General features: G+C 40.3%; 7 protein-coding genes across 7 annotated transcripts; all 7 read left to right on the top strand.

Annotated features, from left to right (window-relative positions):
• The first annotated feature begins 6,949 nt into the window (after positions 1-6,949).
• LOC120022779 (homeobox protein Hox-A13a) lies at positions 6,950-8,355 on the top strand. The gene is made up of 2 exons (XM_038966774.1): positions 6,950-7,644; positions 8,078-8,355. The coding sequence occupies exons 1-2, from the start codon at positions 6,975-6,977 to the stop codon at positions 8,323-8,325; spliced, it is 918 nt and encodes a 305-aa protein (XP_038822702.1). The 5' UTR covers positions 6,950-6,974; the 3' UTR covers positions 8,326-8,355.
• A 12,316-nt stretch (positions 8,356-20,671) lies between these two features.
• Positions 20,672-22,883, top strand: LOC120022835 (homeobox protein Hox-A11a-like). Its single transcript, XM_038966856.1, has 2 exons — positions 20,672-21,471; positions 22,316-22,883. Exons 1-2 carry the CDS (start codon positions 20,829-20,831, stop codon positions 22,546-22,548), a joined length of 876 nt encoding a protein of 291 aa, XP_038822784.1. The 5' UTR covers positions 20,672-20,828; the 3' UTR covers positions 22,549-22,883.
• Positions 22,884-28,368: 5,485 nt separating this feature from the next.
• Positions 28,369-30,382, top strand: LOC120022844 (homeobox protein Hox-A10-like). The gene is made up of 2 exons (XM_038966881.1): positions 28,369-29,257; positions 30,039-30,382. The coding sequence occupies exons 1-2, from the start codon at positions 28,369-28,371 to the stop codon at positions 30,311-30,313; spliced, it is 1,164 nt and encodes a 387-aa protein (XP_038822809.1). The 3' UTR covers positions 30,314-30,382.
• A 5,248-nt stretch (positions 30,383-35,630) lies between these two features.
• LOC120022817 (homeobox protein Hox-A9-like) lies at positions 35,631-36,816 on the top strand. Its single transcript, XM_038966819.1, has 2 exons — positions 35,631-36,180; positions 36,572-36,816. Exons 1-2 carry the CDS (start codon positions 35,631-35,633, stop codon positions 36,814-36,816), a joined length of 795 nt encoding a protein of 264 aa, XP_038822747.1.
• A 4,802-nt stretch (positions 36,817-41,618) lies between these two features.
• LOC120022642 (homeobox protein Hox-A7-like) lies at positions 41,619-44,346 on the top strand. Its single transcript, XM_038966617.1, has 2 exons — positions 41,619-42,063; positions 43,732-44,346. The coding sequence occupies exons 1-2, from the start codon at positions 41,703-41,705 to the stop codon at positions 44,112-44,114; spliced, it is 744 nt and encodes a 247-aa protein (XP_038822545.1). The 5' UTR covers positions 41,619-41,702; the 3' UTR covers positions 44,115-44,346.
• Positions 44,347-50,544: 6,198 nt separating this feature from the next.
• Positions 50,545-53,508, top strand: LOC120022521 (homeobox protein Hox-A5-like). The gene is made up of 2 exons (XM_038966470.1): positions 50,545-51,717; positions 52,398-53,508. The coding sequence occupies exons 1-2, from the start codon at positions 51,126-51,128 to the stop codon at positions 52,652-52,654; spliced, it is 849 nt and encodes a 282-aa protein (XP_038822398.1). The 5' UTR covers positions 50,545-51,125; the 3' UTR covers positions 52,655-53,508.
• Positions 53,509-62,142: 8,634 nt separating this feature from the next.
• LOC120022828 (homeobox protein Hox-A4-like) lies at positions 62,143-64,605 on the top strand. Its single transcript, XM_038966842.1, has 2 exons — positions 62,143-62,679; positions 63,217-64,605. The coding sequence occupies exons 1-2, from the start codon at positions 62,265-62,267 to the stop codon at positions 63,555-63,557; spliced, it is 756 nt and encodes a 251-aa protein (XP_038822770.1). The 5' UTR covers positions 62,143-62,264; the 3' UTR covers positions 63,558-64,605.
• The last annotated feature ends 7,484 nt before the right edge of the window (positions 64,606-72,089 follow it).

Here is a 72,089-nt window from a genome sequence, read left to right as displayed (position 1 = left end):
AGATCTCTTCTCTTGTAATTTTAAGCCCCCCTTTATAGCTCATCGCGCCTCTATTTGTTACCGCTAACTGGTCTTCTCACGCACTGCATTTCCGTATAACGAAGAGATTAACGAGCCACTGAAACCTACATCCCCCCATTAAAACGAAAACACAATTCAGTAGCCGACGGTATGGTTTACCACAATGTCATCGGTAGCGTGGAAAACCGTGACGCTCAAACCTCACTTGGCGCGAACCTGAAACGCTCCATAGGCCTACCTGTTTTCATCTTTATAACTATAACTCGGCTGACCTTGTATTTCCATATATGAGGCTTGAAAGAGACTCGTAATAATATATAGGCTAGTATATCTTTCACCTTCATTCTACCGCTATTCCAGTGTATGGAATCAATGTAGAATCCGTATCGATCCGAGTTATCCTTTTGAGTTGGTAAAGCCTATGGAATACACAAAGCTTGCCTAACTGAAAAGCCAACACACCTGATCGGTTGTCTTATGGTCGAGGAGATCCCCATGTTGGCTTTGGGAATCGAAAATGGAGAGCGCCATGCCTTTTCTTTACCTTTCCAGGATATGAAGCCATTGAAATTATAGAATTTTAGAAATATGGCCTTCAACGAATGTCCTGACTTTATGTAGCCTATTGCATCATGGTCACGCGTTTATTTGTGTTTATCCTTTACAAGTTTGACCAGGTTCACCGAAGCCTAGTTTCACTGAAGACCAAATGTTGACCACATCATTTGTAGCCTATGTGCAAATGTTATATTGATAAAGAAGGTGAGACGAGGTGGGTTTGTGCGTTGGTTATATAACAATGCAATTGGAATGTAGCCTAATTTGATATTAATTGTATTGTGTCCAATACGATTTTCATGTTGTTATCGGTGTGTTATTGTGTCTACCTGTGATGTATTGGGAGTTCTGTTGTGTCGACGACCCATTGACGTGATGAAATGTCTATCGAACTTTTTGAATGACCAACTGAATGTGACATTGTGCAATACTTGTGTTTCTTTAATAATGTATATTTGGTTTATGTGAAATTGAAGCTCGTTGTAATGTGACTAACATGGCATGTCTTTGAATAGATTCTATTTGGCATATTTCAGAAAGTGAAATAAAGGTTCTATTTTATTCGATCTATTCATTATCATTCCCTTACAAAATCGTGTATAGCGGATAACCATTGCACCATTGATTGTTTGTTTTACTATTGCAAAACATGTAGGAATTTCCTTTACAAAAATGAATTTTCCTTTGGAATGATGAGACATGCGACTAAATCACCACAGATTAGAGGTATTTCTTAACCGAGGACAAAGTAAAACATAAAATACAATTTCGTTCACTGGAATCTGTCTGTGAAGTTTGCACATTTTAAATCAAAACCAACGGATGTCAATAAAGATGTATTTAAAGTTTGGCTTTTGCACAAATTATGTTTTTTTTCTTGAGAACTAGGAACGGTAAAGCCCATGTAGGCTAGCCTATATATTTAGGCGAATGGGCATTATTGTTGAACACTTGCAGGCTATAGGTTATAGGTTTTTTGGTGTAATTTGTTAACACTTTTTTGATGTTCGTTTCCGTAAACTATTGTGTAATATAGCCTGCTGCTTTTTAATAACTTTATTTTATGTTAAAGCTAGTGGGAAATTCCGCTTTTGCTGTTTATTGTTAATGACGAATCGTTTGGCCATACAAAAACGCAAATGGTTATATAGTGAAGCGTTTGTGCCATAGTAATAACGTCATCAGGAAAGAAATTGGTAAACGAAAATGTTAGCCTAATTCCATGGTGACTCGAGCTGAGTGAACTTGTTGATAGGTAGTGAGTGAGTGACTGGATGTTCTGCAGCATATATAAAGACGTCTTGATTAGAATTTGCGTTAAACATAATGCATTTCCCTTTGTATGTTAACTGGAAAGAGTTCCACGGCCTCGTCCTTGGGACAATAATATGTAGGAAGGGCTCATGTCATCAGAAAGAGCTACAGTATTTTACAGGGGCTGGTGTAAATTAGCCTAATCCGTCCACTGATGGGGGACTGGTAGCGTTCGAAAATACAACAGATGTGCAACTGGCTAGCGGCTGAAGTTTCATTGAAATGAACTGTAGGCCTATATATTTACTGCGATTCCATTGTGCCAATAAATGTAACATGTAGCTTACAGTTTTAGCAGCCCGTTAACAAAATGTTGAAGACTTCTACTTTGTGACACTTTGAGTCAGAGCGAATGTATAACGGATCTGTCAGTCAAAGGCGCGATTCAAGAGCCACCCTGTTGACTCTTATTTGCCAATTTCCTTTTTATTTTATCCTTTAGTGCCACATCACGTTAAGGTCCGGAGAACATAGAAGAGTTACCAGGCCGCCCTGTGGTTCACTGGCTCTACCGCAGAAACAGATTTCTATTTATTTGGCTTTACTTTCTATACCACAATTTAGTTTCACGTCACACCACAACAACTGGATAAGGCACATTTTTCTCACTTTATGGATTGGAAAGAATAGACGGGTTGGGAATAGGCCCGCATCTTTGCAACGTATTCTGCATTTCACCAATTGTTATTAGAATAGTAATATGATGATAACGTTAATTCATAGCTTTCCAAATGGTTTAGATTTTCCTTTAATGGTTTTACAATTATTTTGTAGTCCTATTGTTTACGTCACATAGGATGAAAACATTGTTATTTGCTGCGAAATGACAATGCCAGGCGAAACTAAGAATGTCTATGCTCTTGGTAAGGACTTTACAGACGGGTCTCCCTAGCCAGTAGAATGTCTATGCTCTTGGTAAGGACTTTACAGACGGGTCTCCCTAGCCAGTAGAATGTCTATGCTCTTGGTAATGAGACGGGTCTCCCTAGCCAGTAGAATGGCTATGCTCTTGGTAATGACTTTACAGACGGGTCTCCCTAGCCAGCAGAATGTCTATGCTCTTGGTAATGACTTTACAGACGGGTCTCCCTAGCCAGTAGAATGTCTATGCTCTTGGTAATGAGACGGGTCTCCCTAGCCAGTAGAATGTCTATGCTCTTGGTAAGGACTTTACAGACGGGTCTCCCTAGCCAGTAGAATGTCTGGGCATTGTTGTGGCGCATGGCGGTGGTCTGTTCCTCGATAGGGATGTCTGTTCTGGTCAGACCACCAAAACAGACTGCATCTGCGCGCGCCATGGTCTCCGTGACAGCTCCCTATTTTTTGATTGCAGGCCCCGCGCCAGAAAACCTGGGTTTAAGACAGAACCTTGCTTACATTGCCATTTATTTTTTTTAAGTTCATGTAAATATTTAATGTAATGTATTACCATTTCAAACGTTTGATTTTGGAACATCTTTGTTGGTTCAACCCATGTTAATGTGAGCAAAAAGAGAAAGTCCAGATGTAGCCTGATGATTTAAACGTGATTCACAAAGCCGTTCTACTTCATTGTTATAGGTTAGTTAGGCCTTTACACATCATGGTTAGCTACATAAGAAAATAAAAATAAAATAGCTAGATATTTGATAACGCTAAATCGTGTCATTTCACGATATATATATTGAGGCTATAAAGATAAAGATAAGCACTGGATGTGGATTATGTCTAATTGGCCTATCTGAAAAGCTGACATATTCATTTATGGATCACAGATTCTCCTTCCCGGAACATGAAATTGATTAAACATAGGCTATAGATTGGACATATAAGCCACATATAAACCACATATATAATTGTTGGTTAAAAAACACACACTTATTTCAATATTGCAAGAATAGATTGACCGTTCACAAAAAAAGAGGTACAACGTCAACAATCTATGTCCGAAGAATTAGGACTGGGTTAGTTCAATCAAGTTTATCTAGGAAGATATCAGTCGTCTACTTCTTTAGGATATACATCATGTAGAATCTAGGCTATCCTAACAGCCTAACATATGTATTGATGTGTTTTAATGACATGTATTTTGAGTCCCGTTACGGCATGTTAACATCTGAGTGCATGCGCAATGTGTGTCATAATATTATCTTTTTTTAAATGTAACTAGGCAAGTCAGTTAAGAACAAATTATTATTTACACCAAAGGCCTGCGAACAGTGGGTTAACTGCCTTGTTTAGGGGCAGAACGACAGATTACTCCCTTGTCGGCTCGGGGACTCGATCCAGCAACCTTTCGGTTACTGGCCCAACGCTCTAACCACTTGGCTACCTGCCGCCGGTGACCGCGATAGTTTATTAAATCCCTCATCCATCCAGAATATATACAAATAACTACAAAAAAATAACTGGTTTGGACCCTGCACGCGACCTTGCCTAAATAGCCGACAGGTTAAACAAAATTGAGTACATTTGTATTGGAAATCATGTAGAATACTAATGTTAATCAATAAGGTTATGTTTTTCAACGTTTTTTGGCTTCAGATAGACATTGTTTGAGGCTTTATGTTCTGTCTCATATCTGACGTCTGATACATTGTATGTATTAGGATCCCCAATTAGGGGATCTACTCTTCCTGCGGTCCAAGATGACTAGGACAGTTTATTAAGTCCCTCACCCATCAAGAATATTCAAATAACAGGCCTACAAAGAAATAACTGGTTTGACGTGCTAATAATGCCTACGTTTGTTATTACTGTGTAATGGATCATTTGGACCCTGTACGCGATCTGGCTTTAATATCGAATTCGTAATGGTAGTATTTATACTGTGCCTGAGGCACAGTGCTTTTGACGTTTTTATTAACATTATTATGACGTAATAATAGGTGAGAATGCCTATGGAAAAATGCTTCCTGAATTATGTGATCGCATCACAATAATAGTATTATGGCGCGAAAATAGGCAAGAATGCCTATGAAAAATGCTTGAATTCTATATGAATGACTCTTTGAGCACTTTTGTTGGGTTCCATTTATAGCCTGAAACAAACTTTGCCAGTTGACGGCTTGCATTATTTCATTTAGGCCTATTATTGTTTTTACAGCGCTGAAGTTCACTAACTACAACCAAATGATCATATTTTTCATGTCATTATACTGTACCCGAGAAAATAGGCTATAGGTAAGTCTAGGCTGGTTTTGTCTATAATATTCTTGCTTTTTTCTCCTGAAACAATATATTTGGAAGGAGAGCCCTAAGGAGAGCCGTAAACAGGACAAAGCAGACAAAACACAACGACATGCCTGTACTACTTCACATCATTTTCACCCGTCTTCACCAAAAGTAAACAGGACAAAGCAGACAAAACACAACGACATGCCTATACTACTTCACATCATTTTCACCCGTCTTCACCAAAAGTAAACAGGATAAAGCAGACAAAACACAACGACATGCCTATACTACTTCACATCATTTTCACCCGTCTTCACCAAAAGTAAACAGGATAAAGCAGACAAAACACAACGACATGCCTGTACTACTTCACATCATTTTCACCCGTCTTCACCAAAAGTAAACAGGATAAAGCAGACAAAACACAACGACATGCCTATACTACTTCACATCATTTTCACCCGTCTTCACCAAAAGTCTCCAAAACACGAGACTAGTTTGCAAATGCAACTTTCCGATTAGCCTACTTTTCCAATGTGAGAGACAGAAGTGTGCAAAACACATGATGCATAAAATGTTTCCTTAGACACAACGAGAATAAAACGTTCGAGAAAACAAAATGATAGTAAAAGTTAATGCCCTCCAAAGCTTTCATTAGGCCAGGAATTCTCACCCCTCTTCCGCCCTTTTCAAGAACTCAGACGGGTCCTTCCTTCAAAGACTGAATAACCCAACAGACTCGTCGGCTAGACAGCAACTTTCAACTTGACCTTGGCCTCTAACCGCGTCTACCGCGTAGGCTATGTAAAAAACAACCGAGTTGCCAACCTTGATAACTCTTTTCTGTCTTTGCATATTGTAAACATGTCGGAAGCGAGGGATCTGGTATTTGTTGGGCACACTGTCTATCCGAATTCTCACTCATTTCTTGAATGCTCGAACCTGTCGCTCTAATTTGAGTGATATGAAAACGGGGCATTTTGATTGAGAGAATCTCCCATGGATTTGAGCTTAAATATCTTTAGTTGAAAAATGAGATGGACGTATTCCAAGTCTGTATATGTTTTTTTGTTGTTCTAAAGCCTTGTTTATTTTCCTTCTTTATTTCACTCCCTATCCGATACGTGTCTCTTGGATGAGTCATCCGTGTTCCCCACAGTGGTTCGGTCTGTTCAAACACTGTTAACATTAGCTAGTAGCCCATCTCTATCTTCGTTTATGGGATATTGGGAAGCGTGTCCTTGGCGACCATTCCTTACACTATGTACTAATTATGTGAGCTGTATTGGGGTGTGTGGCTTTGAATGGATTATACTTTGTGGAATTAATATAGGCCCACCATGTACAAAATAATCAGCAATGACATTGTGTCATAGACATGTTTACACGGACTGCCTTTATGTAAGTAAAAGCAACGTGTATGGATGTATTTAAGTTGGTGAGTCACCGCAGTCTTTTGAAACCGTCTGGACTACTAAATCCTTTTTATTTTGCTTTCCAATTATAAAATAAAAATCATTTTCAAACCAATTTAGGTTTGAAGTGTAACCGTATATAGGAGTGATATATATATATATATATATATATATAAGTATAGATATATAAATATATATTTATTTATTTATTTATTATTTACTCACGAAACCCTCTCGTTTTGAGCGGCAAAAAGACAAGCCAAATCCCTTGATAGGTACGGTCATCTTACAAAGCCGCATTTTTTCTACATTTAATTATCTGCACTGGGAGATATTTATCGTCCTCTTTGCATAGCCTATCACGTGGCCCCTTCTTAGCCAATAGAAGCGCGACCTTGGTGCACCCGGGCGCGTCAGAGTCGCTTACTCTCTCGGAATCAGTATCTCCTTTTTTCAGCCTCTATGCTTTTTTAAAAAAGAGCCAGAAGCCTCAATGCTGGATGTCGTGCTATGACAACGTCACTGCTCTTCCGTCCTCGCTGGGTCGACCCGTCGGTGATGTTCCTCTACGACAACGGCGGCGGTTCCGATGAAGTGAGCAAGAACATGGACGCTGGCGGTGGTGGTTTTGCGGGAGGCAACTTTGCGGCGAACCAGTGCAGGAACCTGATGGCGCACCCCGCGTCCCTCGCTCCGAGCACGGCATACTCGTCAAGCGACGTCCCAACCTCGGGAATGGGCGAGCCATCCAAGCAGTGCAGCCCTTGCTCGGCTGTGCAAAGCTCATCCAGCGCGTCCCTGCCCTATGGATACTTCGGTAGCGGCTACTATCCGTGCAGAATGTCGCACCACAGTAGCATAAAGTCGTGCGGCACGCAGCCCCCCTCTGCGTACGGGGAGAAGTACATGGACACATCGGCTTCGGGCGATGACTTCACCTCCAGGGCCAAGGAGTTCGCCTTCTATCCGAGCTATGCGTCGGTCCCATACCAGCCCGTACCCAGTTACCTGGACGTGCCAGTTGTACCAACTATGAGCGGGCCAGCAGAACACAGGCACGAGCCCCTGCTGCCCATGGAGAGCTACCAGCCGTGGGCTCTAACTAACGGCTGGAACGGGCAGGTCTACTGCACCAAGGAGCAGCCTCAGCTCGGACACATGTGGAAATCCTCCATACCAGGTACAACATAGGTAGAGAGCCCTCAGGTTTTACGCAATAAACCAGAACGACTTTTCATTGTGTTTGTTTTTGCTTAATCCACAACAAAATGTTAGAAACAATGCCTTTTCTGTAAAAAAAATTATAACGGGTGTTTGTTTGTAAATTCGTTTATGAGAATACAGTCTTAGAAAAAAGTGTTCCAAAAGGGTAATTCGGCTGTCCCCATAGGAGAACCCTTTTTGGTTCCTGGTAGAACCCCTTTGGGTTCCATGTATAACCTTCTGTGGAAAGGGTTCTACATGGAACCAGAAAGCGGTTCTATCTGGAACCAAAAACGGTTCTTCGAAGGCTTCTCCTATAGGGACAGCGACAGTTTTAAATGTAACCTTTTTTGTGTATGGCTTGTGAACGGCTTACTATATCCATTTCGCTTTCCGTTTTGCTCCACCAGACGCGGTGTCTCCTGTAGGAGGGGACCTGAGCTCCTTCCGACGTGGAAGAAAGAAGCGCGTGCCATACACCAAGGTGCAACTGAAGGAACTTGAGCGCGAGTACGCGGCCAATAAATTCATAACAAAGGACAAACGAAGGAGGATATCGGCCCAGACGAACCTGTCGGAGCGACAGGTCACTATCTGGTTTCAGAACAGACGCGTAAAGGAGAAGAAGGTGGTCGTCAAAGTGAAGAGCATCAGCTAGTTCTGACTGACATACAACAATGGGATGGGAATTGAACACACACACACACACACACAATATGCTATTCACGCTTTTTGATTGGAACAATTTAATCCTTATTTCCCACCGAACATGGTTCACAAATGTACTCTGCCAAATGCGTGCCGGGACCTTTATGGAAGGAAAATGTATAAAAACTCTGGACCTTCCATTTTCCTCCATGGTGTATTGTTCTCGGTGAATGGAGCCCAAAGCAAGGAGAAAGTTAGGGCCGTATAATTTTTGCAACTGGCATGCAGTAACCTCAGGACAACAGACACTCTAACTTCACCGTGTGCAGAAAAAAACCCATTTGGAAATCCCCAGGAAGTGACGGCATTTAGGATTATAGCTTCCAAGGTTAAATATTAATCCGTTCCATTTCCCCTTCAACACTCCACTAAACACGTGCATCTTAATTTAAAGTTTAGCTTCTTCAAACGGTTCTCCTGCTCTCACTCATAACGAATCCAAGGTGCAATCCCGCTTGTAATGCATACATAATTGTCTGGGAAATGTGTGCCCATGTGAACCATATGTCTTTTATATTGTGTGTGTATTCATGTGGTTGTATATAAAGGTAAACTATACAGACAAAACTATAATATGTCAAGGCTATCTGTGTCTGTTAAATATGTCGGTGTAAAACTATTGACACAAAAATCTGTCCCAATAAAATCCGGACATTGTTGAATCATATCCACGACCTCTGATTTGAACATCCGCCCAGTATATTACAGAGATGGTTGCGTTTTTGGTGTGACGTTTCGAATGTCAATCGTGATATTTTGTCATAGCTATTCAAATGTGAAAGAATTTGTCATGAATTGGTTGAAGATATTCTTAGATTCAGAAGCAGTGTGAGAGGCTCAATTATCAGTGTGTTGGCCTGTTTACCGTGTGTGAGGAACATGTCTGACCAGCGTATGATTTCATGCTTGAATGCGGAAGATCCGTGTTTGGCCAGACTGTGTAGAACTACTCTGGGCTCTATCCATTTCGACGTTAATTCCAGGTGTCGCCTGGGTGCGATGGTATTACGAAGTGTCTGAATCTACCTGTTGAGTGCATCGAAAATGTCTCACTCAAGCAAATAATGGAAGTGTTGTTGTGTGTATGTGGATTATTATAAGGCCTATATCGCCATCTAGTGATGAGATTGTCTCAAGCACTACAGGTGACTGTTAGTGGAGACACATTTGCATCTGAATAGGCCTAGTCTACTACGCTACTTCAAGTAGGCTTACTACCACAATCTGATAATAATAATAACAACAATAATAATAGGCCTATAGGCTACATTTACATGATAACATTGTGGAAATATTTAGGAACAATATTTACACAAACATTAGCCTATTTGAAACGATACGCCTACTTGCTCCAACAACTCTTTGTTTGGCCTATAGTGTTTCCTGTAGACATCAGTTGTGTGTACGTTCAGTTATTTTCGATTATTTATATTCACTTACATGGTCTTATTATTTAAAACACTTCCATAAGCATTCTTACTTATCATCACGTCATAATAAGATGAAAATAATCTTCAGTCGGATGCACGTTGCCTCAGCCACAGCTAAAATACCACCACTGAGTAGGTCACAGATTTCAACAATTTAAAAATTGCTTCCATATAAACGCTTCAGCGTCACAGAGGTATCAAATTTGTGTTTTTGAAAATGAGTAGGCCAATGTGCTGCAGATAATACCCATGCGGCGTTTATTGTTGTTTTCGATTTCCTTGAGGTCTTGCAATTAGCTTTGGTTTTGAAATGTATTTTCAATCATTTCTTCAATCATTTCGTCATCCCAAGGACAAAGCATGTATAAACATGTTTACTATTTTGGCATTTCTTAATCCCCAATTATATGACTGATCATATTTTGTTATAACTGGTGACCGTCTCGCTATCATGTCTGCTGATAATAACAGGACTACAGTATCAGTGAGGTAACTTGATGCACAAGGCCATGAATGCAATACCATTTTAGCTCTCACTTTTACATTTTCATGGAAAACAAACTAACATATAGATTTTGGTTCTTAATTAAGCTAACTGTTACAGTGTAGGCTGATTACATGCACATCTGTAGTATGTCATGTAGGCCTATAGCCCTTGAATGTGACATCCAGAGAAAGAAATGGGCCTCAGCATTTTGATTCGCTGATGCTGCAGTATTCCACCCCACCAGCCGTAGCAGTACAACTATTAGCCTATACGATTGTGACTAATAAGGGGTTTAAATGGATAATTTCTTAAATACTATTTTGACTTGCACCATGCTCTGGTGACTGATGAAGATCATCATTTCTAGCGTGTTGTCTACCACTTATGGTTATATTACTGTATTAGTGACATCATATCCGTTTAGTCTCTGTGCACTAGGTTTAGGCCTGTATCATAAATATATACTATTGCACAGCTCACTGGGCAAAAACTGGTTAGATCAACGTTGTTTCCACGTCATTTCAACAAAAAAACTAGATGTGATGATGTTGAATCAACATGGAAAAATCATAGAATTTGAAAAAAGTCATCAACATAAGGGAATTTCGTATTTTTGTCACCCGACTTTTAACCTGAATCCAATAACATCGTGAAATGTTTTGGTGATTTCACGTTGAATTCACGTTAGTTGATAACTTATTCCAAATGTAAATCATAACTAGACGTCGAAATGACGTCTGTGCCCAGTGGGAGACCATTCTGCAAATATAAAAAAACAACGCAGACATGAAACTTGCAAAGCAAACAAACACATGGGGATTATAGAAGGGAAGGGGGTTGCACTCACAGATGCCAATAGCTCCTTGTTGTTATCGTCGTGAATGCAGGCTATGCACATTTACTACAAGCATTTCATGATCAAATAGAAAAAAATGAATCCTGCGGTCACTGAATTTAGCCAAAAAATATAAACAGCTAGAAAAAAAGTGAATGAAAAATGTTTTTACAAGCTGTACTAAAATTTCTCCCACGATTCACACTGTAGGCCTTCGCCAGGTGTGGCTACATATTTCAATTTCATTGAGGTAAGTTATGTTTGTTTTATGAATAAATATGCTGAGTGTAGGCTATGTCGCATTGCACATACAATTTGTTTAACGCATGAACCAGCAAAGTAAACCACGAAGTCTATACATGGAAACATACCAACATATTCGATATTTTCGCCCTGTAAGAGTTTGTACTATCCATATTTTGTAAAGATATTGATTCCGTTGCTGCGGGAGAGTAGGCTTTAACAGAAAATGTATATGCTTAAAGAAAATTTAAGAATTTAAGAAAAGCCTTCGTGTCATAGGGCGTAGTAGGGTATAGTGCATAGGGAAATAAAGACAGCGTAACCTACTCTACACCTTATTCTTGTAAGCTACCTGTAGCCTTGTCTTTTGCTGTTCTGAACCAGTGGACTCACACTTGTGGTGCATGGTATTTGCCTAGCCACCTCTCATTCGGAATCACACATACATTTGGATTAGAACCGTCTCGTCCTTATATTTTTGCTCGTTCGAAAAGTTGTTTCTATGATGACAACGATTAAACATCGTTGTAAATGTTATTTTCATAGTCTATAGGCCTAGTCAAGGCAATACTAATGGATTATCACATCAAAATGGTATAACTTGTGAACATATCTAACCCAAATGAGGCTATAAGCTTAAGGCCGCAAGTGCTCGAAATAAATAGTTTATACTTGTATTTAATTGTGTATTAGGCTAATAGTAATACATTCATAAAATGTGGTTTATGGTTGATAATCAATTTGGATGTTTAGTTTATTAAAACATTTTTTAAATTGGTAACAAGCTATGTAATAATAACTGTTTAAACAATGATGAGCAAAACTCCAAAATTCATAAAGAATTATAATGTAAAAATATGCTAAATATATAAAGACATTTAACGTCTTAGTTTGTCAATTATTATTTATTAGACATTACACTATTCCTCTTTCTGACAAATCGAAGTCAGGATTAAGAATGCCTCAGCTGAGAGCACAGTCTGCGTGCGCTTTACACGGTTCAGACGCAAACACACGTGAACGTGCACACAACCCAGGGAGAGAAATATTCAAACTGTGGCAGCGGAAAGTGCAGAGCAGAGTTGGACTGGATTCCATATTTGACACACTCCCAGTGCTCACTGCATTGTTGGAGTTTTGCTGCCACCCAAAGGCAAAACCAGGAATGACAGCTTCTGCAAATAATCCATGGAGCAATTCAATTTGGCATTCCCTGTTGCGTAAAATGAATTAAATAGGTTGAGAGAGCTTCACATTACTCACTGTCTTGCTTGATTCACGCTTAGCGGCAAATGGGCAACGTGAAGTAAGAAGTACATGGTCGCCTGTAAATCTTTTTTGCTGCGTTATCAAATCAACCTGACGTGTTTAAAGGCTATGTCATTTCCCTATACATTTTCCATTTCATATCTGCACTAAAAGTTGTTGCCTTCTTCCATGGAGTACGACTTTATAAAATCCGTTTTAACAGCTGTTGGTGTCGATTCACACAAAACAAAAACACAAACATACATTTTTGTAAGCTTTCAAACATGAATAATGAAGTAGAAATCCACATGAATAGCCTATATGTAGGCCTATTGTACTAACCGAATAGTTGTCTGGTGGAGGAGCAGTTTATACTCTCACACTGAGCCTCGCTCTCCCCAGTTTGTCAGGCGGGGAGATGAGTAAAGGCCGGGGCTAATGGTGTGCTCTTTACTTTGACCTTCACTGTCTACCTGGGTAATGGAGACTATAGCGAGGGCTGTAATCTTCAGCTGGCTATAGCCGGGATATACCGATGGCGTTTTCCATATGCCTCGCCTGCTTGCCAGAATAGCGCATACAGTTGTGCCTTAAACCGGTAGACAACGTGGGATACTCCGTTTTAAAAGCAGTCAACTTTAGGCTGGTAGACACCGTGGGATACCGGTGTTTTAACAACAGTTAAGCAGAGGATCTTGCCCGAGACTATGTTCAACACGCCTCTGTAGGCTGCACTCCTGCCCTGGGCTATTCATTTACTAATTTGTGTAAGCGGTGGTATTTTATCCTCTGCCCATATAAATCCGTAGGTTTATTCTCAATTTCCACGAGGAAGGTCTATGGACACCAATACATGATTTTGTAGTCCTCTCCAAAATTAACCTTGTGTGCGCGCAAAGGAGTCAGGCTGTGTAGTCTATTCTTTAATTTTTTAAATTAGGTCTTACTTACACACTTTGTTAGTCATTTGTGTCTTAATTACATGAGGCTAGACATAGCCTATACATCCGTTTTCTTGGGCATTTTGCTTTGTTGTCGATGGAATTCTTTGTTATTTTGAACGGCAACACAGCTCATATAAACTAAAGAATAATCTGAGCATAGGTATCATTATAGACCCATATGGTTCGTTTTCGTTTCATACCAGTCCGGATATCATTTCTCCCCGTATTTATTTATTCTCTGAACTCTAAAACATTATATTATTTTATGCTATCCTACTATGATTTAGGCCTGTTTGTAGGCCTATGTTCGGCGTGATATTTATTTAAACTAGAATAATAACGGAGAATGTAGCCTAGCTAAAATACAGCTCAATGTGTTCAACTAGGCTACTAAACATGAAATAAAAAAAGGCTCCAGTGGAGAGCTAAATGTCGAATTGACCCAAGGAACAGTGCACGCGTATACATTTGTCACACCTCTATATGGTCAATTCATTTTACTATCACATGTTTTTTATTTCACTAGTGAATAATGTAATAGAATAATCACAAGTGACGTCCATATGGGAAAATCAAGTTCAAACGCACGAGATGCGTCGACAAAAAGCAGGCCTGTTTTGGTTGTTTCTGTCGTCGTCAGAGAAAACAGAATGGGCAAATTATTTGGATATGCATAGGTTGCTGCTATTGGTGGGTCTACTTTACCCTATTTTAGACTACATGCCCAAAACTGCTGTGAAGCCTATAGAAGGCTATAAAATGGAGAAAAAAATACGCAGTTTTGTTTCACAATTTATTAAGCTATAGCCATTGCAACATTATTTACATAGGCTAAGCCAAAGGTCCATGGCGACAATTTTTAAAATGTAGATTTTGCCTTGTGAAGTTATTTGCTCGCCAATTTTGAGCTAAATCCACATGATTATAACCCATATTCCAACACAAGGTTAGTTCGGTTCTTGCGGTTGTCCACTCTCCATCGCTGATGTCATTTTACTCGTTTTGTGGCACTCTGTCCTTGGGAGTTCAACGAGAGACTGATATCAGTCGTTTCCCTTGAATTGATCCAAGAGATAGTACGGCTAAAGCCTCCCATTGACCATGGAGTTGAATCGTGTCCCCACTAGTCGGGGTTTGTCCTTGTGTGGTCCCTCCTCTGTCCCTCTGTCGTCGCCATCGCCCTCTCCCAACATTTCTGTGACCTGTGGATAAATCAACAGTTCTTTACTGATTTAAATAAAGTTCACGCCTCCTGGTATCTTCGTGTTTGTTAATTCGTATTGAAGTACATGCCAGGGCTTTTTGCTCAAGTTTCATATGAATATATCTGTGTAGTAGTAATCGCCCTCCTTGACGCCCTCTTCGCTTATAGTCATACACTTGATAACGGCCCACAACTCAACAGCCAATATGGGATATAAGTTAAAAAACACCTATATATTTTTTTCTAATCTGGGCATGAGATAATCGTAAACTACATTTTAGTTCTACTTTTTACGAATCAACCTATGGAAAGGAAGCACATGTTTGTATGGAAATCCAGAGCAGTCACGTTAATGGTAAAGGCGTTGTGTTTTGTGTTAAGGCTGTGCGTAATTGAGTAGCGCCTATATACAAAAAGGTCGAATACTGTTCATTAACTGTTAAGTTTTAATGTCACGTGCACAAGTACAGTGAAATGCCTTTCTTGCCAACTCTAAACCTTTTATCGATATCAATATAGCACTAAAATAACATAACGTAGAACAAAAACACACGATCAATACAAATAAGAAATAAGAAGAACACGATAAAGTAAGAAGCTTTATACAGGGTCCGTTCCAATACCATATTTAGAATGTGCAGGGATACTGGAGTGACAGAGATAGATATGTATAGAGGTAAGGTGACTAGGCAGCAGGATATACCATAAACAGAGTAGCAGCAGCGGATATGATGATTTTATTTTTGCACTTTCTCTATGCACACTCACGGGACTCTACTCACTCACGCACACTGACACTCCACACACACACATAATATGCTCACACATTTATACTGACTACACAGAGATATTCTGGTTTGGGGTTAGAATGAATGTTATTGTAACGTGAGAATGGGTTGATGAGATAGATACATTATGCATATAGCCCCATTGGATTAGCCTATTCGAGGTTTACTTTGAACATGTAAATAATCATTCAACTGCAATTGCTGAAGATGTATAAGACATCACCAACGTTTTTTCTTTGAAAACAGTAGACTTCACGCCTAATGCAAGGTCAATTTAAGTAGCCTGCGACATTTTGTTTCCCATTCATCGACTCTAAGCTGAACAAATAAACGGTACACAAAACATGGTACACACCACAAAACATGGTACACACCACAGAACATGGTACACACCACAAATAAATGGTATACCACACTTTCCGAATGGTAAAATCGCACTTTGATCAACAACAAAAGTTAATGATTGTCAACCTCTAACTTGCTATTATTGTGTAGGCTATCAACAACCCTTGGGCTTTAGTAGTACGTTTAAATGTAATTGAACAACAGAGACAGAAACAGTGTAAAATGTAGGGACATTTTAAAGACATATCCCCGGACTGCAAAGATTGAATTGTTTCGTCATGTAAAAAGATTTGTGCCATGTGTGCCATATTTGTCAAAGGAAACGACAACCAATACTGCAAAAGTACCTAATACTGACTTAGATATGTCTAAAGTTAGTGTTTGGTCGTTCTCTTTAATAATTCTTACTCTGGCAGTCCTTTCACCTTTATTACCATCAGTGGGACTATATAAATCCCTATTCATATCCCTTTGTTGAGAACAGATCTAGTGAAGTGAATATTTTACTTTGCGTAAAGTGCATTGTTTAATGAAACAAATGGAGAAGACTACAATCAATGTGTTCTTGATCATTACAATTCTCTGAAGTAATATCAAGTTTGCTACTAATCTCAGTGTAAACTGACTGGTGTCTAGGGCTCTACTGAAAACTACACCAAAACATCTGCTATTCCAAAGTCTAGGACGCAGTCCACGAAAGTTAAATTCATTTTTAGACCTCACTTCACACATGCAGACGTCGATCGGTCTAGAGCCACCTTCTCCTTTCCTTAACTCACAGAGTTGCTGCCAGGAGCTGAAAATGCATTTGTAATCAGTGAAACTTCATCCGGGGCATACCGTGCCCTTAAATGGCGTCTGCAGTCCTTACTTTAAGGGCCTACCCCGTGGGCGGTGACCCTCTCCCTCCCCCGAACTTGAAGTCGACCGCACAGACAAAGCTATGGCGTGGGGGGTTTTACGCAGAAATGCCGTCTCGTTTTTTGGCCACCGAAGAAAAGCCACAATAACTACAGAGGGATGTCGTAAGGTCGACATGAATCAAGTGTGTTATGAAGCGTCTTCCTCGAACATAAAAACTGTTTACATGAAATGTTGAAACTTAAATGTCCATCTATTGCTTGTTTCTAACTTTAGCTAACTATTTAAAAAATCGGGGTCAGTATTGTTTACATTGACAAAAAAGTGTTTGCAGCTCATTTCAATTTTGATAAGAGTAAGTTAGAATCTTACCTGTTCAGGTTTAGAATGTCTAGTTTTTTTATATGTCGCTGGACGGCTTTGGCTCCTGAGTCCGTGTAGGTGGCAACTTCCTATCACGCCTGGTCGGTTTGATGGTGTCTGGCGGAGAAGGAAAAATAGGAGATACGGCACTATAAAAACTCAGGTCTGTGCAGAGCAGCCACTGGTTTTTCTGGGCACCCTGTGCTCAATTACGGCTTAGCACAAGTCGTAGAATGTGTCTGGTTTGACGAAGAGGCGGAGCGTGTGGTCGCGAAGGCATTGTGTTTGTTTGTGTCCCCATAATTATTTAACGTGACGATGCATGGACGGATAACCAGGGATATTCTAATGCTTCTCTTTTTTATATTTTGGAAGATGGGTTTAGCTCATACTTACCGTTTCTTTGTACATGTTATGCTTTCGAAGTCGTATTACATTGGGCCTACATGTGTCATGATGGCGCGTCCTGAAGCTCCGTGTGTGTGGAGGGAAAGGCAGAGTAGATTTGGGTAAAGCGCTGCGGGACAAGGAGAGAGTCCCCGCGGTCCTAATCCGTCCTCTGGTCGCTCGTTCACAGAACATTGGAGTCAGATTCCACAGTCTCACAAGGCACACAACACACCGCTGTGGTCCTTTACACTGTTGTTGTGCTTTAGAAATAAACGCATAACACGCAAGGAGCCTGATATCTTAGCTATCCTGTAGTCAAGACAAGAGAATAATGCTATACTCTTAGGATTGTAATGAAAATGTATCATCAAATAACACACTCCAAAAGGATACATCTACATAGATGTTTTTTATTTCAATGCAACAACTTAGTTGTATAATATACTTTATTGGGTTGTTAATGATCCCTATGCCTATGTGTTTTCATTCTATTTAATGGTTGCAAAATGGGTAGGCCTACAACACTCGTGAGGAACGTGCAGTTTATTGTATTTTGTGTAATTATGAGATAGAGCGGTGGCCTTTTTTAATGTTTAAGCGTAAACCTTTTTTGACTAGTGTTCCACCTTTGGTTAGATTGTCTATACATCACGTGTTAATGATGAAATAAGTGTTTACCCAACATGGTCTTTAGAACGAATAATATTTTCGAAAATAAATATTGCCCATAGGCCTACGGATTCCATGAAAATTGTTTAAACGTTTCTCGGGAAATTGGGTTTAAACGAGGATAATATCTGGAGAAATCATTAAAAACAAAAAGTTGATTCAACATCAATGTATTCCACAATAGTGACAGTTGTAGTGTGTTGACGTTCTAACCAAGAATTCGAATATTGTCTGGACTATTGTCTGGAAGGGGGCTCAGTCGGTAAAACTGAATTGTATTGTATTTCACAATGTCTTGTAGATCATAGAGACATGTTTATTTACTCAATGCATAGACATATCTGTGCGTGAAACGGGAAATTACGCATTGTGCGATCTGTGCGTATTAATTTTCTTAGCCTTACTTATAGGCGGTGAGAGCAATATTCGTATAGGCCTATCATTCACAAGTTATGGAGTTCAACCTGAAAACAATATAATTGTGTAGTAGAAGCCTAATTGTGTAACCTAACTAGTAATGAACTATAATTTGTATAATATGTATGATTCAACAAACGTCCATTTCCAATTAGGCCTTTTGTTGGTCTAGCTCTGGGTTTTTCCAAATATCCAGACACCCACAATCGCACATTTCTCTCTATCTATTTACATACTTCCTGTGTTCCAATATGAAGTAAGCCTACTGATCCAGTGGCTCCTTGGTTATTGCTGTCGTAAACAATATTGTGCAATATTGGCAACTTTTTAAATACCGTTTACAAAACGTCCGTCTTTTTTAGGTGGCAAAATTGAGATGATCTACGGGTTTGGATTATTCTAAAAACCAAGCGTCGATATGAGCTATGTCTGTTGGTGTTGTATACGTGCTGCATGGCCTAAAATGTCTGTTTGGTAGCCGCGTCGTCGACACCTGACTGGAGACATGGCCAAACATCAAGGGTTACTTCAACATGACCCTGATTGACAAATGTTGCCGTGAAGCCAAACGGTCATGATATAATGTTGTAAAGTATGAGCACACACCTGTGACAAACATCAAACATAACATGAAAATAATATTTTAGTTGTTGTTTTTGCAACTGGGGCGGCAGGTAGCCTAGTGGTTAGAGCGTTGGGCCAGTAACCGAAAGGTTGATGGATCAAATCCCCGAGCTGACAAGGTAAAAGTCTATTGTTCTACCCCTGAACAAGGCAGTTAACCCCCTGTTCTCCGGTAGGCCGTCATTGTAAATAAGAATGTGTTCTTAACTGACTTGCCTAGTAAAAACAATCATATTCAGTAGTATTGGATAGATAATTACTTTATTATCCCCATGGGGACATGTAGGTTGCGGGTCTGTGCATACATAAAAACACATAAAGATAGACAAGGAAATATACAGACAATAAATACAGTTAGAGAAAGTGTAATTCATGAGCGATCAGTGATTATCTGTACACTACAATACTCACTGGGCACAGATGTCAGTTCAAAGGGCGATTTACATTTGGTTGAGTTGTCAACGTGAATTCAACGCGTAATGAACAAAAATAATTCACCATGTCATTGGATTTAGGTTAAAAGTTGGGTGAAAAAAAATCGAAATGGCCTTACCTTGATGACTTTTGGCAAATCCAATTAGTTTTCCACGTCATCACATATATTTTTGGGGGTTGAAATTATGTGGAAAAAACGTTGATTCAACCAGTTTTGCTCAGTGGGTATACATAACAAAACACTATGTCAACTACAATGTTAGCTGTAGGCCAGCCCGCAGGTCCCACTGGTCGTTTGAAACATTCAGGAGCCTTACTGTCGCTGGGACAAAGGATTGTTTGGCACTATTACTTTATGCCCTTGTGCCCTGTATCGTCTCCCTGAGGGGACTAGCTCAAACTCCTGGTAAAGAGGATGTCTGTGGTCCATCAGTACATTTCGGGCTTTTGTGAGGGCGCTTATATCATAAATGACCTCCAGACCTATTGATTGAAATGCTAGTCCTTTGGTCAAGTCCAGAGGATACAGATATTACACGTGTTGGCACGCCTCAAATGCATAAGGTTTTACCAAAGACGACATCAAACCCTCAGGAATACCATAAAGCTTACAAGACGCATGGATTCAACGAGCACCCCCAGATTAAATGTCGAAATGCACATAGCATCTTTAAAATTGATATTGAATCAGGTTAATCCTTCGATAGCAATATGTCACTTCTCTACATTTTAACAACCAATGCAATTATATTTTTTTCTCTGACTTGCAGCATATAAGGGAATTAATTTTAGACCGACATAGCGATAAACCACCAATGTCAAGCTTGAGGACAACTTGCAGTCTGTCCCTCACTCACACTCACACTCATTCACTGAATAACTCCTCGTGCTCGCGTACGCGCGTTCCTGACTCGCACATACACTCACACACCCTCTCTCATTGCGCGCACACACACGCTCTCATACACGCGAAAGTTGTCAATTTCTGCCGCTGGTCACGTGACCCACGCCTCCCTGGAATGGATGGAGATTGCTCTCCACGTCAGCCTACGTCTAAAAATTTCTGCCTCGCGAACCTGCTTCAAAGAGGCAAGAGCCAGGGCGCTCCAGAGCCATGTAAAGGGCGGCTATAGAGGCATGACCCACATAGAGTAGTAGAGTGAAGGAGTGATGGATTTTGACGAGCGGGTCCCCGTCGGTTCGAACATGTATTTGCCCAGTTGCACCTACTACGTCTCGGCGGGGGCAGACTTCTCCGGTCTACCCTCGTTTTTGTCCCAGACCCCGTCTACTCGGCCCATGACATATTCGTACTCCTCTAACCTGCCTCAGGTCCAGCCGGTGAGAGAGGTGACGTTCAGGGACTATGCCGCCATTGACGCGTCCGGTAAATGGTCACACCGGGGGAACCTGCCCCAGTTCTACCCCACCACGGAGGACATGGTACATCGGGACTGTCTGTCCTCGCAGCCCACCATGGGGGAAATGTTTGCCAAGAACAACCCTACCGCCGCTGCTGCGTATCACCACCACTCCGGCGCGGGCTGTGCAGTGTCCAATTTCTACGGGAACGTTGGCAGAAATGGGGTGCTGCCCCAAGCCTTCGATCAGTTTTTCGACACAGCGTACGCCAACGCCTCAGAAACACCGTCGTCTAACGACTACTCAGGGGACAAAACGGCAACCAAGCAGACAAGCTCCGCCGCAGAACACGCGCCCTCGTGCCGGGAAACGGAGGGGAAGGAGCCGCGCGAAGATACCAGCAGCCCGGAGTCCTCTTCCGGCAACAATGAGGAGAAATCGAGCAGCAGCAGTACGTATTAAGTCAGCACCCTGGTTATGAGAGAAAGTTTGCAATCTAGCGCGCTGCAGTTAAATGTTTTATATGCTGTTTTATAAGCGTATAAGGTTTATATAGGGCCTGTAGATTTCCCCCAACAAAACTTTGTTATAAACTCCAGGATCACGTGCTTTGAATTGAAATTGGCTGTGAAAGACATCAGGGCTAGTGATTTTTCTAAACATTCCCTAAAGTATAAAAAAAAGCACGTAGTTATGACTGTGAATTGTAAGGTAGCCCTAACACTCCTGGTCGAACATTCATCTTTTGAATCATAAATGTAGCCGAATTTCACGGGTTTCTTGGGGTTAGAATAGCACTCGCGTGTAATGAGGGTGGTGCCTCTGGTTTAGGGGTTAGCACATTGGACCTCGTGCCCTAAAGCAGTCAGGCAGACTGTGTTTTACACTAGTATGATGTTATTTCCTAATGTGAGAAATCATGACGCTGATCAAATATCATCTATTGATGTGTTATTACTGTTTATATTATTTAAAAATGAATTTAATTTTGTCTATACATACTATAGTCTTACATACATGCTGCAAACTGTCAATGATCATGTATTAGTGTACATTCCTATCCAGAACACTGCGTATGCTATTTCATGGTTTCATATTGTAATTTAAATCACTGCATAATTAAGCTGTAGAAATGAAAGTCAATGGAAATATTTTCTTTGGATTGATTTGGCCAATGCGTAATTATAGTCTACCTAAAAGCCTATATAACCTTGCCTATAAATCCTATAACATAGTCATGGATGATTTGAGATATTTCGATTTTTTTATCTGACCGACATTTTCTTCTCTTCTAGATGGACAGAGGACTCGTAAAAAAAGATGTCCTTATACAAAATATCAGATCCGAGAACTGGAGAGGGAGTTCTTTTTCAGTGTGTATATCAACAAAGAGAAGAGACTGCAGCTCTCTCGGATGCTGAACCTCACCGACCGCCAAGTGAAAATCTGGTTTCAGAACCGAAGAATGAAGGAAAAGAAATTAAACAGAGACAGATTACAGTATTACACCACGAACCCGCTGCTTTAGGAGTGACTTGTCATATGCGTTTACAGACTTATTGACTCGCTGTGGTCTCTTTCCCCTGACATATGTGTCAGCAACAACAACACAACAACAGCAATGGCTGTAGCTGCAACACGATGCTCAACTGTTAATTTCAAGTTCGTGGACAGGCAGCAGAATCTCTCCTGATTTCAAACCGTTTGAGAATGAGCATGATTTAACTGACACACTGACGGCATTTTGGCCATCAGACTTTGTTAAAGAAAATTATTTCTGCGGATGTTGTCCTCACCAAGACTATGTTCTCTTTCTTGTGTATCCTAATATTATTGACACAGAGTCGCCTTCATTTTCTTCTCACAAGGCGGAGAGCCATCTACCAATGACTGACCGGGGTGAATAAAACAAATACATCAAAAAAGCCTCTTGTAAATTAGGTTTTCGGTTTTTAAGATCGTACAAGTGGTGACGTGGTAGGACTATAGGTTTCCTGTGACAGTGAATATGTAATGTTGTGCATTTAATAATGGAGGCTAGGACTTTGGTGTGACCAAATAATGAGACTTGGGAGGGTGAGATTGTAAAGTGTCTTTTTTTGTAAGGTTATTTATTTTGTAGACACTAATTTCCTAAAGAATAACAACTGCAAAGCTCTATCAGTAAAATTATAGGGATTCGGTGTTAAATTGTGTTGACCCCAAGCCGTGACTAAGTCATTCTACCATTGTAATAGTTTCAATACAACACATGTAATCTGGCTGTTTATATTTTGTGTACTTGATTACCACACCCAATTTGGCTTTGAATTTTATGTTAATGCACGGAAAACCCACAATGAGAAGAATGTTAACCCCATACAGACAGAACCAGATATAAGCTTGTTTAACCTCATTGCTGTAGCAGCCTATAGTCGAATTGTTGCCTTGCGACATGCGTGTAGATAATACAGGTAACGGACGCAACAACGCCGCAGTCTTTTGATACCCAGATTGAGAAAATATGCATCCAGGTTTTGTTCAAATAGGACGAAATATTTTTCCCATTATTCACAGGTCTTCATGTTTTTCATTGAAGTAACATGAATGTTAAATGCGTTTTGAATATACTGTCAGGGACATAATCTTGTATCAACTGCTTGTTATGTCCGACACATTCTGTATTATCCTATATTTCCAAATAAAAAATGAAAATATTATTGAAGGAATGTACAAATGTGACGGGTTATTGTACTCAGACTCGAAACCGTTTTGAAAGCTGTTATTTTCGCACACTTTACCTTCGCATAGGCCTTTTACGCACAACTCAACAAAAACATTTTACACGCAAAAATATGACAAGAAAATATAATTTTGAATTGTTCAACCTGTTTTGTTAATTCATAATTGATAGATTAAACATCCAACATTTGGTAAATATGTTTAAGAGTAATTTACTCGAATTTGAAACCTTATTCATGTGAACTATATTTATGTGAGAGATTTATTGATTAATACCATTATTTCATCAGCTACCAAGATTACTTATTTATCGTAAACGTTGATATGCACATACATGTTAGGCTACTAATTAATTAGACTTATATTTCTTACTTGTGTGAGGTTGTATTTTCTAATGGCTTTTTCTCATTGCAATTTTATAGGGTGACATGCATGCTTCCCACTATAGTCAAAAACTGGTTGAATCAACAGTGTTTCCACGTAATTTCAACCAATAAAATCAATGTGATTACGTTGAATCAACGTGGGAAACGGATTGGATTTGCAAAAAGTCATACATTTAATGGATTTTTTTTCCCACCCAACTTTTAAAGTAAATCCAATGACTGGGAAATTGTTGGTTGACTTTACGTTGAATTCACGTTTGTTGACAACTCAACCAAATTTAAATCAAAACTAGACGAACTGATGTATGTGCCCAGTGGGTTTCATGGAGTTCATTCATTGGCTTTGAACTTTGAATATTTTTGTCTCAATTACCCACAACGCTGTGGTAAACACGCATAATACAGTCTCCATATGCATCTAATTTTCATTCACCTACTTCTGACTTGTCTCTCACAGATAAGATTAAAACCACCCCTTCTTCCACAGCATCCTCCTAAGTGAGAACCGCCATATTTGCTGTTATTATGACTCTGTTTATGAGTGCCAGCCGCAGCGCAATGGCGTTCATATATGACAGTCAAATGGGCCATTAACGCAGGGAGAGAGAGGCTGAAGTTTATGGTTGCCTCTCCGCCATAGTCCGGCCTAGCCTTGCCAGGCTCATCCTTTATGGCGCGCTGGAATTCTGTCCCTAATTACTAGACATCCTCCCCGTTGCCGCAGCAACGCGACCATAAAACCTGTCTGAGAGTCTGGAGCATTTGTACAATTGGAGTGCAGTGCAATAAACCGTCTGAGACCCAAGGTTATTCACTCTCTTACCAAGGAGACAAGAGCGACGATTGATAAGAAAAGCCTCTGCTCACTGGCTGCTTCGACTTCATTTGAGAGTGCATTTCCCCCATTGCAGGTTGTCCTCCTTGGATCAGAGTAGTGGCCATGGCCTGGTGCTCATTCGCAGACCCTTCCTTCTGCCACCGGGCGGCGCTGTTGAGATCAAAGTCATTGCCGAGGATCTTTTCATCTGCAAGAAGAACCCAGCGTAATAAACCTTCAAGATTCTCGAGGGAAACTTGAAATGCAGGTAAATTCTCGAACAAAGCCCTTGCATAGCCTCATATTCTGTGAGATAACTGGCTTTTCCTGTAAATCGATTCTTTGAACAGTTTTATTATGCCCTGCTGTATTTAAATATTTATTTAATTGAGCTGTTTTGACCATTAGGTTGCACATGTCAATATGGTGGTCAGTATTAGAGAATGATTGGTAGTAGAATTGTTGAGGGCCTAGCTAATATGAAATGTAGTAACCTAATAATGCAACACATCTGTGCGATGCTGTGTTCTCTGCTAATTTTGTTGGACTTGTGTATTTTATATGTAGGCTATGAGCAAGGCCCAAAATATCTTGTAAAATCTCTGCCCAAAATATCCAGCACACAGGCCTACTTTAAGATATCGAGGTTATTTACAGGCTGAAAGCATTCTTTCTCAATCAGGGACAGATGGAATTAATGTCTTATCTGAAGTTTTTCATCATTAAATCTTCGGTCAGTGGGTGTTAAATATATATATATATATATATATATATATATATATATATATATATATATATATATATATATATATATAGATATATATATATATATATATATATATATATATATATATATATATATATATATAGATATATAATTCATGATTTTTCTGATGACCTGGAACTAATGTACGCCCTCTTAAATCACAAAAATCACCTATGAAGTCACTACTCTCACTCAAAGCTTGGCTTTTTGGAATCAATCTGCCTTTGGTGTCCTTCCAGAATGCATTACACTCTGGGCGGTGCCAAAGTATAAATTATGTGATTGGGAAAGTATTTGATTGTGAAACGCCAGGAACGTGTGTCCCTTTCCTTCCTGTTATAGAAAGCTAAACAGAGGGGGAGAGATTCGGTATCAGTCCAAGAGGCGAGGGGGGTTCTCCATGGCTGTTGCATGCGCGTGGACTCCCGTCTCCTACTCCTTTGTTTCTCGTGAAAAATAAATACTTCCGCCGGATGTAATAAAACTCCGCATTATTGTTCATAACTGCACACGCGACGAACATGATCCGTCCGAAACGGTCTCCCCGGCCACCATTATATGAGGTTGATCAAAGACATTGGCCAGAGTAAACTGTTTTGGTGGAAATGATAGCTGGACAGCTGTGAAATGAAGATTTAGTAGCCACAATTAGGCTAATAACTGTAACACGGAGATATAACTGATAGGCTACAAGTCAATACAGGAACGTGGGGTGTGTACTGACGTTTCCGAGCTGCATGTGCACAGCATTAATTAATGTCAACATTGAGTGTTGCATTTCCAATGGCTGATACTTCATAAGATCATAGGATATTTTTTTGCTGATGGTGTTTTTGCTGATGTGTCTGGTAGTTAAGTTCACACAAAATGTTATGCAAAGTTTACTCACTGTTCATTTTATAGAACAGGCAAATAAATGGTTGGCGCACGGCATTTGTCCCCGGTATATAGTCAACCCCAGTTATACATCATATAAACATTTTAATTCCTTATACTTTAGAATTGAATAAACTAATACCAGTTTCACATCTATGTTTAATTGTGAGACATATTATATTAGATGTAATTTTTCAAGACAGTGGAATTTGAAATAATTTCTAACCATCGACTAGCCTATTTCACACTAGACCTACAACTATGAACCTATATGATGATGTAGAAATGGGCATCTAATGGGCATGCTGTTTTAACATGTTAATGTATAATTCTATTTCCATTTGGCCTTCAGATGGACACCACAGGGTGAAAACCGAGCCGGAAGGCCACAAGCCACCTGGTCCTGGTAATGGTCAAAGCTGTCCGATATTAACTTCAACCTGGGGATGGAGAGAAGGCGCAGCACACCATGGACGCAACAAAATGGAGGGATACCAATTGTGTCCCTATAATAACCCTAAAAGGGAAAAAGGGAATAACCTGAGCAAGTACGTAAACATGGTCATTGAAACCCCCAAAACATAAATGTGTCCTTAAGTGTATACCTATAACCCACAGTGATGTTATGCACGTGTGGTGAGTTGTGTGAATAATGCATGTACAGATAGGACACGGCACACCTTTTTATATTTTGATAAAATCCTAGTAATGAACATCTGCAATAGTTTTTATTTACAATGCCTTTAACACGCTTTTACACATGGTAATCACACACAATTTACATCAGCAGGCTTTATGTTATCATGCTTCGATGCTAAATGTACAATTATTTACAATTAATCAGACACCCCAAAATAATCTAATGCTGCTATTTGAGTCAGATATACACTTTTGATATCACCATATTTATATCTTATATATATATATGAAATAGATGGAAAGCAACAACTCCTTTGAACACCAATGCAGTTGCCGTGCGTGAAGCTTATTATGTTCCTGGTAATTACTGCCTTCATCAGTGTTTTATTTCTCTAAAATCCATTGACTTGTCAATTAATTAGACCCACGCAGTGATCTCTTTTATTAAAGCACTGTAAAGGAAAGTGTCGTTTTCTTTTCTTGTTTACGCCCTGTTTACTATACCTGTTTGAACCTGGGAACCTTAATGTTGCCATACAGTTCTCACCTACAATTGGTGAGGATTGTTGAAAATGTATGCGCATGAAAAGGTATAGGCCTTTATTGGGCCTGTTGTTGCGTCTGTGTCTTATTTGAAACTAAAATGGTTTCCATTTTGTCTTATTCTGTGAGATTTATGCATATGGGATGTATTAAATATAGAGGCATAGGGAGCAATAGGGAGCCACATAGGGCCTATAGCAAACGAATAATCTGATAATAATTATTTAATGTTAAGCACAGTTCAAACGGATAGGGGTTCAGACAAACTTCTCTTAATGCTGCAAACCAAACGGATAGTCGATAGGTATGCTGCACGGGCGTGCATATACCTCTTTTTTTATTTTCGAATGTTTGCATTCTGCACATAGGGCCTCGCCCCTCCGGCGTTATGGTGGTGCATTACAGCGAGGTGAGAGATACCCACTGATTGCTGTGCTGTCTCCTTTATCTGCCTCAGACCCATGATGGATATGGCCCCGGTTGCTACGTGGCTCTGGAAGGGGAGGGGCCCTGCGTATCCGAGCGTTCCTATTGGCTCCAGAGTCTGCACGGTGGAGAGGGGGGTACCTCTAATCATATCCAGCATGTTTTGCACAAGAAATGTCAACCAGAAAGGGCTATCTTCTCCCCTCGCCAAAATACACCACAATAATGGCATGCTCGGACAGCCCCGCAGGAAACGCGTTTTTTGTGGATTCTCTGATCAGCGGCCGGACCGAGGGTGGAGGGGGACACTACTACCCGGGCAGCAGCGTGTGTCTGCCCCATAACGCCGCATCAGAGGTGTCTTACGGGCTACAGAACTGTGGATACTTCCCAGGTATAGGCAAGCGGAGCGACGTAGGTCCCCAAAACATGATGTCTGCCGCGTCAGGCGCGTATATGTCAGGCATGGAGATGTGGATGGATGCGCAGAGGTCGTGCCGAATGGACCAGCAACAAACTGTGGGTCCCCAGGTCGCGCCCTGCTCGTTCCCGCCGAGCATTAAGGAGGAGAGCGCATACTGTCTCTACGAGCCGCAGAAGTGCCCCAAAGCCTCAACCGCCGAAGACCTGACATACTCCAGGCTAACCACGACAGGCTCAGGTTCAGGCTCGTGCACAGTCACCGACGGTGGCGGTGGTGGGGGTACTGTACCAGTGCCTGGCTACTTCCGCTTGTCTCAGATGCACGCACACTCTCATAAAGTTTACCACGGGGCCCAATCGAACCCCTCTCATTCTCACTTTGGCCTACACCCCCCTGCACAGACTCGCTTCCACACCCCGACCCCCCCACCGTCCTCAGCCTTAGCCTGCTCAGCCACGGCGGCTTACAAGAGAAGAGACACCGAGGAGGCTCTGTCTTCCGGTACCGCGTCCCAGCCCCAGCAGACGCACGCCCCACTGGGGGGCGAGGAAGCACGAGCGTCCTCCGACGCGGAACCTTCATCTCCCGAGGAAGCTGAAGAGGAGCTCGAGAAGGAGAAGCCAACGAAAACACCTAAAGGTGAGCTGAGGTCATTAAAAGGTGTGGTCACTCACTCTGCCATGGTTGGTTTTATTGCGTGCTGTATAGTAAAGCAGGTATGGGGATGCGTAAAAAGGTTATATGGTAACACCTGCCGAGAGACTGATTTCGTCTTTTGCATTCTGAGGTCATTCAAGTGTTTGTTTTTATTTAGTGATTATATATGGTCTTGCCGTAACCCAAAGGCTAAATGTTTTGTCATTAGCAGAGGAGACACCATGCTTTAGTTGAGAGACATTCGCTGCCTAAAAGTCAAGCGGGTGTTAAAGTTTGGAAAGAAGAATAGAGTAAACCAGTCAAAATGCTGTGGTAAAAAAACAACACTTGTATTATTAAAAATAAATGCAATTACTTGCTTAGGCTTAGGCTACTGCAGGTTTATTTGACATTTTAGGAGTTTGTTTCTTTGGACAAAAAATGACTTGACTGGCGCCCAATATAGGCCTAACAATCGTATATCTTCCCATAAACAAATAGGCTACTAAAACCGTTTTTATTTTGGGGCGGTGATATTTGTTCTTATTATAGTAGATCTAGAATGATAGAAAATGTTATACATTTCTGATTTTTTGTTTGTTATTATTAGCAAATGTTTCAAGTTCAAGCACAGTACACAAGGCCGTTGAACCGTTCTTATGAAAAGGCCTATATCAAACCACTGACTTGCACAAAACACACACACACACATACACACATACACACACAACCTATCTTACATACATAGTTGATAGCCTAAAAGCATGTATACCATTTTCTTTAGGAGACACAGAAAGCGAATGCACGGCCAACTGGCTAACAGCAAAAAGCGGACGGAAGAAACGTTGCCCATACACCAAGCACCAAACTCTGGAGCTCGAGAAGGAGTTCCTCTACAACATGTACCTGACTCGCGAGCGTCGCCTAGAGATCAGTAGGAGCGTGCACCTGACGGACAGGCAGGTCAAAATATGGTTCCAGAATCGCAGAATGAAACTGAAGAAAATGACCCGGGAAAACAGGATTCGGGAGCTCACGTCAAATTTTGGTTTCTCGTGATAACTTTGAATGTTTTCAATAAGCTTTGTATTGAACTAGCTTTAGTTATAATGCAAGATGTAAAGGGCACATCTTTAATAGGCCTACATACAAACCTAGTCTTTGCATCGTCTTATATAAGCTACTGGTAAAACGTGAATGTTATTGGGTTGTCTCTTTTCTTCATTACTTTGTTAATTGTTCGTTGATTCGGTTCTGTTGCTGTCACTTGTTGGGATAGGTGTCTTGAGTAAAACAATGGAAGGAATTTGCTTTGGGTCGTATAGGATTGTAGCCTACCAATACTTTAAAAAATATATATGTTTGTTGTAGATACAAATATAAATCACAATTGAGATGTACGTTTATATTGCATATATGTGGGGAGTTTCCTTTACATTTATACTGCATGAAACAACATGATTCAAATCCATATTTTCCTGCATTTTGCAATGTGGATCACACTAAAATGTAAGGCCTATGTATCCACAGTAAGGGAATACGATGAGTCGCCCTGTAAATGTATTCTTCCGATGTAATGTATGTAGATATTATGATGAGCTGATTGTAAGTGTACATAGAACAACATATATTTGATCCACTTTAGGATAATATTGTTGTGTAGACTCGAACTAAGGGAAATGTAGGCTACATGAGCAGTCTACATTGTGAAATTGTTTTTATTGTGTATATCATTATGTACATATGAGGTTGTGTTTTCGTGTATTACGTAATAAATTATCAGTTCATATAAACTGGATTAGTATGCTTTTAGATGTCCTTGTTCAGAACTCTGTATTTCTCGCTAATTCTTTGTCTGCAAAGAGAATAGGCATTTTGTACAGGCCAGTTGAGGTTGTAAGTGCACTTTGGGTTGCTCGTACATTGCTTGGCTTTTGTCTTCAGAAATGTTTTAAGGATCCATGGAGTAGCTCTCGGAAACGATTTAGATATGACACCAGCCATTATGTCTAGGCGGTATGGGCATATAACACTGCAAGCCCAACCGGCTTTTGTAGAGTTTTATGACTTGCTCGTATATGACGATTTTCACTCTCCCCAAAGACTGGCTTCAGTCGAGAGAGCCATTAAGCCGGAGAGGAGGCTAGAGACAGTCGTAGAAAGTTACACTGCATTTAGACAGAATTTGACGAAGTCATCTTCTTTTCTCTTGTGATTGGAATAGCGCAATAACTTCGATGAATGGGTGAGTCAATTTGTTGTTTTGGATTTGGGTTTTCGGGACACCACATGTTTAAAAAAGCAGGTTTCCAGCGGAAAGATTTGATACTGAACATGTAAAAACATTGTAGGCTATTTTTAATACAGGCCTCTTATGAACAGCATGGGTGTTTGAGATCGATATGAAAACCAAAGAAGACGTGGCGTTATGCATTGGCTGCTGTGCGTCTTGAGGCGTCGAGCGGACTGTGGAGTGGTTTAGGTAGTTTCATGTTGTTGGGATCTATTTTCTACCTCTACAACACGAAACTGTCTTAATTGGCCCAGTTTAATACATCGAAACGTCAGTCAACTTAATTCGGGACACGTGCAATCTAACTGGATTTGATAATATTGAATAGTACTGGGAGTGTTATTTGTGGTGACATAAATAAATGAATAAAAATAGGACCTTTCTTATTGCCTTTACCTGTTGGGAAAGACTTGCTGTCGAGTATATCTCTTAACATATCGTCAGTAATATTTATAAAACTCTATTTGTTATTTTTCATCGTTAAATTAAGCCCCTGAATGCCTGCGTCCTATATTTATCTTGTTAAAAGCTCAGCTATAGGAGGGTTGGACTTGGAATTAGCGTAAAGCTATAATCATGTTTTCTGTCAGTCGTGACGCGGCGACGTCAGACAAGGCCTCGGTTACGACCACTGCATTGGAGAGGAAGGGGAAGTTGAGTGGGCAACAGCGACTTCAGTGGCGCGCCGGTGGGCAATAGAGCCGGATGCTTCCGCTGCGCAATATAGCCCGAACACAAAAGAGGCGAAGGGCTTTATGGCGATATTTAGATCCGCCAGACAAGCTGTTATCTGTGGGCAAAATAAGTAAATAGCCCCTGCGGTAAACTGGGTCCGTGTTAAAAACACCCTGATTTAGTTTACAGCCTTAAAGTGCCACTGCCTTCCCTTGTGTCTTTTCTTTTGAAGATGCCTGTGTATTCTGTGTTTTAGTGCGCATAGCCTTTCCCTATCCACTATCCTCTTTGTTTGTTTCTAATGTCTCTAACACATTTTCATCCATGCCTTCTCTGATTCTGCACAGTGGTATACGTTCGAGGATTAAATATTATCTGTTCAGTTATAGGTGTGTGGCATAGCCTACAGTTTTTTCATTCAGTAGGAAAATATGCTGGAGTGGATTCTTTAGCAGCAGTGAACCGCCTGTGGCCATGTAGGGTGTTGGCCTAGCTTTCAGTTTTATTGGATGGTAATAAATAGAACACGTATTCTGTGTGCAGCTATCTCCATTCTCTAAGGCTATGGTGTGTGTGTGTGTGTGTGGGGGGGGGGGGGGCAAGGTTCGACACAATGTCTGTAAAGTGTTACGCAGGCGTTTCCTCTCTTCCTACTAGTCCATATAGTATCATATGTTGTGTCCAGACTTGGGTTGCACGTTCAGTAGCTTCTCACCTGCTCTTGAATTACCCCACATGCATTAGTTACCCCACAAGTATTAGTTTGTGTTGTATTGCTTATCCATTGAAAAGATACACCTGAAAATCAACTGCATATATAGTGTAGGCTTGACTATAATTTCCAGCGTTCCTGTCTTGGTTTATATTTCGTGTTTCAAGTTTTAATGTCACATGCACAATTACAGTGAAATGCCATTCTTGCAAGCTATAACCTCAACAATGTAGCAATCAATAACAATGTAATACTAAAAATAACATGAGGTAGAACAAAAACACACAAGAAATAAAAATAATAAATGAGAAGTATACGATAAAGTAAGTACGCGTACTATATACAGGGTCAGTCAGTTCCAATGCCATATTTACAATGTGCAGGGATACTGCAGTGGAAGAGGTAGATATGTAGGCAGGCCTATAGGGGTAAGGTGACTAGGCATCAGGATGTATGATGAACAAAGTAGCAGCAGCGTATATTATAGTATGTCAACGGGTGTGTGTAGAGTCAGTATAAATGTATGTGCATATTATGTGTGTGTGAACAAATGATGGAGTGAGTGTTTGTGTGTGTGTTGGATTGTCAGTGTGCGTGAGTGTGTAGTACCCTGTGAGTGTGCATAGAGACTTTGCAAAAATAAATACAAGGGTCAACTCAGATAGTCCGTGTAGCCATTTTTCTAGCTATTTAGTTAGCTATTTAGCACTCTTATGGCTTGGGGATAGAAGCTGTTCAGGAGCCTGTTAGTGTCAGAATTGATGCACCCGTGCGGAAGCCAAGAGAACAGTCTATGGCTTGGGTGGCTGGAGAATGAAAATGTGTTAGCTTTCTGCTTTCAAATTTGATTACAACGTGATCTATGTGTCTGAATAATGACATAAACAACCCCATTTGTAAACTTTCTAGTGCCTATCTATTATCTATTAGTTGCATGTAAATGTCACGACGTAGGCCGATCTCCAATTTTTTGTAGGGAAACTCCTAAACTTCTAAGTGCTTTAGTAGTTTACATACTGCTATCTTTGTTATAATTTTCTACTTAATAGTGCATTGTTGTTTTCGTTAGCCACGGCGGATTTCATAATTGTCTCGATAGCGCTGGTATTTGTAATAGTGCTAGTGGTTCTTATGATAGTGGTCTCTCATAATAGGCTAATAACATTACTAGTAATAATAGGATAATGTATTTAATAGGATAATGTATTTAAAAAAGAAGCCAGGTATCGATTTACATGCTACTATGTGCACACTATTTTCTACGACGAGTTTTCATATTGTCGTTTATTAGTTTTAGCTTAATTATTTAAATATGCCACAACTAGGCCATGCTTTTATGCTTCAACATTAGGCTATTGAGATACATTTTCTGCAGGCTTAATATAATAGTTGTTTAATTCCTCAGTTTTGTTTAATAACCAGAATAAGTTTTTCTCTTGTCCATGGATATACGAATATAATATTAGCCTAGAACAATAACATTATTTTTTCCCAATGTATTTTTTTAAGACATCAGTAAATAAACGAACATATTAGGGTTCTATAGCTGTGAGTAAATAGGCCTACTATGCAAACACAAATACAATTCTATGCTAATTTCCATTTTCATGCTCAAAATAATCTTCCATTTACTGAAATAATGTTTTTTTTTTTCAGTAGATGATATATAAACAATATCATAGGATGTTGAGGAAATAACAAATGAAACTAGTCAGATATTATTATCAGCGGGCTTTTAGTCCGATTAGTCTTTCATCTGATACTATATTATTGTTGTATAATACCAAACTAATATGTTAATAGGCTATACAAAATAGCACGATATAGCACAACATTATGTGCTTATCTTTAATAGTGGGTGTGCGTAAAATGTTTTTTCTTTGGGAATGTTTGGTCATAACTTTCTCTGGTTCGAAGACAATGAAAATATGAAAGGTTGAAACATTTTGACGGGAGATGAAAGAGGTTACATACTAGGATGGAAAGCGTCCCAGAGCATTAGTTTTAAGGAAGAATATCTAAATAATTTACGTTCTTTGGCGCCATAGAAAGAATGCAATTTAAGACATTTGGTTTAGTTATTAAGCCCCAATATGGAGAAGTTATTCTGGTTAATTTCAGCCCCTGTGTGTTTTGTTGTGAGTATCATTGGTAATACTTATTACCCTGTAACATATGTGTAGATATCCCTCGTTAAATGTGTGTTTTACCTCATTTGGGAGGATTATTTGGGGGATTTACTGACCTATGCTAACAGGGACAGATACTTTCAATGGTATTTTTCAATGGTATTTTTCTCAATGGAGTTCAGCCTCTCCCTTGACATAGCCCAACATTTATATCAGCAATTGCGTACTAATTATATAAAATAATAATAATTTGCTTTTAAAACTAGACGTTGTCACGTTTTAAGACAAGAGACCCGCTATCATTTAATAGTCAAAGGGATTGATTTATTATTTATTGTTCAGCCTTTGTGATCACGTGCGCGCATCACCCAATCGAATGGCAGCCCTGCGTCCGAACTATTAGTAGACTGTAGTTCTTTGTGGTGCCAAGTTGCTACTTGATTTCTTCAGATTGTTATTTTGTGAGAGTGGGGTTTAGTGCGTGTGTATGTGTGTGTGGTGTGTGTGTCGCGCTTGTTTTTGTAAGTATCAGTGTATGTGTGCGTACATGTGAAAGTCTCTTTTGCCATGTCGACATCTGGAACGTTGACTAGCTACTACGTCGACTCCCTCATCTTGCCTGAGAGTGAGGCGCTCTCCGCGCCCAGATACTCCTCCGGTCCGAGGGGGCTCCAGCACGCGAGGCAGCCCACATCGATCACCGATCACACTGAGCTTGGGCCCTGCACCTTCCCGACGAAAGCCCCGGTCTTCAGCCCGTCCTGGGGCCATGTACCGACCCAGTTTCCAGGCGCCGTGTCGTCGGTGTACCACCACCCGTACGGGAATCACCGAAGCCCGGCTCCAGGCGACGTGGAGGGTCGCTACATGCAGTCCTGGCTGCTGGAGCCCATGTCAGGGTCCTTGCCTTTGACTGGATTACCAACGAGTCACCACTACGGGATCAAATCCGAGAGCCTGGATGCGGGAGCGGACAGCGTGCTGCCTGGATCCCACACGGCGCTGCTCCTGTCCGATTTCGCCGACGGAACGGTGGCGACGGCATCCCCGGTGGACAAGGACACACTACCAGGCCAGACCGGGGACCTGAACGAGGAGAAACCGGCCCTTGATCCAAGTAAGTGCTGCTTCATCCTTTGACATTTGGCCATGCTATGTTCTGTAAAGCTGCAGGGATGCAGATAGAAATGTGTGAGTAGTAGAGGGGGCGCGTGTTTGAAAATATGCCATTCTAGGCGTGCCATTCATTTATAGCGACTTGATAATAGGCTAGCGTTCTCTCACTCATTTCCGTGTTCTAATAATATGGGTTTCAGATTTTAAACAGGAGCAAGAGCCAAGTATGGGAGTGCAATGCTACTTTGGAACGTATTTATATTTTTACATTCAGAATTGATATCCAGAGCTTTTGTTATCAGCCCCGTCCCTTGTGGGTCATATGTTTTTATTACATCTGGGCCAGCAGCACCGGGCTCACACCAGTCTCGTCTCACACCCCCTCTCTCCAGATAACCCGGTATCCAACTGGCTCCACGCTAGTGCCACGAGAAAAAAGCGCTGTCCATACACCAAGCACCAGATCCTCGAGCTGGAGAAAGAGTTCCTCTTTAACGCGTACCTCACGCGGGACCGTAGGTACGAGGTCGCAAGGCAGCTCAACCTTACGGAGAGACAAGTCAAAATCTGGTTTCAGAACCGCAGAATGAAGATGAAGAAATGTAATAAAGATGGTGGACCAAAAGATGATTTATAGGTATGATTGATTGAATGAGAAGAAAATATCCGAAATAAGGGGGATATCTGTGAAAAGGCTATTTCTCTGCTGGACTGCATTTTTATAGTCGTTGTCTCACTGTTTTATCCCTAACAGAAGCTGTTATGTGTCTTGTAAAAAGCATGTCCGGCTCTACTCGTCGGTTTGATGCAACTAACTACCTTTATATTGCACAATTTAGCAGTGCGCATTATTTTTTGTTATTGTTATTAGGATGTTAATGAATGAATTAAAGCCTCGGCTGTGAGGGCATCTGTGTAAGGCATGTACCCTATTAATAGGCCTGTTCTCTGTGCTCGTTTGTGTGTGGATGTGAGTAGCTATGTGTGTGTTCTCTGGTTTGTAGATATAGGCCTATGTGTATTTCAGGTTCAACAGAATTTAGTTTCAAATCTTTTGTTGTTGTCGTTATTTCAACTATTGGTCAATTTGAGTTGGAGGGATAGGCTAACGTAATGGTGGCATTTTGAAGCGGGTGCATGAGCATCAAAAGCCTCTTTAAAATGCATATTGGCCTGTTGATAATGTTACTAGAAGCTACATAACAATGATATTGTCTCTCAACTACCAATAATTGCAAGAACCTCATTTCATTTTAACATGACTTTTCGTTGTGAAGAGACAGAATGCTTGTATAGATAGTAAAACTATGTCTGAAGTTCAGGGAGTAACATTTGAGAGGACATATTTGTTAGAAAGGAGAGAGACTAAATAAAAAGAAACACTGTATGCTACCTAATGAATACCTCATGGTCAGGGGACTTTCAGATTTTTGGTTCTCAAATGTAATTTGTACTATTTATTGAATAAAACAAATTATATCTGCGAATGCAGCCACGTTGAATTATTATAATTTCTTGTGCATTTGCATGTCACTGTTCAGTCTAAGATTTAATTCAAATGAATGTGATGCTCTAACAGAAAATGATCAAATTCTTAAAGCTATTGACAGTCAGATGTATTGTAGTTGACCAAATGTAATGTGTATAGGACTATTCTAACATTAGTTTGCACATATATTTTCTCTCAAACAAAATATTGGAATAATACTAGCAAAAACACTATTCATGGGGTGTTAGAAAATGATAACAATGACCCATTTATTTCATTTTACGTGAGGGAATTCGATATTTTGAACGCGCACTTCGTTATCCTTTCTTCAAGCTCGCACGCAACACACACACACACATACACACACACACACATACTATAAAACGGTGTGTGTGGGGGGGTGGGGTTCGAACAGTCTGTAGTCCGGGCAAACAGGCAGGCCCGGCGGATCGCTGCACGCTTGCTGCTCTGCTCCGCGCGCCTTGGCAGTAGAGGTTGTTAGCTGTATACAGCCATAAAAGACAATTACCACTATAACCGTTTATGGGGTGCAAAGCGCTGCAGGGCGAGAGGACACAACACAAGAAAGATGTCGAAAGCTTTGACAGCTGATGCCTAAAATAATGTAGTGTATGTATTCTTCAGCTATGATATGACACCACCGCTCAGTTTAGTCCTGGTGCTTCTGGACACATAATGGTCGCTATGTTTTGAAACCGTCGACATGAGCAGGGCGGTCGAGGTATTCAGCGTTCAAAGATTTACTATTTAAAATGTAGCTTTGGCGGCATTCAGATTACAATATATCTGAGCTTCTATTCAACATTTGTATCAAGAATGAGTTAGGTCTATTGATGTGGGCCTGCTTCCACCAAAAACCGTTGGATTATAAATATAGAGAAGTTTCCTCAAATTTGCGCTGTAGCCTACCAAACAATTTATATCGACAAAGAGTAGCCAATAAAAATTGAAATTATAGATAGGCCTACTTGTGAAATAGGCTACAACTGGACCTTGGAACTGTAAAGCCACATCCTCACAGAACCACCCTTGTTTTATCAGACAACATCATTCACATCAAACATGCACATATATTTTAATGCACGAATATATTAGCTTTAGTAAATAAAAACAAGGAAATTGCAGTTGTATGGAGCCATGTAGTGGTGTTGTGACGCGCTAGGCCTCGAGGACGCAGATGGACCCCAAACTTCAAAGGCTCAGCCAGAGACATAGCAATAAAACGCCTGGTCTGCTATACTGTCTGGCATTCCACTTTTAATGGGTTTATGGCCGTCCAGACACAATTAGACCGTTTCCAGAACTCGGCACCCATTTGTTTTTTCTCTTTTCTGTGGGACTGCAGCATGGACAAAAGGCCTAGCGGAAATGATCAGCTTTATTGGCCTCTCCCCCGACTGTTGCTCAACGGACTCATGGTCATCTCGAGCGACCCTTTGTTTGTACCTGGCCTGGGAAAGTTCTCTCTCAGTTTCTCTGGTGGTAGCTAGTGTTCTGTTCACGCGCTGAAAAAACAGAAAGGGCAATAAAACAACAGCATTATATGAGTCAAGACCTAATCTCAGTATAGATGAGACCAACATGAACATTTTAGATATACTATTCTCGATTGTCATCATCGGACCTCCAAAATCTGTATTCCATGTGGAAATAGAACTGCAGGCAATGAGAGCCACATACATTAATCGCATTCCTATTATGTGATTTATTTATGTTTTTGGACCCTAATGGGGAATGGGTGTGATTGCAGTTCTCTGGGCACTGCACCTTTTCCACCCTGCAACTACGTGTAGTGGCCAGAGGATGGCGCTGATGTTCTATAACAAGGCTCAAAATGGCCTCGTTTGAACACTTACCCTTTCTGATTATTTTCGGATGAACATATTTTGACATGTTTTGGCCTATTGGATTTTCGTTTTATAACATTGTAATTCGAATTGTTGCTTGCTATTATAGTCTTTATAATGATGTTAGCTCTTGTAGACGTTGACACATCCGCGGCAGTATTTAATATTTAATAATAATATACATACATAAAAAAAAAAAAATAGTACGCCTTAGTCTTGTCACAAAAAACATTTGCACGTGTAGGCCTATCTTTTACTTGACGCTACAGAAAAACCTGAAACGTAGTTGTTCCGCGTGTCAAATGAAAGAAATCAGGCTTTTAGAAGGCCTAACTGTTATAGTTAAAATGTGTTTATTTCCATATTTAGTTTAGGCCTATAGGAATACTAAACATAAGTAGTGCTTTCTCAACAAATGTTTTGTACATATGATTCGTAAAGTAATTGGAAAATTATTTTGCCCTTTTCAAATAGGCTTATCGTTCATACTCTACTTTTGCAATAGCCCTACTCTACATTTGCAATAGCCCTTCAATTTGCTTTAGGCTAATCAATTTTGGAATATTATGATATGGCGTACTAAAATATCATATGTTTGGTGGTGTTTAGATTAGCCTAAATGGGTTAGCTATATGCTCAGTAACTCCACATATAGATTTTTATTTTTTTGTCTCTTCTGTGTTTTTTTCCAGATAACATTGTGGAATGCGAAATAATTTACATAAACGTTACCAAATTAGGCCACGGCCTATTGCATATAAATATGTATAGCTATCCCTCGTTAAATGTGTGTTTTACCTCATTTGGGAGGATTATTTGGGGGATTTACTGACCTATGCTAACAGGGACAGATACTTTCAATGGTCTTTTTCAATGGTATTTTTCTCAATATATATATATATAAATCTGATTATTTCAACATAGAGCTACCCCCAAGAAAGCAAAAATAATACAGAAGTAGTAGACGTTTAAATGTAGCTCTGCAAATAACGTTGTTAGTTTTAAATATTCAAATTGACTTATTTAATTTGCTTACCTAACTTTGATGTTTTGAGTTAATACTTTGCTTAATCTAGCATTAGGTTACCACTCAAAATAATTCTCAAATATTTCACTTAGGCCTATACTTACATGCAACAATTACTTTTATATTATCTTATTTGAAACGCAACAATGGTAACTGCAAATCTTTACAATTGTAAATGGTATTATTTCAATCACCACAATATCAAAGAAACTGTTGTAAAATGTTTCAACTTTGAATTGATCAGTCCTTTGTAGCCTATGATATAATTATCATGTTTTGATGTTTGTTGTGTCATATAGTTCAGTTTTACCCATGGAGAAATGTATTTATATGAATTGAACAAAACCTTTTGAATGAGTACACAATGCAGTTTTATACTCTTAGTTGTGTATAAATTACAGATGTTATGAGGTGGTGAAAACGATTGTATTATGGTGTTATTATGGTGTTATTATGGTGTATTATGGTGTATTATGGTGTAGTATGGTGTAGTATGGTGTAGTATGGTGTGTTATGAAAGGCTAAATGCAACAGTATACGTTTATTTTATTTTGATGACATTGTATTTTGTGTCATTTCATATGTATAGGCTTCCCACAGTGTTTATGAGGTGTGTGTGTGTGTGTGTGTGTGTGTGTGTGTGTGTGTGTGTGTGTGTGTGTGTGTGTGTGTGTGTGTGTGTGTGTGTGTGTGTGTGTGTGTGTGTGTGTGTTAATCCTGGGAAATTCCATGGTAACAGAGTGATGCTGAGACTCAGATTGTTCACTTTAAAATGTCTAACAAAAAACAATGATTGCAAAGTTAAATAAATCATACAACTCTATGCACAATGAGTACTTTTATAAATTTCCACAGTTTTTTGTTTGACATACATTTTAAAGTGAACATTCGGAGTCTCACCATCACTCTGTTACAATGGAATGGCCCTCCTACTCTGCAGTCTGTGCATTATAATGAAATCTCTGGCCCCGCCGGTGATTGGCTACATCGGTCACAGGGCTGGATCACGTGGGTGAGTTCTTTGGTCCTGGGGAAAATGGGGTTTGGTGTAAATCCAGGGTGTATTGCTGTCATATATCACATTACCTCGTAAAAACGACACTGAAGATTCTGGCCCAACAAATCACAGAGAAAAAAATATGAGTTCTTATTATGTGGATGGTCTTTTTAACAAATATACGGCGAGCGGTTCTTTCTTCCCAAACGCAGACCTAGGTTCATGCACTCTTGGACCCGATGGAGAAGGACCCGCATCTGCTCACAACGCCGCAGCCCCTGCCTTCCCACCGTCCCTGTCCGGACTTTACAACGTCAACAATGCAATCTACCAGAGCCACCCGATGTTTAGCCCTGGTTATGGCCAGGGGCCGGACATTCGCAGTCTGCACTGCAGCTCCTTCGACCAGAGCCGTCTGTTCGGGGACAGCTGTGCCCAGCCGGGGCCCCTCACCTCGCCAGAGGACAAACACTACCGAATGTACCCCTGGATGAAAACATCAGGTACAGTCTAAGATGAGTCCTTCCTTCCCAACCTGCTTCTGCAGAGCTCTGCTATAATGTCAATGAATCTACAAAACCGTGGGATACTTACCGTGGTCTTAATGGCGCAATTAATTACTTGAAGCCATTGGTATTTCGTGGAAAGAATTGTTCAACTTTTATTACGCAAGTAATGAGTTCTGTGGCCATAAATGTATTATCCCTTCGCTTCTGCAATGCTTTTTGCCTCTGCTTTCTTACTGCTTCTACTCCCCTTTGTGACAATAAAATACCAGACTATGTAACGCCAAAATAAAGGAAACACCAACATAAAGTGTCTTAATAGGGCTTTGGGCCACCACGAGCCAGAACAGCTTTAATGCTCCTTGGCATAGATTCTACAAGTGTCTGGAACTCTGTTGGAGGAATGCAACACCATTCTAACACCAGAAATTCCATCATTTGGTGTTTTATTGATGGTTGTGAAGAATGCTGTCTCAGCCACGCTCCAGAATCTCCCATAAGTGTTTAATTGGGTTGAGATCTGATGAATGAGAGGGCCATCGCATATGGTTTACATCGTTTCCATGCTCATCAAACCATTCAGTGAACACACTTGCCCTGTGGATGGGGCATTGTCATCCTATGAGGGCATAGCCATGGTAGCCAAAATAATGGCCTACCCAGCATTTTTATATATGACCCTAAGCATGATGGGATGTTAATTGCTTAGTTAACTCAGGAACCACACCTATGTGGAAGCACCTGCTTTCAGTATACTTTATATCCCTAATTTACTCAAGTGTTTCCATTATTTTGGCAGTTACCTGTATGCTATAGTGTAAATCAGTGATCGTGCGCTCTGCAGTTCAACCTTTTGAATGGGATAGAGGTAGCAGATGTGATTATCCTCATCAGTTTCAGAAACCTTTTTGTAGACATGGATATAATCTATATTAATGGTGGTTGTAAATAATATCAGTGGTTGGAGCAGTGGTTGCCTATTAATAGTATAGTTTCTGGCTAGTAGGGAATTGGTAGGCAAGCCAGTGTTTAATAAAGATATACCCTACCAATGAAACTAGCAGTAGTAATTGCTTAAGGGCCATGTGGGTATGACCTAGTGGTGGTGGACAAACACATGCTTCTAATTGGAGAGGCATGCAGTGCATTAGCTATAGGCTACAGGCTAGAATCCCAGCTGGAATATTTTTAATGGAACGAAGTCTTTAAAAAAATTAAGTTTATTGAAGTGTATATAGGCTACATGAGGCAAAACATCATTGACTGTCCTAAAACATTTTGAGAAAGACATCTTAGTAAAAATGGCACAGACACAAACTGTGTCACAGACACAAAATGTTTTTATTTATTAATTGATTAAATTCTATAGAAATAATACATGAATGCAAGATCACAGAATTGTCACATATGTCATTATCAATATCATGATATTATCAGAGTTATTACATATTTGCTTCTACACCTGCATTGCTTGCTGTTTGGGGTTTTAGGCTGGGTTTCTGTACAGCACCTTGAGATATCAGCTGATGTAAGAAGGGCTATATAAATACATTTGATTTGATTTGATATGCCATGCTTGTGTAGGACATGGTCTTATGCATGGCAGAGCAATTTGTAGTATTTTTATTCTTGGACCTAGCAGATTGAAATCGTTTTCTCTTGTAGATCCAAACAGAAAGCGTGGACGTCAGACCTACTCCCGGTACCAGACACTGGAGCTGGAGAAAGAATTCCACTTCAACCGGTACCTGACCCGCCGGAGGCGCGTGGAGATAGCACAAGTGCTCTGCCTGACCGAGCGCCAAATCAAAATCTGGTTCCAGAACCGGAGGATGAAATGGAAGAAAGATCACAAGGACGAGTCCTCGAGCTCGACCCCCGGTGCCACCAGTGAGGACGTAAACGAGGATGATGACAGTGATCCGGTAACCGACGGACAGTCCAAGGCCGAGGACGCCGAGTACGGAGATTCCCAGTCCACCGGTGTGGCGTCAGAAACCCCTGCAAGAGGAGATGGAGACAAGGAGGCGATTAGAAACACTCCATAAATGTTCATATTGGTCAATAAGGAAATGTTCTAGATGTAGACTATCACAGAATCGATACACTCTGTTCGATCATGCTATTCAGAGCTTAGAAGCCTGATTGAGGAAACGATTTGCAGGGCTGAAATTGAGACGCACTAATTTAATATATACAAGCTAGTGAAAACACTGGCTATAGCTATAAAATGCATATGGCTATAGGAAGATGAAAGGGAACGGATACTACCTATTTACTCTACGCTATTACAATGACAACTCAATTTGATCTTTGAATGTAGAACAAGTCTACTGTAAATGTTATACAATATTTAATGTTAATCGTTGGGAACTATTAGATATTTTACTACTGAAATAACATTCCTGAACAGAGAACTACCTAAGGCGACAGTTGCATTCACGCAACTTCAGAATTTACCTCCAGTTTCAATTGACTTCGAGGAACCTTTTTCGCACTCTTTTTGTCTCTATTTCAAAGCGAAATAAATGCAAATGTTGAATCCACTGGTGAATATGGCTTTAATGTTTAACTGTCGCTTATTATCGTTATATTGCGCTGCTGTCTGTTATCATGTCTAATGTTGTGAGAGCTTGTCTTTTGGGGTCGAGATTTGTAGAGATTTGAATAGATATTTGCATGATTTCCAAACAGCAATCAAAAAAATGAATTGTCCAATTTGTATACCCTACCTCAGCTTTTACGTCAGAGACTAAACCTATAGCCTACTGCTGTCTCACTGAATGTCAACACTGCATAAGTACTTATAAACACTGTATTGTAACGTCGTGTTGTTATTGTACTTTCATCTCCTTTTTTGCTTTCAATTATTCTAACTAGCTATAGCCTAGGGTCAATATAATTTTTATGGACGTGAGTGTGTCTGCTTGCACGTGTAAGTCTGTAAGTTGGGAATTTGTGTGTTTGTTTTATCTGAATCTAGGCTATAGAAGAGAACCGGTCAAATGTTCAGAAATAAGCATTTGTTTTGCAATTTGACTGGTGTAAATAGACTTTGCATTCGACACTCACCGCTTTTCCTCTGCGCTATTCTTATTGTGACATTATGTAAGATGCAATAGTAATCGAATAAAAACAAAACCATTCAGTTTGAAAAATAGCTTCGTAACGAATTTCCTGTAAGCCAACCATACATTGATGAAATCTTTAGCCGAAATGTTATGAAATACAACCTACATGCCAAAATCGATGGTACTACCTACCCTACATTAGGCATGAGTGAACATATTGTATCTTACCTTTTCACGTTCATTTAGTTATTCTAACATTTTAACATTTAAGCCATTTGTTTTTATATGACAAGAAATACTGAGCCTAAAAATACGCTATTACATAATAACACGGTGGCCTCTTTCTAACGTAGTCTATTTAGCATGAAAAGTGAAAAAATAGATTAAACCAATGCAACATTTGCTTAATAAAGAGACTAAAGTATGTTAACTATGAGGACACAGACTGTACAGGCTGTGTGTGTGTGTAGCCTATTGTGAAGGGGAAATTACTGCATTCCCCCTCCTTTCGGTAAAATGGCGCCTAGTTCTGACCTGCCCCCTCCTCCCCCTCTCTGTTTTTTCCCCTCTCTCCCCCTGTCGCTCTCTCACTAGGTCATAAATCCGTTGTTGTTTATGAAAATTTACAACATTGCAATACAACTTTACGAGGCTCCTCGGCTTCCCATTGGTCGCCGCTGATCACATGGCATGGAGCCGTGAACATGAACTTTTTATACATAATTTCCTTTTCCAGAATAGAACCGCACTCATTTAAAAGCCTGTGTCTGCCATCCAACCCTTTCTGTAATGTAAAAGCTTTTTCTCTTCCATCTCTTTTCGTCGTGGGTAACGCTGTTTTGCTTTTTAGTTTATTTTATTTTATACGCAGTGCAAGGAAGCAGTGCCCTTCTCATGGAACCGGACGGTTTGGATTCATTACCGGGGTCCTCGTGACGGTTTGGCACATTGGACGGGTTGAGTGCGTCGTTGCCTGATCCCGGGAGCGCTTGGATTCGTCCAGGACCCAGCTGTCAGAACAGGGGATCCGGTCGCTTTGCGCCAGCAGCACTTGTCCGTCCTCTCCCTGTGACATCACCACACACCATGAGACCCGAACACCTCACATACGGTAAGAATACTACTTGCTTATCGTGATTGGATATGATTTTGTAATCATGCATTAAATAGAGTGAGCATTCAAGTAAAAATAACTTTCTATGCTTGTTTAGTTTTAAATAGCGATGGCTTTCAGAAGAGTGGTTGGAATGTTGTGTTGTAGGGTTACACTGGTTATGTCCGAACATTTGATTTGATAATAACAATATAATAATTATTTGCATGATTAAGATGAATGCTATGGTTCGTTGATTGTGGTCTCTGGGCTTGACCTATCTACATATGTTATTCAGTACTAATGTAGGTAAATGCTTTGTCATTATCAGGATCTTAATAATTTATTGGCGATGCATGTTATGTGTGTTTATTTGTTGCTATTCAAATGGGATGGTCTTTCACCAGCCCCGAATTGGAACTGTGGCCAATAGGCCTACTCATTGTCGCCCTCCTTTGGGAGAAGTGTGGTGGTGTTTTGGTCACAGCCTTCTGTCCGTTTACTCTCATTTACAGTCAATGTGTTAATTGTGCCAACACAGAACTTCCCTTTGTCTTTTTATTCGTGCTATTCGTAAAACCATAAAACAGGGGTGTACATTGCTGTTTGTATCATGATAGCATGGTTTCGGCAGATGTAGCAGTTGTTTTGATTTGAGGAAATTGTAGATTAGCTTAATCTAGAGTATTTTTGCTCCAGTTTTCCTCTCCGCCATGATGTAACATCAGCACCACGTCATCGAAAGGACCTTCTTATCAATGATCCATTCATCTTGATGATGTTCACGCTTATAATATTTACAAACGATATGGTTACAAAAAATATGCTATTAATGCTATTTTGCTGGTAATATGCAATTCATTTTCATAAGAGTTTTAAATCCTCTACATTGGCACTGCATAAGGCCCAATATAGCTGGAATGTATTGTTCTGAATAGCAGTAGTGCTCAACGTTTTTTTATTAAGCTATATGATAGGTGAGCTAATACTACATATATTTTGTCTGTGTAAATTCAGACTAGATATAGAAAATGGCAAGGTGTAGGGTTATGCAAATAACCTGCAGAATGGTCAAACATCAAGACCTGATGACGAGTTGACACCGACGGAAATAAATGCAATCATTATTAGCACATGCAGAAAGAAAATACACTCCCCCTTAAAATGGAGTTCTGCTTGTGACAACAGATGGTCAAGTGTTCTTTACATACGATCACTGGACATCACAGAGAGCCAGAACGTCACAATAGACACCATTCATATAACAATAGATTGTCACCTCCAAATGATGTCATAGAATAGAACCTGCGAGACCGAAACGTCACAATTGATATGGCAAGATTATTACCTCAAAATATGACACAAATTAGACACAGAGAGACCGAAATGTCACAATAGGCATCAATACCAAGGAAAAAGTACAACACAATAGCCTATTGTTGTGATGCATTTTATTACTGTATGCGTGCGTGTCAGTTTGCATAGTTTTCTTCGACGAGTTGCGTTTTAGAATTTAATCCGTTATGGTTCATCTCTTAAATGTGTTTTTAGAGTTCCGTTTACCTTAATGGCTCCAATTCAATATCCTCCTCGATATTTACAGTGGTAATGAAACTAGTTGAGAAAACATTTCATATATTCAGATTAAGAGTGTTTAATAGTCACATGTAGAGGGTTGCAGGTGTGATTGCAAGGTACAGTGAAACCCTTAGGCTCCGAGCTCCAAACATTAGAATATAGCCGTGCTGCTACTCCCCTACACTATACAACATCTAAGGTATCTGAAATGCTGCTTGAACTGTTACGCACGTAATACGCACGTAATACATCCTGTGTAGCTAATGTCATTTATGAGCAAATAAAACTGAAGCATCGTGACATTTTACTCTCTCATCAAGGTTTGAAGCTGCATTTCAAATTGTTAGCATTTTACCATCTGGAGAGCACGCGCCCCTCCCTGCTCTGTGCGCCACAAGCACGCACACAGAGTCCCTAATCCTGATTCTTTTCTCTTTTTTACATCCTGACGTTTCTAGCAGATGCAGACACTTGAGTAGAACGCAACCAGTCCTGTCGTTTTTTTTAAACTCTCGCACTTCCTGATTTGCCCCCTTTCCCTGGGTGGGATAATTTCTTGGGAACTTTGTTTCTATTGGCCATTGATAAATCAGATGTTAGCTCTTAGACTCCCTAACAACCTCTTTAAAGCCACAATCACAAACACTCCTGGACATTCTAAAGCACAGAACCTATCCTTGCTCCTTCCAACATCCGGAGCATGCTTGTATGCGCTCTCAAACTATCCCTGAAATGTAAGACCCGGGCTCGCATACAGTGCTCCTTTAGACCACTGTACACATCTGGTCCTGAGTGCAGCTTGTTCCTCGGCTACTGCAGTGCCTGAAGGGGCCCTATTACCGCTGTGAGTCTGCATCCTTCGTACAGCGTACTTATCCATCACGCAGTTAGTGCCGACGCTCTAAACTGGCTGTGTGGGGCGTCGTATAGCCAAAATACGGGCTATCGTCTTTTGGGGACTATAGAACCAAGAGGTCCAATGGATTTTGGATAATTAGGGCCTTCGTTGCCAAAACGAGACTACTGTAAACCTGCAGTCGCTTGCCCCAGTTTCTAGTAGCCTAAATAGACGTTCCAGATTAACTGCACCATTTTCTGCTTACTAGCCACGTCTCTTTTGTAAGGTTACATAATTTAAAAAGTTATCGCTCTGCCTGTCCTGCCTGTACACTAATATAACCCTGCTCCAGCTATAGAGTCACATTCTCATCAACTATTATTATAATCATCACCGCTTCTCCGATTTTAGTTTAGGCCTATATACAGTTTATCTCTACGTTACACCAACAAACCAGCAACTCAACACCGATGAACAGCAGCTATAATCAAATAGTGCTAAATGAATGTCGTCATATGTTTGTTATTGTTATTGCTTGTATTGATTGGGCCTACATTATTATTACTTCTGCTGTTACCGATATATGTCTTTCTTCATATCATATTTCGAACCTAATTTTAGATTGTCATTACGTAGTGCCTTATCTTTGTATTTTGAAAAATTGACAATACTTATCTAGGCAGGTTCCAGTCCCGTAGCCTACTTCTTTCGCTTCCTCACTCTGAAGACATTATTGATGGAAGGAAATGGGTGTGGGGAAGATGCCGAGCAAGGCCAAGGGAAATTATTTAATTTTCTCTTTGTTATTTATCCATGTAAAATGAAGGAACATTCCTACACAAAAAAATCATGTTAATTTCGCCTATCGTCAGACATTCTTTGAAAACGTATTTTCTAATCTGTGTTTAGATTACAACATGTGTTTAGATTAAAACATGTGTTTAGATTACAACATGTGTTTAGATTAAAACACGTGTTTAGATTAAAACACGTGTTTAGATTACAACATGTGTTTAGATTAAAACATGTGTTTAGATTAAAACACGTGTTTAGATTACAACATGTGTTTAGATTAAAACACGTGTTTAGATTACAACATGTGTTTAGATTAAAACACGTGTTTAGATTACAATATGTGTTTAGATTACAACATGTGTTTAGATTAAAACATGTGTTTAGATTAAAACATGTGCTTACATTACAATATGTGTTTAGATCATTTTCAAACAAACCTATATTTTTCTGCTCCTCCTTTTTCTGTCCTGAAAATGGACTTTAGTTATCCATATTTGCAAAAAAATAAAACTAAAAATGTATATTATTGTTATGCCATCCATGTTTTCTTGAGATTAGGCTATTCATTACACACAACTGCAAGATTTTATGCAGATTGTTTTTGTTGCCTAATTATCTAATTAGCATAATTCAGTCATAATTTGTTGATCAAAACGTGGGTTATTTTCATTCAGACTTCTAAAAGTATTTATGGAATTTCACTTGAGGGGCGAAGAGTTGTTTATTGAGACTACTGTATTGTAGCCTACTTTCTGTCGTCATCTAACAATCTTAAGTTGTTTCAAATGCCTCATTTTTTGCGTATCTAACATTTAGGAATGACTGCCTTTCTATTAGATTGGATTATAACTGCAGATTGACCGCTCTATGCACATCAGTAAACTAAGCATCACCTGTAAAATGATTATTTGTGATAAACACATTTTCAATGTATTCAAATGTCCAAAGAGTTGATTCATATAGGATATTCTAACATGGTTTAACGAAATATTTAACTAAATTTAAGGTTCTAGACAATAATTTTTGTAATATATTTTTCTTGTACTTGTTTTTTCTTGTACTGTAGGTGTTTTATTCCCACGCGAAGGATAATGTTTACCATCGATGAGGATAACATTGAATACAGATTTCTCTCTATACTCTCTATCAGTGGAGAGGTTGCATATTCAGTATACACTGCGTTTCTTGTTGTATTGTTTGGGGAGACCATGCTTTTGCCGCAATGGTCGTTAACCTCTGAACGACCCCGTTCGGAGCCCACGCCTCAAACACTGTCGCAGGCAGTGCCAGACTGCGGCCAGAAGATGGCGCGCCACGACAATCCAAGAGACGCAACCCGGGCCCCGCGAGCGCCCTGCCTAGGCGCATACCCAGGCGCGCCTCCCTAACATCCCACCAAGATTTCCTATTTGTGCACGAGTTTACCTCTGGAGGTCATCAAGCAGGATTTACGACTGGTCAACAAAAGCACGTGATTCTCAGCCGTACCCCATATTTGGGTGCCTACGTAAGAGAGAATCAAGTACATGTTCTACTCATTTCCATAATTCATCATAAATTGTGCAAGGGTGCTATAGAACGCGCAAAACCATCAAGAGCCACAAATCAAGTACACACGTTATTACTTTCTCCACAAAAAAAGCAACAAATACCTGCTAAACAACAATATTGGAATTATCAACCAATGAGCTCCTATTTTGTAAACTCATTCTGCGGTCGCTATCCCAATGGCGCGGATTTCCAGTTACATAATTATGGAGACCACAGCTCTGCAAACGAGCAATACAGGGACTCCACGACCATGCATTCCAGCAGGTACGGTTATGGCTACAACGGGATGGACCTCACTGTCAGTCGCGGTAACGGGCACTTTATGGCCAGCGTGCGGGCACAGGGCTACTCCCCGAACCAGTCGGTGGCGACAACAACGTCCTCTGTCGAGACGCCCATGTACACCCAGCCCGCGAGCGCCACCGAGACGACGTCCCTCTCGCCTCCACCTGACCCGCTCCCGTGCTCCTCCTCTGTCGCGAGCTGCTCGTCTCCGGTCAGCGAGTCTCAACCTCAACACCGAGACATAAAGAACTCCATAACGAGCCCCTGCACGACCCCGAGTTCGAACGGAGGCACGCTGTTGAACCGGGTGTGTGTGTCCAAAGCGTCCCCCCTCCAGGAAGAGAAGCCCGCGGGAAGGGCGCAGACAACTTCCCAAAATGTCACCGACGGTGCCCAGCCCCATATTTACCCCTGGATGAGGAAACTGCACATAAATCATGGTAAAACAGCTTTGTATTTTGTTTAGGTCGACGCTTGTGTTTGTGTTTTGTACTTGATACAGCTCGTCTTGTCTCTGTGTGGGTTTGTGGTGTGTGTGTGGGGATGGTGTGCCCTATAGCCATTTTAAGATGTGCTTGTTGCCATTTTCAGAGCTCAAAAGTATTTCCCCAAATCATTATATGAGAGACAAATCACATCTATTCGATATTTTATTAATGGTAGTTTTAAGGGGCGTGTGTAATGGCGACATTTACGCCACCTGTTTAACTGCATATTGTACCCCAGGCGTTGGGGAAATAATTCAACGTGGCATGAAAACACAGGACATTTTCTTCTTACCAAAATGCAGAATTCTTCTTACCAACATTTTATTTAAATATAGGATTATAGGTTTTCTTTTGCCATAATTTCGGATTATTCTGTATTTGCATGGTATTTTTATAAGACACACTTTGGGAAACTGATTGGCACTTCCACTGCGTTTTAAGGTGTATGTGAAATGTGTGTGAATCGTGTATAAAGGTGTGTTTTTGTGGATTAGGCTCCATGGAAGAGTGATCAGTAAAATTTCTAAGCGTTGTTGCCAAGTAACCCTGCATAAAGCGTTAGTAAACATTATTGTGTAGGTTGCTATTTTGATTGTGGGCTCATGGTTGCATCCTGTGTGTGTTACCACCAGACAGTCTGACCGGACCAGAGGGGAAGAGGGCGAGGACAGCCTACACGCGTTACCAGACACTGGAGCTCGAGAAAGAGTTCCACTTCAACCGTTATCTGACCCGCAGACGGAGGATCGAGATAGCGCACGCGCTCTGCCTATCAGAACGCCAGATCAAAATCTGGTTCCAGAACCGGAGGATGAAGTGGAAAAAGGACAACAAACTAAAAAGCATGAGCATGGCAGCGGCAGGGGGTATAGGGTACCACCATCCCTGATATTTGGTTCCCCGATGAGCACTAATAAAATAATACAAAGCTTGGGAGAACTTCCTATCATGTCAAAAGCCCAAGAGACTTTCAGAGGGCTTCTTAGGACAGTGAACATCCACGTGTCCATGCAAGCTCCAGCCTTTAAAAATAATTTCCTCTTTATTTATTTTATTTTGACCACGATAATGCTTGTGTGAGTAAAAAAAAGAAACTTGCGTTCTGTAAATGTTTGTCTTAAAGGAAAACCAATGGGAAATACATGTTTGTTTAACTTATTTCTTGTTCAAAATTGAAAAAACTTAAAGTTACCACAAATAAGTCTATTAACTATCCAATAAAAGTTGTGTAGCCTATTGCACTCATAAAACAGTATAGAAACTAAAATTATGAATTACTTGATAAGAAATGTAGTTGCTTTTGTGTATAGCCTTTGTTTTATATGTATGTATGTAAGTAGGCCTATGTATTTATTTGTTGAATGTATTGTGCCAAACTCAGATAACTTGTTGCTTATTGTAGACAGACTTAATAAGCCTTATGTGATTGTTGTGCGTTGTGAACACGTGATGGAACCGCAGTTCTGACCCAGTGTGTGTAGCTGTGCCTATGTATCATTCGTTTGCACGAGCTGCTGTAAAGTTGTTTCACCTGGCGCATCTTCTTAGAATGTGTTTCTGTCTTTTGTGTGTACGTTTTTTTCCTCATTAGTTTGGATGTGAAGGGTTACATAGTGGATCCCATCGCGTATACGCCATCGTGATATAAGCTTTTTGTGAATGTTTTTAAAGAATGACTGGAAAATGAAAATAATATTGTTATGGTGATGCTGATTATAATAAACTTTCTACGGGAACAACACAGACTGTAAATTATTTGTTATTTCGATTATTTCTTAATTAATGTGCCTAGGTGGTAAAACGCATGTTTGTATGTCTCAGAATTGTCCAACATTTTAGTTGTTGAATGCAAACTTCATAGGCCTGCTGTAACTTGTTTTTGTAGGTCAAGACTATGCCTAACTGAAATGCAGTCCTGAAATATTCGTTTTCCCCCCTCAGTGTAACCCTTTCACCCCATTGATTGCATTTGAAACTTAAAAAGCTACACTTTCCCAGCTAGTTTAAAGGTCGAGAAAATCAACAGGTAGACAAATCTATATCCGCTTTCTTTACTCACCTCTGCACGTGGGTCTAAAGCGGGTCCTAGCCAGTGACCTGCTCTAGGGGCTCTGCGTTCCCTGTGCTCGAGCTCACTACTCTCATGAAATCCGTTCGACTTTTCGAGCCGTAAACTTTATTAGGCCGGTTCCGGCTCCCTGACATTTGGGTGCCAAATGAATGGGGGTTTTGTCTATGAATTAGATCGTAAAAATCATCCAGAGCGCGGCCAGATAGGCTCACTGGCCATAAACGGTCACGTGGTGGCCATTAAAGTAAGTTTTATGGTTTTGGGGAGTTGACAGTATATTGCACATAACATATAATCGCACTGACGCGAGGCTTCGTCTGACTCTCTCCTTGCAGGCTGTAAAAAGTGTTCCTTGGCCGTTACAGCCGCTCCTCGTTCACCAGAACGCCTCGCGATGGACCCTGCGCACCGGACTCACACGAGGAGAGAGCTCCTGTCTCGAGGTAAGTTTCTGCCTCTATTGTCCTTGGGTAGCCTGTGGGCTTCCATTCCCTTGGCTCTGAACAGCCACCCTGTTCGAAACAGCATTATGATTTTATTCGGACGCTCTATTTGTCCTTATTAGCCTATTACGCTAATTTGTCAGTTGGTTATGAGCTGAATACTGGTCTTTCTCGGCAGATGTTGGCCAGGGTTGGGTCCGGCTCATGGATATTTAATTGCTTCCTTCCCAGTGGAACTTGTTTCCCTCCATCTGTGGTGAAACTCATAATCCATTACTGCGTGTGGGATAATTATGCTTCTGTCCACTTCCACCCCCACAAACGTCACTTTTTAATACGTTGTTTTTTCGCTTCCTATATAACACAAGGGGGGTTATTTGGCCTCTTCATAGATATTCATGTGCTGGACAAGCCAAAAAGCTATTTGAGCTGTTTTATGGTGTTTGCATTGTCATTGCTTAACTGAAATATGTTTATATACAGTACTTGACCATCATACAACACTTTCGGTATAATGTTTTTTGGTGGGTGAGTGGGAAGTTAAAGCACAACTTAAAAACTTTGGAGCTGCAGTTGTCGCTTTGGTCAGGTTTCCTCATGTGTTCCATAAACACACTGTAGAGTAAACACAACACATGACAAGGAATTCCGTTTTGTGTCAGCCACGTCATTTTGTGTTTTGGGGTTATAAAGTTCAGTTGACCTCTTGGAGAGTGTCACTCTCGCTGCATGGTGACCTCTTTGCAGAGCCTGGGCGCGTGCGTCCGTGCGGAGGTGATCACTCAGATACCAGTATCTCCAGGAAATTATTGATTTATCAAAGTAGCCAATTTGTAAATGCGTCACAAAAGTGTGTGTAACTTTTGTATTGTGACGCATTTTCACAATCACAATAGTTTCCTTTAGATTGCGTTTTTTTCGTTTGCTGGGAAAACTGCTCTGCATCAGAGTTTCTTATTTCGCTTAGTATATAGCCTAATTACGTTGTTGTTTTGGCTGTAATGTAGACTTTGTTTAGGCCTATCTGTGGCAACAGTCTAGGTTTTGTTCAACTGTGTTTCTAGTATGTAGCTATGTGTCAGGCCTATTTGATGTGTATAACAGTGTTTTGCTGTTTGACAGTTATGGATTTCTGACTCAATTTCCATCGTTGTGTGTTGCTCTTATATGTTGACACATTTAAATTAGGCCTTTATCATGTCGTGATGATTAAACCATTTGGATAATGGGTAATAGTGCATTGCCCATGTTTAAGAAGTACATGTTGGCCTACTGTATGTAGAAAATATTATATTTGAAGTATCAGAAATGGTTATCTAGCCTATTTTTAAAGGTTTCATAAAACCTTTAGTGAGTCTAAATTAGTTCTTACAGTCTATTCATAACCTTTTTTCATCAGTGAATTCGATTTCAATCAATGTAATCTCAAAATATTTGACTGAAATTCAATGAATACATCTGAAAAAAATCATCTTAAAAGGACTTTATATCAATACATCGATTGAATTCAAACGGACTCATCTGGTGATTTGACGTGGTTTGACCCCAACCATATTTCCCATCCTCCACTTCTCCGCCCAGTAACCTTATAGTTGACATATCGTGTAAACTAAGTCATGTAAACAAATAGACAATGCAACGAAATGTAACTTTATTTCCATCACAGTTTGTGGTGTAGAAAATATAAGTAAAACCATTATTCTATGCCATTATCATTTTGACGTCTGGGGAGAAAATTATACCATTGTTACACAATTAAAATGTCCAAATCGGGGTCCTTTATGCGTTGCACAGCAAGGCAGACAATGCCAGGCAGAAAAAAAGAACCATCCCCAGCGCGCGGTTCACCGCGAGGTCAGCCATAGCAGAAAGATAAATCTGCATCCTCCCGGAGCCACCAGCAGAGCTCGCTTTAGGCCAAGTTCAGTGTCATCCGCAGCCAGCTTCTGATAGGATAAACACACGCACACACACGCACGCACGTACACACACACGATAGTAGGATAGGACACATATACTTGACCGGTTTGCTTGCCTTAATGCACATTGCATATCACATTGTTTTTTTGTTGTTGGATAGCCTGTGGTACCTTTTAGCAGTACTGCATAGTAGGTAGGTGTGAGGCACACACAAGTATGAAGGACACACATGCATCTCTGAGTGGTTTTCTTGATACAAACGAATGAATAACGTAAGTTGTTCTGGATAAGAGGGCCTGCTAAATGACAAAAATGTCATTATAAACTTGGTGGTTCGAGCGCTGAATGCTGATTGGCTGACAGCCGTGGTATATCAGACCGTATACCACTGGTATGACAAAACATGTATTTTTACTGCTCTAATTACGTTGGTAACCAGTTTATAATAGCAATAAGGCACCTTAGGGGTTTGTGGTATATGGCCAATATACCACGGCTAAGGGCTGTAACCAGGCACTCCGTGTTGCTTCGTGAGTAAGAACAGCCCTTAGCAGTGTCATATTGACCATATACCACAACCCCTCGGGCCTATTACTTAAATATAATTTACATACTGTATTAGAGGTATGCAGAGCGGTGTATTGTAACCAAACCCCACAGTGAGACAGTACAGAGATACAACTACAGTTATTCTGTTATAGGCCTGCCTTTATTGTTACTATAGGATAGAATTAATTATAATATTCATGAGAATAATTACAGTAATGATAACAGAAATGAATATAGAGCAAATAGCAAATAGATTTTTCGTCCCGAGCAGCCAGACACCTCGCCTGGGCAGCACAGCCTCGCAGGGGTGGGACTGATGAACTCGAGATAGCGGGGAAGAGGAGGAAAAATTGGGGTCAAAAGTTTACCCGCTGAACAAGTCTCCTTCATCTGTTCAGCCGGGGCCTGATGCCAGCGTTATAATAGCGATCTTGACTCTCCACACAAAAGATAGAATAGCTTTGAATTACATATGTTTGACGGTGCACTCCAGGTGAACCCTGAAAGCGGGGTGACTCCGAGTTAGGGACCGAGGGGAGTGGACCCCCGCCCGTCCCCAGACCCAAGATTGAGTGGCCAGCAATTTATTAAGGCTGTGGATTGGTGAATTTCCTTTGAATAAATGGCATTGGTTATGTTTAGGGACGAGGGCAAAATTAGCATTTTGAGAATTGATATTCTTACCCCGGTCACAGGGTGATGGGTAGGCTATGGCCACAGCCCCCCAAATGGAGCCCCCGCACTCCTTAAAAAACATTCAGCCTTTCTCTCCCTCTGCCTTACAAAAAGTTACCCACGAGTTGATTTTGGTTACAAAGAAGGAATATGTAGAAAAAATAAAAAATAATGAAAACTGTAAACTGTAAACTGTTATAACCTTTTCTTAATAAGAACAAAGTCACCGTTATAATTGTATTAGGTTTTGAAAATGCGTTAGGCTTTAGGCTATTAAGCTTATAAAGGGATGGAGCTGCATAAAGAGATCGAACACAGGCGTTCTCCTTTCCCGTAAAACTGTGAGAATATGAGCTCAATCGTTATCTAAATCTACATTAAAATTGCTAACCCAATGCGCTTTCATGGGGATAGTTTTTCTGAAAATATGCACCTAGCCTATATTGTAATAGATACAATTGGTTTTCAAGACATGGCAAAATGTAGGCTAATGTAGGCTATTTTCCTAAAAACGTCTAATGAAACTGTGCACTCGAAATTGTGAGATCTGCCATAGCCATGTTAGTAACAATTTATTCCCAAATTGTTCATTCATATTTCGTTTTGTTAAACAAACAAGTGGCCTATTATAAAATAGCCTTACTATTGGTTATTCAATCTTCATTTATTTAAAAAGAGTCAAGAGCTAAAGGAATAACATGGTAATTGGAGGTGTGTCTTTATCATAAATAAATAAGGAAATAGCTCCCGCAAGTGATCTTTTTCTTATAGGAGATAACGAATTGGGTTATGGCACAATTCTAACAACTGTTTATTGAAGAAAATTGAGTATATGTTCTGTCGTATAAGTTTAGAAGATACGGATTGGGCAAAATAGTATGCTATGATAACACAGACCTAACTAAGGCCTTGTTGTTCGAAACGTTTGTGTATCACTAAAATCTCCATAAAACACTCGCTTGATGCAGTTGCTTTTGCTTTGATTTATGTCCTATTTTTAAGACGACAACTTAAACAACATGTTGAAAGTAATATACTATTTCACCCACCCATCTTCCTCTAAAGGTGTGTTGAATGTGCAAGGAGCTCTGTTGGTGGCCTTCCTGTTTGAGCAAACATATCGATATATCGTTATGTTATACAAAACTCACAACATGTTGCATGATCAAAATCCTTATATTTGCAACAATAATTTGCACCCTTACCTTACCACCTAGTGAATATTTTCCTCTGCAGCCTGGTCCTCTTAACAGACAAGGGGCCTTGTAGCAACCATGTGTGATCAGTCACTATCATCAGAGCACTTCTTACTGTCTACATTTACAGCACTGTGTCAGTTTGATATATATATATTATATTCGTTATATGTGGGAAGGACCGAAGGAGTGGCAATACACTTGTTTCTCACACATTACCTTAGCAAATGAATAGAATAGTAGGCCAGATTTTTCATATTTATAACTAGACTTTTTGCTCTTTTGCTAATTAACTTAGATGCCTTGGACGAGTTTAATATAGAATAATTGTTACAGAAACGTTGCCGTAGCCTGAGACACATTGCACAAATAAGATTGGTACCAGTCCCATATCTATTAATGCTTCTAATTTTGATATTGTGAAAGTCAATTTGTCATATTTCACAATTTCCATCTAAAATTGTAAAACACTGAATGTGTTTGTTTAAATAGCATATTTATGTCGCTGAAAAGTTTATTAGATCATCACGTTTGAGAAGTGTCAAAAGAAAACTAGTGATTTCACCTAAGTTTAACATGAGGTAATAAAAAACACATGTTCAACCTCAGAATGAACACGTTTTCCCATCTCAAGATGTTAAATAAAAAATGACTATAGTAAGTGCCTATTAAATGCAAAAAGCAGTGTATTAAACGCAATCAACTGTAAATAGCTGTAAAGCATTACCGACTTAGGGTAGGCTACTGTATGGCTAGAGAGTGGATAATAGCCAACCCTGCCCATATTTATATAACACATATATAACACACTGGCTGTACATTTCAAGTTTCAAGTTTTATTTGTCACATGCACAAGTACAGTGAAATGGTTAAATTGCTAGGCCTTCCCAACAATGCAATATTTAATATCAAAATACTATAAAAGATAAGAAAAAAGAAGAGAAATAAGAAATATGAGACAGAATTGTTGTTGTTGTTGAGAATGTCAGCTCTATACCACAGTGTTAGTATCACATTTACAATGTGCAGGGCTACTAAAGTAGTTGAGGTAGATATGTAGCTTACATGTAGGCAGGGATCAGGAGAAAGTGACTGGTAGCAGGATAAATAATAATAATAATACACCATATGGCAGCAGCATAAGTGGTGGCTGGGTGTATGTGATTTAGATATCAAGTCAAGTATTCTTACCTTGGATATTATGTTGATAGATAGGCTCTCAGGTGGTCTTGGCTACATGCGTTTTGGAGGCCAGATCTACAGAATAAAATATCCCCCCTTGTCATTCACGATGAGTTACAGGTGCAGAATACATTAAATCGTAATATAACACCTGTCAACATTGGCTATTTAGATGCGTAGAATGCCATAGGCCTATATCTGACAAAAATACAAATCCCATAGAGATGGCTTTCGTTTCCGCCTTACCCATACAAAGCTCGGAGCAGGACCTTGTTTGAACAGGAAAAACAGGAGCCTAGGTGAGCAACAAAAACATAAGCCTAACAGTATGATACAAATTGAATAAATATACATATGTATATCCTTCTAAATCAAACCTTGACAAGGATTCTGAAACGTCCCTTCAGTTGGCTATCATGGCTACAGGAGTGCCACAATCGACGTAAGTCTTTTTAAGGTGGACTTACGTGGGTTTTGTACTGTTTAAAAAAATATATATATTATTTTTGGGGCGCTGTTGGGTGCTGATCCGTACTAAGTGCACCGTTATCTCCCCAGAGTCGAGTAGACCCGAAAACCGAAGTCCAAGTCCGGGGTGAACTTCAGGTCACTGCGTCTAACAAATATGAAAATGTCGCCTCTTTGGAGAAGGGCACGCCTTGTTGTTTAACAAAGACTGTCAATGGGCAAGATTAATCAGAAACTAAATGGAAACGGTGTCACTTTGGGGTCAGAGAGAAGTTATCGCTGTTTAGGAGAGCGAATAGAAAGCGGGAGCGAAAAAAATAAAAAAAAATAAAGCTTTTAATATTTCCGAAGTTTGGCCTCCCCTTGCCACCGCGCACCGGGCCTTCTTCACGTAGACAGTCGCTGACACTTTCCGTAGAGTTGTTCGTGCAGTTGAGGAGGCTTCCTCGAGATTTTCACCTCGGATTCGGGATAGTGAGATGGAGGGCAAGCAGGTCGTGGAGATGGCAGTTGACAAGACACTGATCGCACAGAAGAGATACGGTCAGGGATGCTGCTATTATAAACTGTATATAATTGCACTTTTGTCATAGTGAAATGAATCGAGAAGTGTGTTTGGTTAATTGGAGGATACATGGTCGTGAGGTTGAATATATTTTCAGGTGATGGCTTGAATCTTGGTATTTTAGGTCTAGTTGTTTATTTCAGTTGTTTGGTATTGTACTTATTAATAGTACACTATATTTATGATGATGATTATTATTACTATGCCCTTAGTCTTATGTTGTAGGCCTAATTATTATCTGACTTCCACCTCAATAGTTTAAAATGCTGCACAAATGATGGGTGTTTATGTTGGATATTTGAGTAGTCAATAACTAACCTAGTAAAGTCAACTAGGTTAGTTATAGTCAATCGCAGGCAGTTACTTCTAAAAAAAATAGTGGTATAGGCCTATCTTTGTGCTTACTGACAAGCGCTTTGTAAGTAGACGGTGCGTCGGTAGATAGGCCGATGCATGTTGATCACTTACTTTGTATTGAGTTGCTTTTAATTTCAACACAAGTGTTCATTTCTCATCTACTAACATCATTGCAAATTCGCAACCTTCTTTGGCCTTCTTTTGGCCTGCTTTTAAGATGCCATCTTGTATATGATGAGCCATATATAAACTATTTGATGTTACAATTAAAATGCAGAGTTATCATAGGTTTAAGTGACTGAATGTGAACCTCAGAGCCGCGTAACTGCGCCCAGGCAATGTTTTATCTTTGCTTCGCTTTGTTTTTTTTGTGTGTGGCACAAATCAAGTTAAATATTTGACTCTTCCTCGATTGTGCGTGCACATAATCTGTCTCTCTCTAGTCTCCAGTTCACGATCAATATCAGTATCTATGTAAACAAGTTTCCGTTTAATTTAGTTCATCACCATCAGCAAAATGTTACAATACAGATTTACATTTTACGCAATGAATTACCAACTGAGAATTGACTAGAAAGGAAAGCATTTTGGAAAGGAGTGGATTGGAAAGACGCTCCAATGTCATCTTTGACAGAAAATAAGACACGTACAGTTTGCTTGTTTCCAAAGAGCCCATCATTTTCCTGGGCAACAGTAAGAGATACCCAACATCATCATCATCATCATCATCATCTCCTCAAGGCCGTGGTCTACTGTGGGTTACTGCTAAATAAAGGGTTTACTTACTCTAGTTGAGCCTATGTGGTAAACAACTGCCTTGATAGTTTTTCTTTATCTATTTTGATTAAATAAGGAAATCACCAACGTAGGCTAGTCTGAGCCATTTTCGTTGTGCCAATGCCAGGCTTTCCATTGGTTCCTGTTTACATGATGCCCACAGGAGACGCGGTGATTGGTGGTGGTTTACACGTGACCAGACAACTTTGTACATTTGACAGAGAGTAGGAGGGTTTTGTGGAGATCAGAATAACGACAGAGCGATAAAAATTAGTATTGTTGCACTTCACAAATTAATGATCATGAGTTCATACTTGATAAACTCGAACTATATCGAACCTTCCTTTCCTCCATGCGACGAATATCAACAGAACGGATACATCCCCGCCCCTACTGAGTACTACGAACGGCCAAAAGATTCGGGCTTTCCCCATCACGACGAGGCGTCCTATCCGAGGTCAAACTACACAGAACCGAGCTACGACTACAGTAATGTCTCCAACAACGGTCTCGACGATTTCACCGACAGGCATCACGCACAGGCTCACCCCGTTGCCCAGAACCATGGCCCTCGCCTCAACCCAGTCCCAGACAGCGGTGCCGTGGCGGACGTGAGCAAAGACTGCAGCCTCGCCACTGAGTCTTATTCCAGCGCACAGAAGGGAAAGGAAGTGCCTGTGGTCTACCCCTGGATGAAGAAGGTCCATGTTGGTGAGTTATCGCCACGTTTAAATACCGGAACCACAGAGCAAGCCACCACTGGAACGTATGCACGCCCATTGAGGCAGCACTAGTAGCACCCCTTACAACGGCAATTTACGACCATCGAGCAGCGGGGTCGGTAATTAAGAACCCTCATAAATTTTATTGCCTGTGTTTGTCTGCCGGGGCCATGTGTCTATGTTGTCTTTTAACTAGAACTATACCTCCATGGCTGGACCCCAGCTAAACTGTAATATACAACCCCGCCGATTTTGTTAATCATTTTCTAAGGCTTGATTTGTCCCTGGATGCGAGCGCTTGTACACATGGAGTCTCCAAATTAAGGTCCTTCTATGCAATATAAATGGAGGCGAAACCCCCAACAAAACATCGTAGGCTTTATTCCCCCATTAGACTATCAACGAGCCTTTATGGAGAACAACAGTTGTAATGTATCCAGTGGAGATGGTCAGTGTTTGAACTGTAGTGCTTCATGTGGCAGTAACAACTGCTTGCTTGTATGTGTGTGTGCTTGCTTTTCTTCAGTCAATGCTACTTACAATGGAGGAGTGCCCAAGAGGTCTCGCACTGCCTACACCCGCCAGCAGGCTCTCGAGCTGGAGAAAGAATTCCACTTCAACCGCTACCTGACCCGACGCAGGCGCGTGGAGATCGCGCACACGATGTGCCTGACCGAACGTCAGGTGAAGATCTGGTTCCAGAACAGAAGGATGAAGTGGAAGAAAGATCACAAGCTGCCGAACACAAAGATCCGCTCCGCGAGCTCAGCCTCGTCCTTGGGAGCACAGCAGCAGCAGCAACAACAGAAAATCAAAACAGCCACGCACCAGCAGCTTGTTCCCACGCCTTGCACCGCGAGCCTATAGTGATGGAACCCTCGCGCCAAACCAACAGACTGAGAACAGAACACAGAAACTGAATTTTGTGGCCCGATTCTCGAGTATGGCCCCCATGGTATTAACCCATTCCCTTGGCCCTTGGGCCTGTCGCGTCCTTTCAAAACCATTTCCCCTCTCAACCTCCTCTTTCTGTTTGTTCACTCTCTCCTCATTATGGAGCTCGAAATCCGCCACGTACTGCCCAAGATGGCAACTGAAATGTATGTACTTGTTTATTAAAACAGAAGGTTAACGCACATTCAAATGCACCACAGGACTTTGGATTATATGTATCATTGCATAGAATAAAAAGAAAGAGACTGAGACGATAGATATGTGAGGCCGCGTTTTTCTTTTTCTTCTATGCAATGTTTTTGTTTATTCTCGTGGAAAGTTTTAATATACTTGAAAGAATGACGATGTTTTAGGAAAACTCGAGAGCCCGGTCTGAGACCTATCACGAGGTTTAGAATGGGACAGGGTCGTAGTTAGGGTTTAGCTCGTGATGTGTGAATGAGTTGGTTTACTGTTGAATGTGTTATTAAGTCGTGTAATGTCCAGGTGACTTTCAACCCTAATGTACATAGACAAATCATAGCGAAGGCACAATACTGAATCCATTTTCTTGGCTAAAAAAAGACGACCTCGTTTGTTTGTTCGTGTAGTAGTGTAGACTCGTTTTATCTGTGATAGTGTGTCCCTATTTTGTGGTGTGATCTAAACTGTGAATATTTGTATATGTTGTTTGATTAATGGACGGTGTAATAATGTATTGTAGTTTAGGCACATGCAAGAAACGTTTCCCGTCAAATAAATATGTACTTCAATTGTATGGCTGATATTGGTTTGCATATAATATTGTAAGATATTTCAGAATAATATGCATTGAGTTAGATACAATTTTTGAATGCTATGGTAACAATAGCATAACTTGTCTATAGCGTAGGCCTATGTCAAAGGCCGCACAAGGCTCACAAACTCAATACGCATAGTGCTTGTTTCTTTAACGTTTATGACATAACAGTAGTTTTCATTCAGTTTCTAATGACGTTACACTATTCCCAAACAGGGATTGGAACCTTTGAATGAGCTAGCCAGTGCTTCGAATGTGCGTGCGTAATGAACGTTATAAGGAATACAATTCACCTAATTATGGATAGCTGTGCTGGGTGTTACATTTTGCTTTGTTTGTCCACTTTCGTTTTTTCTGGACAAAACAACTCAGACCAGTGATATTCCAATGGGCAACCCCTAAAACGTCAGTAAATATATACAAAAGCCCATTCCTTGCAAGTTCACAGTCCTAAGACATTCAGTAAATGTAGTTTCACAGCCAAAGACGCACAATTATCCAGAAATATCGTTGTGCATAAAGTGGGCAAAAAACTCCAATAACATTTTATTTTTCACCCAGATGCATCTTTCTCAGTGGACTTTCCAGATTGCTATAAAACTGCTATTAAACTTAACAAGTTTATTTACGGGCCATGTTTCTCTGTTACATCATTGCATACACAGTTAAACACAATACAAAACTAAATTGTGTGTGCATATTTGTCAATAATCTGTAAACTACTACTATACGAAAGTATGAGAGTGTTGCAAATTGAAATAGGATATTACTTACTACCATAATAATACATGTTCCACAAACTTTATGTAGCCCCATAGAGACCTATTCTATTCTAGCGAAGTATTTGGCCACACATTTGGCTGCTACTGTTTTCGTTTTTTATTATAAGGATAATGTGCATTTTCTTCTCAAACCCTAGTATACCAGCGTGTGTTGATCACTACCCGCTACATCTAAACAATCAGAGGGTTCAACTAGAGGACACAGCAGTATCTGACCAATCATCGACTAGCAGCACTCCGCTTGACCTCTGACCTTACGACACACAATGTCCAGTCCTCCATAGCTTTTAATATATACACATTTGCCCACGAGACAATGCGGAAACAAAAATTGCGTGAAGGTGTGCAACCGTGCTGCTCATTCACTCAAAGTCGTTTCTACTGCTATTCGTCCCACAAACGCGTCTGTCAGATCATGAGCGCAAAAAGAAGATTGAGATAGACCACGCTTAGAGCTATTAGAAAAAACGACTTTCCCGTTTACTGTAGCTATAAAAGGGACCTAGTTGACCTCTCCAAAGGATCTACATTATTCTAGTAAATGAAAGCCATTCTTATAATTATGGACTAACATTGAGTTTCGAGTGGATATGTTAACGAAATTAAAAACCAGTTATTCAAGGCCATTATTATTGTTCTCCATAAGCAGCAATTTTTTGTCTATGAACCTGAATTTACAAGCATTCATAATCCATCCTTGATAGACAGAAGCGATGGCTATTTTATATATATATATATTATATAAGTAGGCCTGAGTGGAATGTTATAGCATATGCATAACAATCAGCGTATTTTCTTATCAAACGGCGTTGGGCACAGCAGGAAAGGAATGCGTAATATGGCTACATCTTCGTAAACTTCATCTGAGCTTTAAGTGGATACAAGTGCAATTCAATGTAATGCATCATGGAAACATTTTAAATTACACAGAATTATCTTGCCAACTTAGTCTAGGCCTTTTCTGTGCCAGCACTTGGCGTAGGCGTGGAGTTGAGAAATTGCCATTTTGTTTGATTGGCACAGGTTTTACGCAGTCTCTCACCATGTCAAGATAGTTAAATTAGACATTTGTGCTAATTTAATACCCGAATAGAGGTCACCCCCAATGTACTACATTTTAATATGATAACTCACGTGACGTATTCAATAATGAATGCCCTCGGGTCAGAAATAGATATGAAAATCGGCAGTATTTTCATTTGAAATGATCCTCGGCAGAGCACGAATCAAATATTCCTCTCTGCTAAATTCTCGCTCCTGTCCGTCGGTTCCCTGGTGGATAGAGCCCATGCTGTCTGATTGTGAGTAGATTTTGACACTTTTTGTCCTAAATAACTTGTGTTTTTCATTTCTTTACATAGCAATATGTTAAAGGTTGAGAGCAATGTAACTGTCCACGTCATTGATATTTGGTTGTGACTGATTTGTAACAGTGTATATTCAGCTGCTGCTTTGTTATAAGGCTTTCTTGCTCACCAGCATCAACCTCCTGTTAACTCGCAGCTTTGTGGGTTAGACTCGTCTGCTAGGAGACTGGTTCCTTGTGGCCAAAATGCGTAAGCGTTACCGTCACGTAGCCATTTAAAAACTTAAAAACTATACATAACTAAATTGTTACCTGGAATCTGAATATTACTTATGTGAAGATGTACTTTTTCAATGATAATAGACTATATGAGGCAGTTATTATGGTAGGATATGGCATTCAACTTGTGATCAAGGCTCACACCCAGGCGTTATACACAACATTCAACTTGTGATCAAGGCTCACACCCAGGCGTTATACACAAGGCGCATCAGAATGTGGAAAAGTACAAACTTCTGCATAGCATCTGTGCTTTTCCATAATATTACATTTCTGGCTAAATTTACCCTAAAATTACTCAAAAGGAAGAGGAGGGGGATACGGAATTACAATGTGGCAGCAACGAACATTTCTAAAAGTGAACATTTAATTTATAAAGTATGAACTGATACCCCGTTGTTATAGGACTGCTGCGATTGACAAAGCTGTGCAGTGAGACTTCTTGTTCGCTTCTGACCTGTGGCTTACATTCAAGGGTGTAGAGCCCAGAAATGCCACTTCGTTAATTGAGCATAAATAAAGTAGGCCTAGTTGAAAAAAAACACTGCAATGAACTCAAATGTATATTGGCATTGGACATAAGTGATCACAAGATTACCTTAGAGCAACCCAATGACCCTGAGCAAGGAAGAGGTTCCATGCTTTTTGAACACTCAACTTACTGTCACATTTGTCTCTGATGGGATAAATAAAGTTGAGTGTAAATGAATTGAAAGGATTGTCAGATTCTGGTGAAAACAATGCATTCATCTTGAAGTAGTACAGTAATCATTGACTTTATATTCACTTTTCATGAGGTAAAGATAACTGTTATCAAACTATTTTGTAAAAATACATTTTTATTAACAATTTATGTGCATGTTAACCCATGTCTGGTCTTGTGAGCCACACATGCAAAGTTTTAGAAGGCAAATATCAGGCTATTGTGCATGAATGAGTTGTCCACATTGTTGAATGGGCGCCTTAAACAGAGAAGGGACAAAGAACAATCAAGAACTAAGTTAAACATTAACAGATCACCATCCTGTCCACGAAAGACTGACTTTAGGCTATAAGGCTGTTATTGAACATTAATGTAGCATACAATATAAAAATGTGTAATAACGATAAGTCTATAAATATGTTCAAAATGACTTTGAGCGGTTAGTTTTAGTTTTAGCTTGCCAGAGGCTAGTTAAATTAAATGTACCATTGGTAATGTGTAGGCCTACTATTATTGTTAATATTATTATTATTATGATTGTTATTATTATTATTATACAGCATTATTATTGCTCTGAGGTCAAATTAGGAAGTTTAGTCTCTTGTTCTTACCCTAAAATGTTTATAATCAGCTCTTCAAAGCACTAAATATAACGTTAACTTATCAAAAGTGGCAATTGAAATACATTTAAAAGTATTACAACAAAAAGTCAACATTAATACAATTTTATTTCTACAATACGTACTGAAACAAACCAGCAGAACAGAAGTCAGTCCGTGTAGTCGTGTATAGCGAGATCCACCGAGGCTTCTTTGTCTTAGCTTGGACGCCAAGCCAGCTTAAGGCGTTGAATTTCGCATTAGCCTTGATGTTGGTCAATGTAAACCCCTGAGAAAGAGTTATCTTCTGCTGAGTGTATCGGTAACCCAAGGCTCGCTGTTAAGAGCTTCAAATGTCAACATTGTGGGGAGATATGTAGCCTATAGCCACCACCGTCTGGCGAACACCCAAAGAGAGAGGGTGTGGAGAGGTCTACAGCTCCCAAGTCCTCTTGGCGGCCGGGGAATGTTGGGAGTTTGATATACCTGAAGAACTAACTCAGAAAAGGTATAAACAAAGAAACTAACCAAATGCTGTAATAGGCTAAACATCTTGTGTGGTTTTTATTCTTGATTGTATTTTGTATTATATGTTCGGTTATTTTCTATAGTATTATCACTGATTATTGGAACTAGCTCTCAAATCACTGTACTGTTTTACACCTGTTGAATTCTGCGCAGTGGCGAATAAACTTTTAAACTTGAAACTGCTGAAAACAACAAACACCCATCCTAAAAAGTATCCAAAACTCTCCCAGCTGAAAACGGAGGTTTAGCTATGTTCGTAATTGGTTGTGTAGTCTCCATCCTCTCCTTGTTTTTGACCCCAAATAACTTCACACTCGACTCTCTGGGCCTCGGCTTGGGTCAGGAAAAAGTTCAGGTGCGGTGGTGAAACGCGGCTTGGGAGAGAGGGTCTGTTTTCCGTCCACCGTCAGCTCCAGTCACAGACGCTCCCCGGCATGCCATGCACGTGCACTCTGAGCTGGTGCAGTGGTATGCAAATCTGGCCGAACTAGAACAGAGAAAGACATAAATCACATTTCTGTATCACCAAAATATATCCCAAAGTAAAGGCCTTTCTCTGAGTTTAAACGACGTCCCCTCTTCACAAAAAAAAAAAAAAAATCAAATCTGATTCACCCATAATTCTAACCCAACATAAATCATAAAATCAGAACCTCCTCACTCCCAATCTTCCACAAAGTAGTCTGAAAGGTAAACTGATAAGAGATGGTGCCCACCTGCTTTGATTTTTAAAAGTTTAAACGGCTCAAGTTGTAGTTTGAGAAGACAAAGGGTGGCGTGGTGTGGGAGTGGGATGCGCTCCATGTCCGCTTGACGTGATTAATAGTTATGGTGGAACATTTCCACGCCCGCTGCTCAGTGTTGACAGAAAACAAGCGCCAAACGGCGCCGAGAGAAGGGCTGCTCTTCCGGACAAGGTTTAGGCTGTACTAGGGGAAGTCTAAACGATATAATGTAGTGGGCCACCATACCGTTCATACCTTAAATTGTGGGTCTATTAGACATTGCAGTAGAATATACATTTATTTCAAAGATAATTATTGTCGATGACCCTCGTCTCATACGTTTTCATGTGAACAAGTAGAGTAGGCTAGTTGCCATATTACCACCTGATCCTTCCCCCTCCCCATACTGGGATTTGAGTATGCCCTCTGCGCAAACCTATAATTTCCAGCATCACTCAACTGGCGGTAGGAAATGCGTAAGAGCTGCAGGTTGAATGGAGGGTCGCTGCACTGACCAGGGGGGTAAAGAACCAGCTCATTGCGCTTACTCATGCACCCTCTCAGATCAGCACTGACTGACTAACTGACACTCACACCTCCCGGCTACTGGGACGCACACCTTTACGCAGCGTTCGGACAGGTAACTATGAGATATTTGATTTCGATTCGGCCGCCAGTATGTGGCTATTGACTGAGTGAGTGAGTGAGTGAGTGAGTGGGTGAGTGATTGGTTGTATAGCTCGGGGATGTGGGGTGATGTATAGTGGAGTGGTGGCGATATTGAGTGCCTCTGCACACTCTGCACACAATAGCACCAGCCATATCTCTCTATAAAAAAGAAAGGGGTGACTCGGGTGTTGAGTGAGCAATCCGCCACCCATAAGGGGTTTCCTTGAGGAAAATCCCTCTATCTATCTCACATAGTGAGAATTGTCACACCACAGCGCCAAACACATCCCTGGCTCTACCCGTGGCCCAATGCTAGTTAGCCTAGCATCACAGTATTTTACATCGGGATTAGCGCTCTCTGATTACGTTAATAGGCACTAAATATAGGAGCCTCCAAAACTGACAGAACACACACGCCTCGGAATCAGGAGAGACTTGTTCCATCGTCAGATACATTGCAGTCTCATGTACCCTTCTTTTTCCTCCCTCTAAAGTGATCCGTTCTCCTCAGGGGCAATGACTGCCTCCATTAATGATTCACGGGCTCAAATAAAAGGGATTTAAGTTGACGTGGTGTCACGTGAGCAGGGCGCATAATACGGCGCGGTGTTATGGCACCGGGAGAAAACCGGAGCCCTGGTCTGGCCATACGATGCTGATTACGCGCATCCCCCCACTTTCCGTGAGTTTAGTCGGGGCTTTGTAGACTTTTGCTGAGGAGAGAAAGAAAGAGGGAACGAGAAAGAGAGAGAGAGGGAGAGAGGGAGGTTCTTGCTTGTTGTGGATGCTATTATACTGCTGTCACGGACGGATATGTTTTTCCTCGCGGACAGAGTCAGAGCTTGTGCTTGGGGATGATGGATTTTATTTTGAGGTATTTCCGCCGATTGTTCATTACTGTCGTGAGTTATTGCCGCGTGAGGCAGAGGTCAGTAGGCAAAAAAGACTCCATGTTTTTGTCGGGCTGGAAAATAAAACTGAAACATTTTTAAAGAGTATAGATTTTCAGGTTGTTGGAGATATCGTCGATTTTCAGTGTCAGGCTACTAAAATGAATTATGCTACATGAAACATAACTTCAGTTATATTTGCTTCACTATCCTGTTTGAACATTTTAGCTTGGCTTCAAAGTCCTCACAACAATTCCCCATCCCATGGTCTAGCCTTACTCCATTGGTGTTATATATCACAATAAAATATAGATTTTTAAATGTTTGATTTTCAGTTTCATTTTGATCAGATTCCTAGCTCAGAATAGTACAGACACTCAAGTGTTTAGCTAGAAACCCGTATGCAGTTCATGCAGCCATAGCCACAGATAGCCTACATCAGATTTGCTGTTGGTCTAGATAGCCGTTTGTAAATAAACCCAGCCATTTAAACCTCTGCTGGTTAGAAAATAAGAAAAAAAACTGAGGTGAAAGCAGTCGTGACGTCCTGCTCGGAGGAGTAATTCCTTTCCCTATAAAATACATCAATTTGTGGTGTTAAACATGGGTTTTCTCGGGAAAGGATACATCAAGTTGAGGTACATAAAAAGCGAAGAAATGCTTTGGGGTTGTGCGGCTCTGCCACGGAAACGAGGATAATGGTAGACGGAGTGCCATATAGGACCGCGCGGCCGCGCTGAGGTCACGGCGCTCGGGTGTGATTTATGGGCGCAGGGACTTGGGGCAGCCATTGCGCGAGCGCTAATGACTATTCGATCCAATTCCAATGGTGGACAAAAATACACACAAAAACAAAAAAGCTACAAAAATGATTGTCCAAGCTACTTTTTTGGTTTTCTGGATAGTTTTGTTTTTGTAACGTTAATGTTGAAATATACATGTGACTGTTTTGAAATGTATTATTTTTATTACTAGCAATAATTTGATTAATAAGAGAAAAAGATGTATAATAATGTCGTTAGTAAGTTTAATTTAAAGAATATTCACTAACTTTGTTGCACAACGAACACATAGGATTACAATATGATACAATATTTACATTTGGACACACAGCAAGATAGGCCACATTAAAATTCTTTAAATTACTGGGCTATAGCCTATTATCGTAAATTGGTGTATTTTCTTG

The sequence above is a fragment of the Salvelinus namaycush genome, chromosome 27 (assembly GCF_016432855.1).
Source record: "Salvelinus namaycush isolate Seneca chromosome 27, SaNama_1.0, whole genome shotgun sequence".
Taxonomy (NCBI): Eukaryota; Metazoa; Chordata; class Actinopteri; order Salmoniformes; family Salmonidae; genus Salvelinus; species Salvelinus namaycush.
This window is presented reverse-complemented; position numbering and strand designations above follow the sequence as displayed.

Bases quoted from the DNA above. Each gene is read 5' to 3' on its own strand.
- LOC120022779 (XM_038966774.1), top strand. From the start codon at position 6,975: ATGACAACGTCACTGCTCTTCCGTCCTCGCTGGGTCGACCCGTCGGTG. The intron at 7,645-8,077 runs GTACAACATAGG...TTGCTCCACCAG, and splicing joins GTGGAAATCCTCCATACCAG to ACGCGGTGTCTCCTGTAGGA.
- LOC120022835 (XM_038966856.1), top strand. From the start codon at position 20,829: ATGGATTTTGACGAGCGGGTCCCCGTCGGTTCGAACATGTATTTGCCC. The intron at 21,472-22,315 runs GTACGTATTAAG...CTTCTCTTCTAG, and splicing joins GGAGAAATCGAGCAGCAGCA to ATGGACAGAGGACTCGTAAA.
- LOC120022844 (XM_038966881.1), top strand. From the start codon at position 28,369: ATGTCAACCAGAAAGGGCTATCTTCTCCCCTCGCCAAAATACACCACA. The intron at 29,258-30,038 runs GTGAGCTGAGGT...CATTTTCTTTAG, and splicing joins GCCAACGAAAACACCTAAAG to GAGACACAGAAAGCGAATGC.
- LOC120022817 (XM_038966819.1), top strand. From the start codon at position 35,631: ATGTCGACATCTGGAACGTTGACTAGCTACTACGTCGACTCCCTCATC. The intron at 36,181-36,571 runs GTAAGTGCTGCT...CCCTCTCTCCAG, and splicing joins GAAACCGGCCCTTGATCCAA to ATAACCCGGTATCCAACTGG.
- LOC120022642 (XM_038966617.1), top strand. From the start codon at position 41,703: ATGAGTTCTTATTATGTGGATGGTCTTTTTAACAAATATACGGCGAGC. The intron at 42,064-43,731 runs GTACAGTCTAAG...TTTCTCTTGTAG, and splicing joins CCCCTGGATGAAAACATCAG to ATCCAAACAGAAAGCGTGGA.
- LOC120022521 (XM_038966470.1), top strand. From the start codon at position 51,126: ATGAGCTCCTATTTTGTAAACTCATTCTGCGGTCGCTATCCCAATGGC. The intron at 51,718-52,397 runs GTAAAACAGCTT...TGTTACCACCAG, and splicing joins GAAACTGCACATAAATCATG to ACAGTCTGACCGGACCAGAG.
- LOC120022828 (XM_038966842.1), top strand. From the start codon at position 62,265: ATGATCATGAGTTCATACTTGATAAACTCGAACTATATCGAACCTTCC. The intron at 62,680-63,216 runs GTGAGTTATCGC...GCTTTTCTTCAG, and splicing joins GATGAAGAAGGTCCATGTTG to TCAATGCTACTTACAATGGA.